The sequence below is a fragment of the Rutidosis leptorrhynchoides genome, chromosome 8 (genome assembly GCF_046630445.1).
Source record: "Rutidosis leptorrhynchoides isolate AG116_Rl617_1_P2 chromosome 8, CSIRO_AGI_Rlap_v1, whole genome shotgun sequence".
Classification (NCBI taxonomy): domain Eukaryota; kingdom Viridiplantae; phylum Streptophyta; class Magnoliopsida; order Asterales; family Asteraceae; genus Rutidosis; species Rutidosis leptorrhynchoides.
The window spans coordinates 288,796,784-288,868,872 of NC_092340.1; the positions used below are offsets into that span (position 1 = coordinate 288,796,784).

The window sequence follows — 72,089 nt, forward strand, 5'->3', positions numbered from 1 at the left end:
AAAGAACAGCCCTAGTCTTATATACTGACTACCCAATTCTAGTAAAAATTTTCAATTAAATGAATTCAAATCATGTTTATACATATTTATGAACGATAAAACTAGGTTTTAACACCGAAATTATTGTTACCTCGGAAAGGACATAAATTGAGAAACAAACTAAAATGTTAAAATTCATTTAAAATGGAATAGAGGACGATAAAAAGAAAAATAAAAAGCCAAGTGTGGGAAAATTTACCAAGTTATTTTAAACACATGTCACATATATTTGTAACAAATAACTGAAAATATTTTTGTTTTGGACTAAATTAACTGTTTTACCCGATGAAAGAAAAGAAGAGATGGATCTACACGATGAATCAATTCCATCATTAAAAGGAAGTAAAGTCTTCCGAAAAAGAAACGCGCTTCTTGATTTAGGTCATGAAGTTGTCGTCCAGACCAGCTGTAAGGTTGACGAAAAATCTAGAAAAGTCATCACTAAAATCAGCAGGAAATCCACGGACCTCAGCATTAAACAGGGTCGCCAAGTGGTCAGATTTATCCTAACCATGAGAAGGATTTATCTCGTACAATGGGGGGGCACCATGCAAATTAGCTGGATAAGACTAATGAATCAGATCCCCAGAAAGGATAATCTCCTTAAAGATTAAAAATCAGCTTTTAAGACTGATATTACTCAATCCTAGAGATTGACCTTAAAGATTGAGAATTACAAACTCATGGAATTCGATGATATCTAAACTCGAGCTTGAACGAGAAAATATTTTGATCAAAATTACAAACCGATTTGTTTTCTGAAAACCCTATTTTCAATGCGTTCATTACCATTGAACGTAAAATCCTAGGAATTCACCTGGAATTCATTAGGTCACCTGAACTAAATCGGGTGTCAACCGTAAGAACGGTGGTTGCATAGCATGGTCAAAGACAGGACCTTGTGCCAGACCGAAAAATTATAAGGGTGAGCTTTACTATTGCTCCTACCAAGGATAGTAATTGCGTCCGACGCGTTATAGACCATAATCAAAAGCATGTCACGGGACATTGCCTTAACAGTTGCTTGTTCAACGCTTTCCTTTCAACCGGACGGTAGTTTGCCGAAAGGTAATATACGGAACAAGTAAACTGGACGTGTTGCTTTCCAAATACAAGGTTAGCAAGTGGGTGACACAAAACCGCAAGTTTTGAGCTAAAATTTTCAAATCTGAAACCCACCAAACCCACAAAAATATTTTGCAAACACCGGTAAAGGGTTATTCCGGAAAACTTATCTAGGGTAAAAACTAGATTTAATTTTCAAAAAAATCAAATGTTTTCATAAAGATCCAATTTCCTTAATGGATCTAAATTTTTATAGTCATGTGGGACTGTAAACCATATCGTTACTACCATTGTTTATACCGCCGTATAGAAATCACTGATGTACAAAGTGTGAAGAATAAAGAAGTGATTCTAGTATTTCAAGACAATATTGCTTGAGGACAAGCAACGCTCAAGTGTGGGAATATTTGATAATGCTAAAAACGAACATATATTTCATAGCATTATTCCTCAAGAAAGACAAGCTTTTAGTTGCAATTGTTCTATTTACAAGTGATATTCGTTTAAATAATAAAAGGTGAAGACAAAAGACAGATTCGACGAATTGAAGACGCAAACGACCAAAAAGCTCAAAAGTACAAAAGACAATCAAAAAGGTTCCAATTATTGATAAGAAACGTCTCGAAATCACAAGAGTACAAGATTCAAAACGCAAAGTACAAGATATTAAATTGTACGCGAGGACGTTCGAAAATCCGGAACCGGGACTAGAGTCAACTCTTAACGCTCGACGCAACGGACTAAAAATTACAAGTTAACTATGTATATAAATATAATATATTATATAATTAATTATATTAATTATATATATATTATATATATATAATAAAAACCGTCGGCAGCAAGAAACTCCAAGGGTGTGAGCTGTAAATATCTCTCCGCGACTCGCGGAGTTTTAAGGCCATTTTGCCGCGAGTCGCGGAGCCCCAAAAATCAAGTCTGGCTATAAAGCCAACCGAATTCTGATCAAATTTCATATATCATTTCTCTATCTCTCTCAATATATACGATATATATATATATATAATTTATATTTTAATTTTAATTTTAATTTTAAATCCTAATAATAAGGGTATGTTAGCGAATGTTGTAAGGGTGTAAGTCGAAATTCTGTCCGTGTAACGCTACGCTATTTTTAATCATTGTAAGTTATGTTCAACCTTTTTATATTAATGTCTCGTAGCTAAGTTATTATTATGCTTATTTAAAACGAAGTAATCATGATGTTGGGCTAATTACTAAAATTGGGTAATTGGGCTTTGTACCATAATTGGGGTTTGGACAAAAGAACGACACTTGTGGAAACTAGACTATGGGCTATTAATGGGCTTTATATTTGTTTAACTAAATGAAAGTTTGTTAATGTTAATATAAAGATTTACAATTGGGCGTCCCTATAAATTACCATATACACTCGATCGGACACGATGGGCGGGGTATTTATATGTACGAATAATCGTTCATTTAACCGGACACGGGAATGGATTAATAGCCACTAGAATAATTAAAACAGGGGTGAAATTACATTCAAGGGTAATTGGTGTAATTGTTAACAAAGTAGTAAAACCTTAGTTTACACGCAGTCGATAACCTGGTGTATTCATTAAACAAAGTATTAAAACCTTGTTACAATTCGAATCCCCAATTAGTTGGAATATTTATCTTCGGGTATAATAATAATTTGACAAGGACACTTGCAATTTATATTTATGACTGATGGACTGTTATGGACAAAAACCAGACGGACATATTGAATAATCCAGGACAAAGGACAATTAACCCATGGGCATAAAACTAAAATCAACACGTCAAACATCATGATTACGGAAGTTTAAATAAGCATAATTCTTTTATTTCATATTTAATTTCCTTTATTTTATATTTAATTGCACTTCTAATTATCGCACTTTTATTTATTGTTATTTTATTTAATCGCACTTTTAATTATCGTACTTTTAATTATCGCAATTTAATTTTATCGCACTTTTATTATTCGCAATTTCATTATCGTTATTTATTTTACGCTTTAATTTTAGTCTTGTATTTATATTTTACATTAGGTTTTAACTGCGACTAAAGTTTTAAAATCGACAAACCGGTCATTAAACGGTAAAAACCCCCCTTTATAATAATAATATTACCTATATATATATTTGTATTTTTATAAAAATAAACTAATATAGCGTTGAGCTTTGTTCAAAGATCTCCCTGTGGAACGAACCGGACTTACTAAAAACTACACTACTGTACGATTAGGTACACTGCCTATAAGTGTTGTAGCAAGGTTTAAGTATATCCATTCTATAAATAAATAAATATCTTGTGTAAAATTGTATCGTATTTAATAGTTTTTCCTAGTAAAATATAAGCTATTTTATATACTACCCCGCTGCACATCACATACTACTACCATACCTCGTGTTCTTATCGAGAGGGCACTCACTAGTACGAAAAGCCCCCTCCATATCGGAGATCCAACGAGCACTCTTTAGGGGATCTCGCTCTCCCTCAAAAGTGGGAGGTTGAGCATCCTTGAAGTTTTTGTAGTAGAAGTCTCGCCTTCTCACATTGTCTTCATGAAGGACAATCTTAACTTGTTCCTTGATTACATCGACTACTTCCTCGTTAATCGAATCTAGGAACATCTTCTTAACGCCTTCTAGAAGGGCCGCACGATGCCTTTGTATGATGGCCTCAACCTTAGCCGTGAACTCGGAGTCCTCGCCTTGATCACCATTATCATGTCCGTTCCTCATCTTCATTCTAAGAAATGAACTCGGTTAGGAACGCAACATGAATAAATTACATACACCGCCACGAACAATATTCATAATCATATAAATATGCCAACGTTCGTGCATCCCACCTAGTTCAATACTTGTTGTACATCACTTGCATGACGTGGCTTGCAACCGTAATAATGGTCCCGACGCATTATTACGCTCACACGCCATGCCAAGCTCATGAATACAACAACCATCTTGCTAGATATTCAACACAAAACAACATGATTAGTATCAACATAATCAAAGCTTAGTTAGTTCACCTATTCTCTAAGGTACTAACTAAAACCCGAACCGACCCGTAATCCTACAAGTCCCGCATAATAGCACACACAAAAAGTCTAAGTCTAGGCGCCTATCTCAAGTCACCTAAATCCCTTAGACCATGCTCTGATACCACTTGTAACAACCCAACCCGTTATCCAACCTTAAACGCGAAATATATTTTTTTTATACACATAAGGTGAAATGTCCCGTTCATATTGATTATAAACGTTCCATATTAATTGATTTTGTCACGAGGTTTTGACCTCTATATGAGACGTTTTTCAAAGACTGCATTCATTTTTAAAACAACCATAACCTTTATTTTATCTATAAAGTTTTAAAAAACATTACGTAGATTATCAAATAATGATAATCTAAAATATACCGTTTACACACGACCATTACATAATGGTTTACAATAAGAATATATTACATCAAAAATAAGTTTCTTGAATGTAGTTTTTACATAATATCATACAAGCATGGACTCCAAATCTTGTCCTTATTTTAGTATGCAACATCGTAAGCTCTTAATAATCACCTGAGAATAAACATGCTTAAAACGTCAACAAAAATGTGGGTGAGTTATAGGTTTAACCTATATTTTATCAAATCATAATAATAGACCACAAGATTTCATATTTCAATATACATCCCATACATAGAGATAAAAATCATTCATATGGTGAACACCTGGTAACCGACATTAACAAGATGCATATAAGAATATCCCCTATCATTTCGGGAAATCCTTCGGACATGATAAAAACAACATCGAAGTACTAAAGCATCCGGTACTTTGGATGGGGTTCGTTAGGCCCAATAGATCTATCTTTAGGATTCGCGTCAATTAGTAGATCGGTTTACTAATTCTTAGGTTACCAAGAAAAAGGGGCATATTCGGCTTCGATCATTCACCCATATAATGTAGTTTCATTTACTTGTGTCTATTTCGTAAAACATTTATAAAACTGCATGTATTCTCATCCCAAAATATTAGATTTTAAAAGTGGGACTATAACTCACTTTCACAGATTTTTACTTCGTCGGGAGGTAGGACTTGGCCACTGGTCGATTCACGAACCTATACAAATATGTACATATATATCAAAGTATGATCAAAATATATTTACAACATTTTTTATTACGTTTTATTGATTTGAGTTTGTTAAGTCAGCAGTCCTCGTTAGTAACCTACAGCTAGTTGTCCACAGTTAGATGTACAGAAATAAATAAATATAAATTATCTTGGATCAATCCACGACCCAGTGTATACAAGCCTCAGGCTAGACCACAACTCAAACTATATATATTATTTTGGAATCAACTTCAACCCTGTATAGCTAACTCCAACATTACTGCATATAGAGTGTCTATGGTTGTTCCAAAATATATTATATAGATGGGTCGATATGATATGTCAAAACATTGTATACGTGTCTATGGTATCCCAAAATTACATAATATATATTAGAATACATGAATAATACAATATAAGTTAGCTAGGATATGATTTGTATAGAATTGTTACAATATTTCCCGTAGCTACAACAATCAAAAATATCCAATCTTGTTTTACCGATAACTTCTTCGTTTTAAATCCGTTTTGAGTGAATCAAATTGCTATGGTTTCATATTGAACTCTATTTTATGAATCTAAATATAAAAAGTATAGGTTTATAGTCGGAAATATAAGTTACAAGTCATTTTTGTAAGAGGTAGTCATTTCAGTCGAAAGAACGACGTCTTGATGACCATTTTGAAAAACATACTTCCACTTTGAGTTTAACCATGATTTTTGGATATAGTTTCATGTTCATAAGAAAAATCATTTTTCCAGAAGAACAACTTTTAAATCAAAGTTTATCATAGTTTTTAATTATCAAACCCAAAACAGCCCGCGGTGTTACTACGACGGCGTATATCCGGTTTTACGTTGTTTTTCGTGTTTCCGGGTTTTAAATCATTAAGTTAACATATCATATAGATATAGAACATGTGTTTAGTTGATTTTAAAAGTCAAGTTAGAAGGATTAACTTTTGTTTGCGAACAAGTTTAGAATTAACTAAACTATGTTCTAGTGATTACGAGTTTAAACCTTCGAATAAGATAGTTATATATATGAATCGAATGATGATATGAACATCATTACTACCTCAAGTTTAGTAGGTAAACCTACTGGAAGTGACAAGAAATGATCTAGCTTCAAAGGATCTTGGATGGCTTGAAAGTTCTTGAAGTAGGATCATGACACAAAAACAAGTTCAAGTAAGATTTTTACTCGAATTAAGATAGTTTATAGTTATAGAAATTGAATCAAAGTTTAAATATGAATATTACCTTGAATAAGAAAGATAACCTACTGTAAATAACAAAGGTTTCTTGATCTTAGATGATTACTTGGAATGGATTAGAAAGCTTGGATGTAAACTAGTAAACTTGAAAGGATTTTTGAAGTGTTCTTGAAGTGTTCTTCCTAAGATGATTATAGCTTGATTCTTGAAGTAATTTTTGATGAAGATAATGATTAGCTACTGGAAAAATTCGTTCATAAGTGTGTGTGTGTGTTGAGAGAGAATTAGAAAGAGAATTGGAAGTGAAATGGAGTGAATGATGAGTGGTAAGTGGTGAGTGGTGAGTGGGGTTAAAAGGAGTTCTAGTTAGTTGACTAGTTCATGGTAGAAGTTAAAATTGATTAGTCATATATGACATAATCAAGAGTGGAATCCCATGCTAGTTCCTATTGGTATATACCCACAATAAGTACGTCTAGAAGCTGTGTATAATACGGGTATGAATACGACTAGAATTCTTGATGGAAAAAGAATGGGAATGTAACTGTACCCATTTTCGTTAAGTATGAGTGTTTTGATATATGTCTTAAAGTCTTCCAAAAGTATATTAATACATCTAAATACACTACATGTATATACATTTTAACTGAGTCGTTAAGTCATCGTTAGTCGTTACATGTAAGTGTTGTTTTGAAACCTTTAAGTTAACGATCTCATTTAATGTTGTTAACCCATTGTTTATTATATCTAATGAGATTTTAAATTATTATCTTATCATGATATTATGATATATTAATATATCTTAATATGATATTTATACATTTAAATGTCGATACAACGATAATCGTTACATATATGTCTCGTTTCGAAATCCTTAAGTTAGTAGTCTTGTTTTTACATATGTAGTTCATTGTTAACATACTTAATGATATATATAATTATCATTTTATCATGTTAAATATAGTGTAATAATATCTTAATATGATACATATGTATTTAGTAAGACGTTGTAATAACGATAATCGTTACATATATCGTTTCGAGTTTCTTAACTTAGTAGTCTCATTTTTATGTATATAACTCATTATTAATATACTTATGGAGATACTTACTTATCATAATCTCATGTTAACTATATGTATATTCATATATATATCGTCATGTCGTTTTTACAAGTTTTAACGTTCGTGAATCGCCGGTCAACTTGGGTGGTCAATTGTCTACATGAAACTCATTTCAAATAATCAAGTCTTAACAATTTGATTGCTTAACATGTTGGAAACACTTAATCATGTAAAAATAAATTTCATTTAATACATATAAACATGGAAAAGTTCGGGTCACTACAGTACCTACCCGTTAAAGAAATTTCGTCCCGAAATTTTAAGCAGTTGGAGGTGTTGTCGTATCTTCTGGAAATAAGTGCGGGTATTTCTTCTTCATCTGATCTTCTCGTTCTCAGGTGAACTCAGGTCCTCTATGAGCATTCCATCGAACCTTAACAATTGGTATTTTGTTTTGCTTAAGTCTTTTAACCTCACGATCCATTATTTCGACGGGTTCTTCGATGAATTGAAGTTTTTTGTTAATTTGGATTTCATCTAACGGAATAGTGAGATCTTCTTTAGCAAAACATTTCTTCAAATTCGAGACGTGGAAAGTGTTATGTACAGCCGCAAGTTGTTGAGGTAGCTCAAGTCGGTAAGCTACTGGTCCGACACGCTCAATAATCTTGAATGGTCCAATATACCTTGGATTTAATTTCCCTCATTTACCAAATCGAACAATGCCTTTCCAAGGTGCAACCTTAAGCATGACCATCTCTCTAATTTCAAATTCTATATCTTTTCTTTTAATGTCGGCGTAGCTCTTTTGTCGACTTTGGGCGGATTTCAACCGTTGTTGAATTTGGATAATCTTCTCGGTAGTTTCTTGTATTATCTCCGGACCCGTAATCTGTCTATCCCCCACTTCACTCCAACAAATCGGAGACCTGCACTTTCTACCATAAAGTGCTTCAAACGGCGCCATCTCAATGCTTGAATGGTAGCTGTTGTTGTAGGAAAATTCTGCTAACGGTAGATGTCGATTCCAACTGTTTCTGAGATCAATAACACATGCTCGTAGCATGTCTTCAAGCATTTGTATCGTCCTTTCGCTCTGCCCATTAGTTTGTGGATGATAGGCAGTACTCATGTCTAGACGAGTTCCTAATGCTTGCTGTAATGTCTGCCAGAATCTTGAAATAAATCTGCCATCCCTATCAGAGATAATAGAGATTGGTATTCCATGTCTGGAGACGACTTCCTTCAAATACAGTCGTGCTAACTTCTCCATCTTGTCATCTTCTCTTATTGGCAGGAAGTGTGCTGATTTGGTGAAACGATCAACTATTACCCAAATAGTATCAAAACCACTTGTAGTCCTTGGCAATTTAGTGATGAAATCCATGGTAATGTTTTCCCATTTCCATTCCAGGATTTCGGGTTGTTGAAGTAGACCTGATGGTTTCTGATGCTCAGCTTTGACCTTAGAACACGTCAAACATTCTCCTACGTATTTAGCAACGTCGGCTTTCATACCTGGCCACCAAAAATATTTCTTGTGATCCTTGTACATCTTTCCCGTTCCAGGATGTATTGAGTATCTGGTTTTATGAGCTTCTCTAAGTACCATTTCTCTCATATCTCCAAATTTTGGTACCCAAATTCTTTCAGCCCTATACCGGGTTTTGTCTTCCCGAATATTAAGATGTTTTTCCGATCCTTTGGGTATTTCATCCTTTAAGTTTCCCTCTTTTAAAACTCCTTGTTGCGCCTCCTTTATTTGAGTAGTAAGGTTAGTGTGAATCATTATATTCATAGATTTTACACGAATGGGTTCTCTGTCCTTTCTGCTCAAGGCGTCGGCTACCACATTTGCCTTCCCTGGGTGGTAACGAATCTTAAAGTCGTAATCATTCAACAATTCAATCCACCTGCGCTGCCGCATGTTCAGTTGTTTCTGATTAAATATGTGGTGAAGACTTTTGTGGTCGGTATATATAATACTTTTGACCCCATATAAGTAGTGCTTCCAAGTCTTTAATGCAAAAACAACCGCGCCTAATTCCAAATCATGCGTCGTATAATTCTGCTCCTGAATCTTCAATTGTCTAGACGCATAAGCAATTACTTTCGTTCATTACATTAATATACAACCGAGACCTTGCTTTGAGGCGTCACAATATATCACAAAATCATCATTCCCTTCAGGTAATGACAATATAGGTGCCGTAGTTAACTTTTTCTTTAACAATTGAAACGCTTTCTCTTGTTCATCCTTCCATTCAAATTTCCTCCCTTTATGCGTTAATGCAGTTAAGGGTTTTGCTATTCTGGAAAAGTCTGGGATGAACCTTCTGTAGTAACCAGCTAGTCCTAAAAACTGGCGTATGTGTTTCGGAGTTTTCGGGGTTTCCACTTTTCAACGGTTTCAATCTTTGCTGGATCTACCTGAATACCTTCTTTGTTCACTATGTGACCGAGGAATTGAACTTCTTTCAACCAAAATGCACACTTTGAAAACTTAGCATACAGTTTTTCTTTTCTCAGTAACTCTAGCACTTTTCTCAAATGTTCTTCGTGCTCTTGATCATTCTTCGAGTAAATAAGTATGTCATCGATGAAAACAATGACAAACTTGTCAAGATATGACCCACATACTCGGTTCATGAGGTCTATGAACACAGCTTGTGCGTTAGTCAATCCAAATGGCATAACCATAAACTCGTAATGACCGTTACGCGTCCTAAAAGCAGTCTTTGGAATATCATCCTCCTTCACCCGCATTTGATGATATCCAGAACGTAAATCGATCTTCGAATAAATCGACGAGCCTTGTAGTTGATCAAATAAGTCGTCGATTCTCGGTAATGGGTAACGGTTCTTGATGGTAAGTTTGTTCAACTCTCGATAGTCGATACACAACCTGAATGTACCATCTTTCTTCTTGACAAATAGAACAGGAGCTCCCCATGGTGATGTACTTGGTCGAATGAAACCATGCTCTAAAAGTTCCTGTAGCTGACTTTGTAATTCTTTCATTTCGCTGGGTGCGTGTCTGTATGGAGCACGAGCTATTGGTGCAGCTCCTGGTACAAGGTCTATTTGAAATTCAACGGATCGATGTGGGGGTAATCCCGGTAATTCTTTCGAAAATACATCGGGAAATTCTTTTGCGATGGAAACATCACTGATGTTCTTTTCTTTAGGTTTAACTTCCTCGATATGTGCTAGAATGACGTAACAACCTTTTCTTATTAGTTTTTGCGCCTTCAAACTACTAATAAGATTTAATTTCGCGTTGTTCTTTTCTCCGTACACCATTAAAGGTTTTCCTTTTTCACGCATAATGCGAATCGCATTTTTGTAACAAACGACCTCTGCTCTCACCTTTTTCAACCAGTCCATGCCAATTATTACATCAAAACTTTCTAACTCGACTGGTATTAAATCAATTTTAAACGTTTCATCCCCCAGTTTAATTTCTCTCTCCCGACATATATTATCTGCTGAAATTAATTTACCGTTTGCTAATTCGAGTAAAAATTTACTATCCAAAGGCGTCAATGGGCAACTTAATTTAGCACAAAATTCTCTACTCATATAGCTTCTATCCGCACCCAAATCAAATAAAATATAAGCAGATTTATCGTCAATAAGAAACGTACCCGTAACAAGCTCCGGGTCTTCCTGTGCTTCTGCTGCATTAATATTGAAAACTCTTCCACGGCCCTGCCCATTAGTATTCCCCTAATTCAGGAAATTTCTAATAATGTGGCCCGGTTTTTCACATTTATAACAAACAGCGTTGGTATTACTTGCTCTGACACTATTCGTTTCGACATTACTTGTTCCGACATTATTTGTTCCTTTAGTTCTGTTAAACTTTGGTCCGTAGACCTCACACTTTTTCGCGCTATGACCATTTCTTTTACACCTGTTGCAAAATGTCGTGCAAAACCCCTGACGATTTTCTTCACACCTATGACATGGCTGTTTTTGGTTTTTGTTGCCGTTGTTGTTATTGAGGTTGTTGTTGGGATTGTTATTGTTGTTGAAACGGTTGTTGTAGTTGTTGTTATTGTTGGGATATTTGTTGTAGTTATTGTTAGGATTGCGGTTATTGTTGCGATTGTTGTTGCGGTTGTTGGGATAGTTGTTGCGATTGTTATTGTAATTGTTGTTGTTGTTGTTGTTGTACTGGTGACTCTTGTCACCATTTTCCTCCCACTTAATCTTGAGTTGTTTCGTGTTGGCTTCTTCGGCCGCCTGCTCTTTAATTCTTCCCTCAATCTGATTTATAAGTTTATGAGCCATTCGACTTGCCTTCTGTATAGAAGTGGGCTCGTGTGAACTTACATCTTCTTGAATCCTTACTGGTAACCCTTTTACAAACGCGTCGATCTTCTCTTCTTCATCTTCGAATGCTTCCGGACACAATAGGCACAACTCTGTGAATCGTTGTTCATATATAGTAACTCCGAACCCTTGTTTTCATAACTCTCTAAGTTCTGCTTTGAGTTTATTGACTTCGTTTCTAGGACGGTACTGCTCGTTCATCAATTGCTTGAACGCCGACCACGGTAGTGCGTAAGCAGCATTTTGTCCTACCTGTTCAAGATAGGTGTTCCACCACATTAACGCAGTACCCGTGAAGGTATGCGTAGCGTACTTAACTTTGTCCTCTTCAGTACACTTACTTATGGCAAACACCGATTCGACTTTCTCAGTCCACCGTTTCAATCCAATTGGTCCTTCGGTTCCATCAAATTCCAAAGGTTTGCAGGCAGTGAATTCTTTGTAGGTGCATCCTACACGATTTCTTGAGCCGTTAGCTGCATTGCTAGATTCAGAGTTATTGTTGGTATGTAGCGCAGCATGTACTGCAGCTATGTTTGCAGCAAGAAAAGTACGAAATTCCTCTTCGCTCATATTCATGGTTTGTCGCGTAGTTGGTGCCATTTCCTTCAAAATAGTCAACTGAATCGAGTTTATCATACAGAATATTAAGAGTAGTCAGTAGTATTTCGTAGCATAATATGAACTCATTTATAAAAGCTTTTTCTTCATATTAGCGTTTTATAAGTTTAAATTCGGGTACTACCTACCCGTTAAGTTCATACTTAGTAGCTAATATACAATTCAACTACTACAATTCCAAATGAAAAACTGATTATAATAATATATCACATACAAATATTCTTCAAACTTACAACTTCGCTATATTACATATAACATGAAATATAGTATACTTTGATACAGGATAGTTTTAAAGATAAATCTAGTTAATACGTAAGTTGTTCAGCAAAGGAAATAAAGACACGTAATTCATAAGTCTAGAAACAAGTCATGCATTCCGGTTTTACTAAGACGACTTCCCATCCTTGGTCTTGTGGAAAATAAATGTTATGACCATTGGCTAGGCAGCATGTTGTAATGTTGTCAAAAGGATGAGGGTTTCGTAATGTCCAACAGCCCCGTAATAATCTAAAAACCTTGTTTCTCACCTCAACTACTGAATCCATCACTTGTGGAAAGGTTTTATTTAAAAGTTGTAATCCGATATTCTTTTTCTCACTTTGGTAAGAAGCGAACATCACTAACCCGTAAGTATAACATGCTTCTTTATGTTGCATGTTAGAAGCTCTTTCTAACTCGCGAAATCCTATGTTGGGATATGTTGAGTCAAAATAGGTTCTTAACCCGTAGCGTAAAATTGCATTTGGGTTCTCCGCATTTAATGCTTTAAAGAAAACACAGGGTAACTTACGGTCTCCCCAATATGATATACCCCACCTATCAAAGGAAAGCCTTTTATAAACTAAGGCATTTCTAGAAAGTCTTTCAAATGTTTGACAAGTTAATTTTGCCATAACTAAATGTGCTGATGAATTCTAACCGACTCTAGACAAGATTTCCTCAATCATATCCTCTGGTAGGTCTTCTAAAATATTCGGTTGTCTACCCTTAACGTCCATTTTGTTTTTATACTGTAAAATAGACAAGGATTAGATTCATAAAAGATAATTAACAAACAATACAAGCAATTTTTACATAGAACATAAAAGTACAAGCACACTACAATACATATAATACACAACATGATTACAACTCCCTAATCTGAATCACTGGTTTCTTCTTCTTCGGACTTGGTTCGCTTTCCTAATTTTCTAGGGATATATGGTGTTCCTCTAATACGAGCCATCATTTTCCACAATGGTTTAGAAAAACCTGGTGGTTTAGAGGTTCCCGGGTTATTGTTACACTTTAGGAAATACGGATGTTGCCGATACATATAAAGCTCATCGGGGTTGGGATCAGGTTTCTCTATTTTTATACCTTTTCCCTTATTATTTTCTTTTGCTATATTAAATTGGGTCGAGGTGATTTCTATAACATCATCGGAATCCTCATCGGGATCCGATTCATCGGAAAATTGGTAATCTTCCCAATATTTTGCTTCCTCGGCAGAAACACCATTGACCATTTTTAACTTTGGTCCGTTGGTTGAGGATTTTCTTTTATTTAAACGATTTACTGTAGGTATCACTATTTCTTCCTCCGGAACCTCTTCTTCTTCTGGTTCCTCCTCTTCCGATTCATCCTCTTCTGGTTCCTCTTCTTCCGGTTCCTCCTCTTCTGGTTCCTCTTCGGGAATTTGTGAATCTTCCCAAAATATATTCGACTCTTCATTATTATTAGGTGAATCAATGGGATTTGTACTAGAGGTAGACATCTATCGCACAATATCAAACACATTAAGAGGTTAATATATCACATAATATTTACATGTTAATAATATATAGTTTCCAACAACAACAAAAAAATGTTAAGCAATCGTTTTTGAAGAAAAACACGGTCGAAGTCCAGACTCACTAATGCATCCTAACAAACTCGGTAAGACACACTAATGCAATTTTCTGGTTCTCTAAGACCAACGCTCAGATACCAACTGAAATGTCCCGTTCATATTGATTATAAACGTTCCATATTAATTGATTTCGTCGCGAGGTTTTGACCTCTATATGAGACGTTTTTCAAAGACTGCATTCATTTTTAAAACAACCATAACCTTTATTTTATCTATAAAGTTTTAAAAAGCATTACGTAGATTATCAAATAATGATAATCTAAAATATACGTTTACACACGACCATTACATAATGGTTTACAATAAGAATATATTACATCAAAAATAAGTTTCTTGAATGCAGTTTTTACATAATATCATACAAGCATGGACTCCAAATCTTGTCCTTATTTTAGTATGCAACAGCGGAAGCTCTTAATAATCACCTGAGAATAAACATGCTTAAAACGTCAACAAAAATGTTGGTGAGTTATAGGTTTAACCTATATTTTATCAAATCATAATAATAGACCACAAGATTTCATATTTCAATATACATCCCATACATAGAGATAAAAATCATTCATATGGTGAACACCTGGTAACCGACATTAACAAGATGCATATAAGAATATCCCCTATCATTTCGGGAAATCCTTCGGACATGATAAAAACAACATCGAAGTACTAAAGCATCCGGTACTTTGGATGGGGTTCGTTAGGCCCAATAGATCTATCTTTAGGATTCGCGTCAATTAGTAGATCGGTTTACTAATTCTTAGGTTACCAAGCAAAAGGGGCATATTCGGCTTCGATCATTCACCCATATAATGTAGTTTCATTTACTTGTGTCTATTTCGTAAAACATTTATAAAACTGCATGTATTCTCATCCCAAAATATTAGATTTTAAAAGTGGGACAATAACTCACTTTCACAGATTTTTACTTCGTCGGGAGGTAGGACTTGGCCACTGGTCGATTCACGAACCTATACAAATATGTACATATATATCAAAGTATGATCAAAATATATTTACAACATTTTTTATTACGTTTTATTGATTTGAGTTTGTTAAGTCAGCAGTCCTCGTTAGTAACCTACAGCTAGTTGTCCACAGTTAGATGTACAGAAATAAATAAATATAAATTATCTTGGATCAATCCATGACCCAGTGTATACAAGCCTCAGGCTAGACCACAACTCAAAATATATATATTATTTTGGAATCAACCTCAACCCTGTATAGCTAACTCCAACATTACTGCATATAGAGTGTCTATGGTTGTTCCAAAATATATTATATAGATGGGTCGATATGATATGTCAAAATATTGTATACGTGTCTATGGTATCCCAAGATTACATAATATATATTAGAATATATGAATAATACAATATAAGTTAGCTAGGATATGATTTGTATAGAATTGTTACAATATTTCCCGTAGCTACAACAATAAAAAATATCCAATCTTGTTTTACCATAACTTGTTCGTTTTAAATCCGTTTTGAGTGAATCAAATTGCTATAGTTCCATATTGAACTCTATTTTATGAATCTAAATATAAAAAGTATAGGTTTATAGTCAAAAATATAAGTTACAAGTCATTTTTGTAAGAGGTAGTCATTTCAGTCGAAAGAACGACGTCTTGATGACCATTTTGAAAAACATACTTCCACTTTGAGTTTAACCATGATTTTTGGATATAGTTTCATGTTCATAAGAAAAATCATTTTTCCAGAAGAACAACTTTTAAATCAAAGTTTATCATAGTTTTTAATTATCAAACCCAAAACAGCCCGCGGTGTTACTACGACGGCGTATATCCGGTTTTACGTTGTTTTTCGTGTTTCCGGGTTTTAAATCATTAAGTTAACATATCATATAGATATAGAACATGTGTTTAGTTGATTTTAAAAGTCAAGTTAGAAGGATTAACTTTTGTTTGCGAACAAGTTTAGAATTAACTAAACTATGTTCTAGTGATTACGAGTTTAAACCTTCGAATAAGATAGTTATATATATATGAATCGAATGATGTTATGAACATCATTACTACCTCAAGTTTAGTAGGTAAACCTACTGGAAGTGACAAGAAATGATCTAGCTTCAAAGGATCTTGGATGGCTTGAAAGTTCTTGAAGTAGGATCATGACACAAAAACAAGTTCAAGTAAGATTTTTACTCGAATTAAGATAGTTTATAGTTATAGAAATTGAATCAAAGTTTGAATATGAATATTACCTTGAATAAGAAAGATAACCTACTGTAAATAACAAAGGTTTCTTGATCTTAGATGATTACTTGGAATGGATTAGAAAGCTTGGATATAAACTAGTAAACTTGAAAGGATTTTCGAAGAGTTCTTGAAGTGTTCTTCCTAAGATGATTATAGCTTGATTCTTGAAGTAATTTTTGATGAAGATGGTGATTAGCTACTGGAAAAATTCATTCATAAGTGTGTGTCTGTTGAGAGAGAATTAGAAAGAGAATTGGAAGTGAAATGGAGTGAATGATGAGTGGTAAGTGGTGAGTGGTGAGTGGGGTTAAAAGGAGTTCTAGTCAGTTGACTAGTTCATGGTAGAAGTTAAAATTGATTAGTCATACACGACATAATCAAGAGTGGAATCCCATGCTAGTTTCTATTGGTATATACCCACAATAAGTACGTCTAGAAGCTGTGTATAATACGGGTATGAATACGACTAGAATTCTTGATGGAAAAAGAATGGGAATGTAACTGTACCCATTTTCGTTAAGTATGAGTGTTTTGATATATGTCTTGAAGTCTTCCAAAAGTATATTAATACATCTAAATACACTACATGTATATACATTTTAACTGAGTCGTTAAGTCATCGTTAGTCGTTACATGTAAGTGTTGTTTTGAAACCTTTAAGTTAACGATCTCATTTAATGTTGTTAACCCATTGTTTATTATATCTAATGAGATGTTAAATTATTATCTTATCATGATATTATGATATATTAATATATCTTAATATGATATATATACATTTAAATGTCGTTACAACGATAATCGTTACATATATGTCTCGTTTCGAAATCCTTAAGTTAGTAGTCTTGTTTTTACATGTGTAGTTCATTGCTAACATACTTAATGATATATATAATTATCATTTTATCATGTTAAATATAGTGTAACAATATCTTAATATGATACATATGTATTTAGTAAGACGTTGTAATAACGATAATCGTTACATATATCGTTTCGAGTTTCTTAACTTAGTAGTCTCATTTTTATGTATATAACTCATTGTTAATATACTTATGGAGATACTTACTTATCATAATCTCATGTTAACTATATGTATATTCATATATATATATATATATATATATATATATATATATATATATATATATATATATATATATATATATATATATATATATATATATATATATATCGTCATGTCGTTTTTACAAGTTTTAACGTCCGTGAATCGCCGGTCAACTTGGGTGGTCAATTGTCTACATGAAACTCATTTCAAATAATCAATTCTTAACAATTTGATTGCTTAACATGTTGGAAACACTTAATCATGTAAAAATCAATTTCATTTAATATATATAAACATGGAAAAGTTCGGGTCACTACATAAGGTGCGCGGCGCGCACCACCCTTTGTGCACGGCGCGCAAAAGGCCTGATCAGTTCTGTCCGGTTTTGTCATTTTTGGATTAAAGATCTCCCACTTCCCGACACTTTTAGACAAAATGCTTTTCACAACATTTTATAATATGTAAAACTAACACGTTTCAATAATAAAACAAGGTTTACGTCACCGGGCCCACATCGGCCATTTTATGACTTTCGTACAAAATACAAGTTTTCGACTACATGAGTTTAAGTTCCAAACACAACCACGAGCATGATGTTTGGGGAAAAACTACCCGATCCTAAGTCGAAACCAAAAGTAATCCAAGTAAGCATCAAAAGGGAAAATCATCTAATCCCGAGCATACCCTTGCCACGTCCGCCTCCGAACCTAAAAATGTAAACAACGAGAGGGTAAGCTAATGCTTAGTGAATGCAATACTTATACGCATACATACATAATTCAATCATTTGCATACACCTACACAAACAACACAATAACATTAGCAAACCACAATAAACGAATAACGAATAATTAACGTACAATGCTAATAACACATACCTAACCCAAATATCCACAATGTCGACATTCGACACGATGTTGGTCGACAAAGAGCGGTAGGTCAAATACGTTAACCACTCACCAACCATCGCAACGCGTACGTGACCGACGAAGAGCGGTAGGTCAAAATCGTTAACCACTTGTCACTACGCACCATGAGGCCGACGAAAAGTGCAACCGAAACGTTAACACTTACCTCAATCAAAAGGATGGCCGACGAAAAGCGTAACCGCTTACCATCCTACGATAAATGGACAACGAAGAGTGAATCCCTAAACGGATAACACTCACCACTTACCCAAACACACATGTGGCCGACGAAGAGCGATAGGTCAAACATTAATCACTCGCCACAAAACCAAATATACACATGTGACCGACGAAGAGTGATAGGTCAAACATTAACCACTCGTCACATATCCAAACGCACACATGTAGCCGACGAAGAGTGATAGGTCAAACGTTTATCACTCGCTACATAACCAATACTAACATGTAACCGACAAAGAGCGATAGGTCAAACATTTATCACTCGTCACATGCCTCAACTCCAATTGTGGTCGACAAAGAGTCCTTCCTTACAGAAATCACTCACCACATTCCAAACACACACATACACACGTGGCCGACAAAGAGCGATAGGTCAAACGTTTATCACTCGCCACATACACTAAACGAATATAGCCAATGAAGAGCTATCCACACGGATATCACTCACTATATTTTCCCAACTCAATTGTGGTCCACGAAAAGCGAATCCTAACGGATGTCACTTACCACGTCGCATGCAAGCAACCAAATTATATACATAAACGTATAAATATTCCACTCACCTTGATTACTTGAAAAGCAATCCCGCTTGAGCTACTAATCGTCCAAATGCAAATTACCTAAGTAATTTACAACAAATAAGCCAAACATTATAGCCTATAACCAAAATACCAATAAGTGCAATATTAACCCAATTGCACTTACTTCCAATTTGACTAAGTCAAATCTCACCCGAAACACCCATAATCACAATCGACTAGTGATTATGTTCCAACTACCCATTTACTAAAGGTTTCATCACCAAAACACATTACTTGCATCAATTTACACAAAACCCATTTTGACCTAATCTCAAGTCAAAACACCAATTTGCAAGTTTACACTAATAATCACTTATAACCTAAGTTAACAAGTGATTTCACATCTAAACATGATTATCAATTAATCAATTTCATCATCCAACCCAAAACCCACCAACAATGGTTATCAATACCATTTACTAGCTCAATCACCCAATTATCAACTAGTGGGTTTACTCAAGAACACCCAAATCAAAACTCCAATTATGAACACTAATCAAACTAAGAAAACTCGGATTTAGAACTTACCAATACTACCACAACGTAGCTAGGAGCGAGATGAACAACTTTAACACTCGAGCTTTTGATCGATTCAAGCTCCTTCTTCACCAAATCACCAAATCTCTCTCTAGAAATCTCTCTCTCTCTCTCTCTAAGAATGAAATGAGAGTGTTTGTGGATTTGAAATATGATCCAAAACTAGATCCCAAACTGATAATATGACACCCACTCAATTTCAGACAGTGAGTTCCAGTTTGCTACAGTTTGATTAATCGATGTTTAGGTACACTTGTACACTTGGGTTTAGGGTCTTACAGATGGTATGATAGATATTTTATCAATAATGTGATGAAATATTTGGAAGAGGACGATGATGAAGTTGATTGTTGCTCTTCCTGCGCGTCCTCGGGCTCGGAAACATAGATTCAATAACTAGTCGTGGTGTTCATTTTCGGGTCGTTTATATTTGTGGTTCTCGTGTATGGCTTTCGTGTATGGTATTTTGCGTGGATCTTTGGTAGTTGGGCTAGGGGTGTGCGAGTTTCCTTTAGTGTCCTCGTGCTAGTGTGTTCAAGTTTTTGTTTGTTTGTGTATTTGTGTGTGGTCTCGTGTCTTGTCTAGCTTCTTGCTAGTTTGTCTCGTGTTTTATGTATATATATATATACATAAAACTTACTTAAGCCATCAATACCGGCTATCCCGACATTTAGCCACCCATTTGAGATCCCCATCTCACATTGGTGTTACACGGTACACCGGGCCAGAGAGTTAAATTCTAAAGACCGTTAAATCCCCCTCTTTTTGTTGACAAGTATTGACCGAACCCTTAGGATCAAATCTACGTTTGATCAAACTGCGCCGTCCGTGGAACATTTAAGTTAAAGAGTTTAGTTAATCTTTTATCTTTGTGCTCATCATATTCACTTGTCTTTTCTTACGTGTTGTTACATCTACAAACTGCGGATAACCGAATAAAACAAGTCAAAACGTGACCAATACCTTCCGACAGAAAGGAACGAAGCGTATGGCGGATCAAATGGAAGGATGGGAGACGACTGAGATCTCTTTTCCAGCTATTCAAGTGGACGATACTTCATGTGCGCCAATTGTGGTACAAGGTTACCTAACCTAATCCAGATATGGCATAAAGCACTTACATATGGACACGGGCAGTAATGTATACATCATGTACGAATAATGCTTCAGACAATTACAGTAATATTATCTTACCTAACATACCTCAACTCAAGTGAATGAATCATTAAAAACCACATGAACGGCAATCTATGGTCCAGAACGGGCGATTACCTCCACCCATACCACTACCATCCTTGCCGAGTTGCTGTATTCTCTGATATGCCTAGACTTTTTGTCTAAAATAACCTATGTAATATGAAAAATAAAAATCTTACCAAAATATGCATAGAGCTAATAATAGATATTTTCAATTTCTTTCAAAAACAAATGACTAAACGAATGTCTATAATGTAACGTAATACAAAACAGACTCAAAATAAATGATACTACAGGTAATATAAACATTCTCACATATCAAATCGTATGCACACAAAACTGCTGTAGGTGATTTATGGTTTTAAGAAAACGATTTTCCAATTAATTATTATCATGTACATACATAAATATAATAACAATAACTTTAAGCGGAAGTGTATTAATTATATTAATAATAAATCACCAAAAACGGATCCATATAATTCATATGGTTAAATAAATAAATACAACAAGAGAGTGATCGAAGTTTATACCTTTCTTGAAGAACCGGATTGATGGAAGAGAAACTAACAATCAAAAGTATGATTGCCGCTAGGGTATTCCACACTAACAATCAAGAGAATATGATTATTTATTCAATCATAAGACTTTGAAAAAATCTATTTTGTTTCGTTCGTTTCACAAAAGGGATTCGTATGGGTTTTTTTTTATGTTTGCCGTAAAAAACAAATATGGTTTGTGAGGGATTATTATTGTGTGTCATACAACCACAGAACCAAAAACATTAATATCACTATCACTATATACATTAAAAGAGAGTCTCGATTAGCTAATAAATGTTTTCAAAACCTTCTTAATTACCATTAGATTAGAAAATTACATTATAATACCCTTTGATCCAACGGTCTATAATCATCCACTAAAAAAATTAGCTAATAAATCAATTTTATACACACTCCATCCCTCAAATACACTTCTATTAAAAAAGGGAGATGATATTTCCAACATGAATTTTGATAAATCCACATAAATTTACTAAGTTAACCTTAATGATATTTTTGCACAAATTTCTCACTACTATGTACCCGAGGGTATTATTGGAAGAATGCAGATAATTTTTGTGAATATCACCTCCCTTACACGCTAGCTTCCAACAAAATTAGGGGTTTCGTTCAAAGACTAATACACTCTAATTTTGTTCAGCTATTATCTTAGTCGACGAAGAAGACGACGTGGAATTACCTGGTATGTGTGCAATTAATTTTGAGTTTTTAATCTAGGGTTTTGCCTTTTTGTTTGGAATTGTTTTTGGGTTTTGCCTATTTTTTGGAACTGATTTGAGCAACGATTTGAGGTTTTTTTCTTGATAGATTGACGATTTTCTTTTGGCTGAACTTTTTTTGTTTAGAGATTATTGCAGTATTGCTAATTTTCAATTTCTTTTCTTATTGTGTTTTTTTATTATATCGCAATTGCAATTGTTTTTAAATCTTCCTGGTATGTTTGGTTTAGCTTATGAGCTTTGTTGATTTTAAGCTGTTATTTTAGATTTCAGGTTACAATGCTCCTAAATTTAAGTGAGTTTGCATTGCAAACTTTGCAATATGCTTTTTTTTTTTTTTTTTTTTCCTTTTATATATTCATGGTGGATTGGTCATGGTTTGATAATAGACTTTGCTATTGAGTGTCAGTTTACCACGTATTAACATGAAGTTGCAAAAACTGGATTAGGATCGCCTGCAACTACAAATGGGTCGATTGTATCACTGTACATATATATTGTTTGTAATAATGCGTGTGCTGCTACGAATGAAAATAAACCATCCTGCGACGATGATACACATATCGCGCTATACATGTATTATTTTTTTCGCACCTTTTTTCGCTCACTGTATCGCGGGGCTATTTTTTGTAGGTTGTATATTGCAAAACCGTTGGTGTTCATCGAAGTTGCATCGACGGAGAGTAATTGTAAGTATTAATGACTTTGTTATTTTATCAAATTTATTTGCTTTCTAGCCTGAAATGAGGTATTTGTTTTTCTAGGCCATTTGTACTACCGAACGTTCAGCGAGTGCTGAAGGAAAGTCATACCGATTGGTTCACCACTTTAGTGTGTAGACCATCGAGAGCAAACCAATTGCAGACTCAGGTTCCTAATTAACAATACACGACTCAGACTTTAACTTAGTACTTATACACACTGTTATGACAATCTGTATGTGCTAACACTTTCATCCACACTTATAACCAACCTGCTGATCATTTGACACACCACACAGTTGTGGTATTGATTTCATTTTTTTTTTATGTTGTGGTGGTTAAAGTAAGTCGAGATCAAACAAAATCATTTATAAAAAGATTGATAGAAAGTGAACATATATGGTTGATTAAAATAGATATAGATAGTTAGCTTAAACAACAAACCTGATCATAAGTCCTAGAAAAGCTTAATTCATGAAATGTGTAATTGGATTAGTTAAGATGCATACATGATGTGTTTTTGTGTTTAAGATGATGATGATAATACTCAGATATGATCACACATATGAACCTATATGAACTTTTATTGTATTATACTGGAATATACACAATGATATGTGAGAATCAATTATACGGAAGTATAATTTTTTTTGCGACCTGGTTGGGTGTTGTCTCGACCGACTCTTAAGTGCTTATTAAAGATACTTCTTTTATTTACTAAGGAAGATAAGATGATAGTTTTATTTTTTTTTCTTAGATGTTGTAGTGTTTTAATTTAGTCTGTTTATGTTAAGTTGATCAGATGAGAGGAATCCTTATTTTAGGATCAAGACATCTATGAGGAACTAGCCCCAGGCATTGATGAAGCTGATAAAAAACGATCCACTTGTTATCGTTGAGTATGCTGATGAGAATTATGGTCACTACCGAAAACAGGAGGTAATTTTTACGAGTTTATGTTGATATTCCTATCAGGATCGATAATTACGATACAGTGATAATATAAAGAAGGCAAATGGAAAACAGTCGCATTTACCATAGTACTTTGGTTGTGTTCTTACCACAACTTACATGTTTTTTTAAACAAAAGCAAATAACTTTCATTGATTTGATATAGAATATAATATGTACATGTGTGGCAGTGTGAAGAAATAGCACACTGAAGTTACAGCGAGATAGGATATGTAGTACAGTTACAAATAGACAGCAAAATAATTAGGATAAAAAATTGTGCAGCCCAGCATTGGAGAAATCCATTATCATAGATACAATGACATTTTTAGCCTTCTGATCTCCTAAACTTTCATGTTTTTTAAACTTTTGTATTATATTTTTGCAATTTAACAATAAACACCAAACCTTTTGTTTTAATAGGAAACAATTACATGTTGAATTGTCCTATGCTATGACTTATAAGTAAAAGTCAACAACATATAAAATTTCTCACCCTTTTAATGTTCTCTGATTCACAGGTACACCATCAAAGAATAAAAGAGATTGAAACAACACATTCGTAAAGAAGGCATCTACTTTTGAATGTATATATTGAAGGTGGCCTACACTCATGAACCAACATCAACTAATGTGACCAAGGTGACATATGCTAGATTCAACCAATTTGATGGTGTACTTATAAAGTGGTCACTTTGTGTCATGTTACTCTTAAATGGTTCAGAAAAAAGAAGGTGAAAAGGGAGAAATGGGTTGAACGGGTCAAGATGTAATGTGTATATTTATAGCATACAACTTCCCGGGTTAAAACACTAAAACATTCAGATAAATCTTAAACATTATAGCCTATGTTGTAATTTCAAAAGCTATCATTGTTAATATAATATGATAAAAAAATTTTGCGGGTCAAACAAAACCAAACATTTTGACTTGTACTTAAAGATAACCCGTTATCCAACTAGTGCAACATGTCCTTTTTGCCTCATCTAACATATGTGTATGTGTTTATTTGTCTTTGTTTGCTAACAAACGTTTTGCAAAACAGAAAATATGCATACCCAAGAGGCCGAGACTCATAGCAATGGCTGGAGTTCAAGTTGTAACGGTGGGTTCCCTTTTATACTATGCAATTGGTGGCCCAGCTGTAATTTACGCCGTTTCAGTTCTAATGGGCATGTGTCATGTGGCCCAGCTTAAATTCTCTTCGTTGGTTTACAGGTTTGTTCAATTCAAACGATTAATACTTTCTTTATGAATACATAACTTTGTATATACACAGCCATGACACATGAATCACCTGATGCAACATGAATAAACGGGAATTCAGGAAATCAGCCGTACGTCCGATCCAATTTCACCAAGAACAATCAACCATATATATAGCCAAGACTATAAATGTAAGTAGTTGGCTTATATGTTGTGAATTTTCCTTACTCTTTTATTTCGTATATTCGTAGATATAATATATATATATAGGGTAGGTTCAAACGAGAACCACAAAAAGGATGAGAACTGCCAGAACTTTTTATTTTCATAGTTTTTATGCACTGAAATCCAACAAATTACATGCAAATGTTAATTAATGCTCATATTATTAACAAACATATGTTCATTACCACAAATTACACGTTAAATTGATAATTATATGAATTGTTCGCATGTTACTCAAACAAATATGCACTTGTGAACATGAAACTATATATTTGATTATATATGCAAAATATAAGTTTTTTCGGACTATTTTATGTTCATTCTTGTTCATCATCAATATTTATGGGTGATTCAATCTACTCACATGTGAAAATCTTTGTAAATTAAAAGTTCTCGCAGTTCTCGCCTTTTTTGTGGTTCTCGTTTGAACTTTTGGCAATATATATATATATATATATATATATATATATATATATATATATATATATATATATATATATATATATATATATATATATATATATTGAAATGTAGAGATTCATGTTACCACACGATTTACCTATAACTTCATGTCATCCATATTGCAACTTCTTAATGTTCTTAATGTTTATGAAGTTTTATTTGCTTTTTTCATTGTTCATATTTCATTAATTTGTGAGATCGTGTATCATTGACATATTAATTTGTGTCTTGAGCATTATTTACACACGTAAGTGTAGTCTCAAATGTATTCAAAAAGTTATCAATTAAACTGATTCATGAAAATTTGCAAGACACCTAATTTTTTTAGGCAAATCATTTGTTGTTAGAGGAGACTATTGTGATGTGAATAATTTCTCGAATGACATGTTAAAAAATCTTTGAAAATTAACTGTTATCAAACATTTTTTTTTGTGATCAAATACAAAATTCATGGTACATTTTAGACACATTATATCGAATTGTTCAATCATCGTGGTTTTTCGTTTGATTAACTTTCACCTTTTTTACAGGAAACATCGATGACGTTATTCACACTTTACAACTACCTTGAAAGATTGAAGTTGTTTAATCTACACTGGGAAGTTATACCTATATAAAGTGTATTTAATTCTTTTTATCAAATATTTTATTTGAATTAGAACTTTGTGTTTCAACATTGTTAAATTTTGATTTGATTACTTTCATGTTATTCCAAGTTCACCATATTATACTCATATAATGTGCATTAATCAATCCTTACATAAAAGTGTCGTTTCTATTTTACTATAACAAAAATTTAACAAAGAATTCCGCGAATTCGCGGATCTTTAACTTTATTTTGAATACATTTTTCTATTTATTCTTACGCATTTGAAATTTTAGAATGTTGTATTGTTTATTTATGATATCATGGTTAAAGATTGTCTTGAATAATAACTATACCATAAACTCCGTGAAATCGCGGGTCTTTAACTAATATACTTTGAATATTTTTGGTACAATTTTAATTATATATACTTATAGTACAAACTAAATTCATTTTGACAACTAATATAAGCTTAATGGATAAAATGGATTCACGTTGAGAGTTAATGATTTAAGGTTAAGAAATTGCTATATAGAGTTTACGATTTATGGTTTACAGTTTAAGATTTAGGGTTTAGGGTTACGATTTTAGAATTTATGCTTTAGGGTTTGGGGTTTAAGGTTTATGATTTAGTGTATAGGGTTTACGGTTTAGTGTTTAGGGTTTAGGGTTAAGGGTTTATGGTTTAGGGTTTAGGGTTTAGAGTTTAGGCTTTAGAGTTTAGGGTTTAGTTTTTAGCATTTATGGTATAGAGTTTAGGGTTTGAGGTTTAGGGTTTTATGGTTTAGGGTTTAAGATTTACATATAAGGTTTAGGGTTTAGGGTTTAGTGTATAGGGTTTAGTTTATATGGTATAGCTTTTAGAGTTTAGGGTTTAGGGTTTAGATTTTAGAATTTATGGTTTAGGTATAGTGTTTAAGGTTTAGGGTTTAGTGTGTAAGGTTAAGGGTTGGTGGTTCATGGTTTAGGGTTGATTTAGCATTTAGTTTTAGGGTTTAGATATAGGGTTTAGGGTTTAGTTTTTAGGGTTTAGGGTTTAGTTTTTAGGGTTTAAGGTTTAGATTTTAGAATTTATGGTTTAAGGTTTAAGGTATAGGGTTTAGGGCTTAGGGTTTTGTTTATACAATTTATGTTTTAGAGTATAAATATAGTGTTTATGGTTTATGGTTTAGTGTATAAAATTTAGGGTTTAGGTTTAGAGTTTAGATATAGAGTTTAGGGTTTAGTGTATAGGGTTTAGGGTTTAGTGTTTAGGGTTTATGGTTTAGACTTTAAGGTTTAGATTTTAGAATTTATGGTTTAAGGTTTATGATATAGGGTTTAGGGCTTAGGGTTTTGTTTATACAATTTATGGTTTAGAGTATAAATATAGTGTTTAGGGTTTAGGGTTTAGTGTATATGATTTAGGGTTTAGGTTTATGGTTTAGTGTATATGGTTTACGGTATATGTTTAAAGTTTAGGGTTTAGGTTTAAAGTTTATGTAAGAATGTATCTGGTTCAATTTTTCTTTCGTTAGTTAAGCCACCTTTTTTCAAAAGGGATTGGGGTTTAAGGTTTTCTTTCGTTAGTTAAGAATGTATCTGTATATTATTATGTATTTATGCCATTAATTGTTTAAATGGTTTATGGTTTTCTTATTGTTTATAATGTATTTACGATATTATTGCTTATGGTGTAATTTAAAATCTGAACATTATGATTTATTTATTTATGATATAATTGATTATGGTTTTATTTAGGGTTAGTGTTTAGATTTATAGTTTAGGGTTTAGATTTTAAAGTTTAGAGATTAGGTTTAGTGTTTAGAGTTTAGATTTAGTGTTTAGAGTTTAGGGATTTGGGTTTAGATTTAGGGTTTAGGATAGAGTTTAGGGTTATATTATAGGGCTTAGGGTTTAGGGTTTAGGGTTAGGGTTTAGATTTAGGGTTTTGGGTTTAGATTTTAGGGATTAGATGTTAGGTTTGGGGTTTAGATTTAGGGTTTAGGATTTAGGTTAGGATTTAGGGTTTAAATTCCAGGGTTTAGTGTTTAGGGCATAGGGTTTAGTGTTTATGGTTTCGATTTAGGGTTTAGGATTTAGGGTTTGGATTTAGGGTTTAGGTTAAGGTTTAGGGTTTATATTCAGGGTTTTGGTTTTAGGTTAGGGTTTAGGGTTTTGATTTTAGATTTCAGGGTTTATATATTAGGTTTTGGGTTTAGATTTAGGGTTTAGATGTTAGGTTTTGAGTTTAGGGTTAAGGTTAGGGTTTCAGGTTTAGATTTTAGGGTTTAGGGTTAGGGTTTAGATTTAATTTTTAAATCACAGGATTTAGAAAAGTTTAGGGTTTAAGATGTAGGGTTTAGATTTTATGTGTAAGGTTCAAATTTTATGGTTTAGATTATATTGTTTAAGGTTTAGGTTAGGGTTACCTAATATTATCATATGTGATATGTAATATGTACATTGGTTTTACTAAGTAAATCTGTAATCTGTATATTATGATGTATTTTTACTATTTATTTATGGTGTTATTTTAAATCTGTATATTTAAACAAATTGTATTTAAGTTTACATATAAATATCCTAATGTACTTTTACTTTTGGTCTTACAGGGAAATAAAATAACGGCTCCAGTTTACAAAAATGTAATGGGTTTTTTTACGGGTGGTGATTCTCACACACCATTTTTTGATCCATATACACTTTTGTACTATAAACTTACAATTATATCCCTATATTTACCTTGGGAGTTGAACTTGTATTATTATTTTAAACATAAGTAAGGATATAATAGTTAATTAGATATGTATAGATCAATAAATAGTGTATGAGGATCACTCCCCTTTTTTTACTCATACTTTCAAAGAATGTAGTTTTGTTGAAATTACCAACTTTGATGTGATACCGGACAAAGATGAATTCAAACTTATGGACTACAAATTTAAAATCAGTTTGTTGAAAAAAAAACTATATTCAAAAAGTGTCACGAGTTTACTATTTTCAAAGATATGTACAACTTCGTTACTTTCAAGGAAGTTCGAGAGTGGTTTCTCGCCAAAGAAAACATTCAAGCTGTGATTTCTGTTTTTAGTCAATAAACGCGAACTCAAGACCATACATGTTGACTTTTTACTATTTTAACTCCTTTTCTTTGTTTATTTATGAGGTTTGACGATATGGGTTTGTTTTTCGTTGAATATGGTAACAGAGTCCTTATGGTGATTTAATAGTTTGTGTTGTTTCTGATCTTCAACCAGCATTTGATCATCCTAAACTTATAGGCTAAAAGCAATTGTATTATACTACTAATAACTAAATACATATAATATTATAGTTACAATTATATAAAGAGCTTATATGTTGACATTAAAATATATGTATGTATATAAATAATAAAAGTTGAGATTCAATGGTACTCCATTGAAAAGTTTGAGATTTACGAATCTAATAGATTTAAGTAACATTATTATACTAATGGGGTGAACTCTAAAAGGCCAAAGGGGCATAAGCAAGTGACGATTTAACTTTGGGCAGAATTCGGATGTTGTCCGGAAGGGACTATTCCTATCAGAAGAGCTACTGAAAAAAATGTTTTAAGATCGAGTTCGTTACGAAGATTTAGAAAACAGATCAGAAGAAGTGTGAGACATGACACCTTGTCTTGCGCGTGTAACTCCTGGACCAGCGGTCAAACTATGTACGTTTTCTTCAAGATCCGAAAAGCAAATCTTTGGGTGAGTTAATTTTATTTTCATACAAAATATACTTTACCAAATATGATATAACCATTAATAGGTCACATTCATAAGTACATTTGAGGATCTTTATTTTTCTTTGAACATGTTATTGACAAATAATTATGGACCGTTTCAAGATTAAAATATGTATGCGATTTAGCGGCTGCCGGAAGAGCTTCAAAAACTACATGAACTACAAAGTAATTATGACTATGAGCGTCTCAATCTGAACAACAAAACTCATATATGGGGTTTGAAGCAAGAAAAAAGATCAAAGAAAAACTATGTTTCTAAAGGGTGAATAAAGTTCTTAACTGTAAATGGGTATGTTCCGGACGACAAGTGTTTGATTGCGTTCCTGCGTGACGAACGCAGGTTCATCATGGTCAAAGATGGAACTCACCCGGTGTAACAGTTTGTTTCGGTATCAAAGTCTTTTGATTCTGCAGATTTTCCATTAGTTTGTGCAGAAGTGTTAATGAATATGAATTTAGTTTCTTTCTATTTTGATGCTTAGGCATGTAATTATGAAACACTTTAAGATATAACTTATGGTAGCTTAGTAACCATTGAATATTTTGGTATGTAATTGAACTTTATGATAGGTCAATCGATGAATGATGGTAAGTTTGATATGCTACAGATCTTATCATTAAAAACGAATTGCAATTAAACAACTAAAATGTATGATCTTATGTTTGTATAATCTTACTCTTATGTTTATTAAATTTTTTTTCTAAATATATTACAAATAGTATTCTTATGAAAACATCAATGTAACATCCGTGTTACATCCGTCCCACATCAGTTGGAGAGGGGAACGAAGCATGCCTTATAAGTGTGTGGAGACCTTTCCTAGCATGACGCATTTTGGGACCATAAGCGCAGCAGATCTCATGAGAACTCTGCAGTTAAGCGTGCTTATGCGAGAGCACTACCAGGATGGGTGACCTCCTGGGAAAGTGCTCGTCGTGTGTGGTTGCCAAGAAAAATCCGTGCGCCTACGGGCAAAGCGGACAATATCATGCTACGGGGAACGTGTTACCTGGGATGTTACAGATGGTATTAGAGCCAGGCCCCGAACCAAACGTCGCTGTGTCCCATTAGGGGGGAGGATTGTAACATCCGTGTTACATCCGTCCCACATCGGTTAGAAAGGGAAACGAAGCATGCCTTATAAGGGTGTGGAGACCTTTCCTAGCATGACGCGTTTTGGGACCACAAGCGCAGCAGATCTAATGAGAACTCTGCAGTTAAGCGTGCTCAGGCGGGAGCACTACCAGGATGGGTGACCTCCTGGGAAAGTGCTCGTCGTGTGCGGTTGCCAAGAAAAATCCGTGCGCCTACGGGCAAAGCGGACAATATCATGCTCCGGGGAACGTGTTACCTAAGATGTTACAATCAACTTCATATTGATCATCTTCTAATGTTAGATTGTTTGGATAACCAAATTCAAAGCAAAATAACAAATACAATATAATATGGTATTAATAAATGATTTCATCTTTCAAAAACCTCGCAAAATCGCGGGTCTTTAACTAGTATATACATCAATGTCGGTTTAAGAATATTACGAATTGAAGTCAGTTTACAAATAAATTAAGAGTATGTATTAAAACAAATATTATATTTTAATAACAATCCAATTTCCTTATTGACTACAATTCGGTCCTTGATCAATACGATTGTACGAATCAAATTTAAATATTAATTAACTAATTAATTAATTATTTAATTTAATTTCTTTATTAATTGAATAATATATATGACGCCTAAGTGTATATGTGTGTGACCCCGAAGGCTCACATAAACTCAGCCATATAGTTATGTGTTGTACCTTGCGCATTAATTCTACAATTGCAACATTTGAATCCACACTAGTGTCTCGAACGCAACGGAAGAGAATAATATAACCTTTACCGGTATAACAAAATGTATAATTCTGTATTATTAAACAGATCATTTAGCCTAAATTCACATGCTTGAATTATTAAAGTATTGCTTTTCAGCAAGCAAATATAACTTTTTCTTTCATGAAAACAAAAGTAAGATCATCAATTGTTACAGTAAATATCAACACATAGTCCAAAAGAAGAAAAAAACCATCTTTAAGATCATTTAGCCTAAATTCACATGTGATCCATATCACCTTCGCATAAGAAGATGACCAAACTTTAAAAAAGCATCTTTAAGAGCGTTATTAGATTTTGACCATGAAAGACTACCAACAAAGCAGTAGAATTAGACATCATCTGACATGTTTACAAGCGCAAACCCTAGTAAGCAAAGTATTAACAGCAAATAGAAGCATGTTAAGTATCAGGATAACTTCTTTTCTTGCTTCCATCAATCCAACAAGTACAGTGATTAATAATCAAATCACAAAACCACATAAATCAGAAAAGAAGTTAGAAAGAATGACATATAATTTTAATATATTAACATTAATACATTATATGATTCCACTAAGTAACTCGAGAAAACAACTATAATATTAGCATTGTCTTATTCCGAACACAAATGAATAATCAACTTTGAAACATTAATTATCAAATCAATCAATTATCAATCAATAAACATATAACTGGTAGAAATGCACCGTTACTAAGCTAAATACGGGACTAACAACATCAATTAACATCGAAACCCTAAATGAATTACCTGAACGAAGCATATGAACAATATTAAGAATGAAGTGATGAGTTCGTTGACGATATCTTGTTCTAATCAATTTGTAAGAAGATGAGCCTTAAAATTTGAGGTTCATTTACAAAGAGATGATTGATGAAGAAGAAAATATTAAAGTTTGAGATATGCATCATATTTTTGCCCGCTATTAATAATTAATTATTATTATTATTATTATTATTATTATTATTATTATTATTATTATTATTATTATTATTATTATTATTATTATAATAAAAAAACTTAAAAGTTTTAAAACTTACAAAAAATTAGTGGGAAGCCTAGAGACAATCTGGGCCCCCACACCTCTAGCAATAGCAAAACCTATCCTAGTAAAAATATGAGCAGCAGCACCGGCACTAAAATCTTGCGCCATCGAACTCTTCTGAACCCGCTTTAGCAAAGAAACAGCCTCCTTCTCTAATTCCCCCAGGGAAGAAAATGAGAAAGGAATGAACCCATAACCAATCTCCTGACAGCCAGATTCGTACTTGACCCGCTTCCGTCGAGCCGCATCAATCACAGCACGTCCAGGGACAAAGTCAGAAAGCCCAGACTGCGTCAAAGGAGAAGACCCTGTCAAGTCAACACAAACATCGCGACCACAATCCCAGGAATAAAGTAACACATCAGCAGGTCTGAGGGCCCTGTCGTTCCCTCCAGACAACCCAATGTCAACCTCCTTTCTCGCTGAAATCCCAGATCGATAACAAACATCAACAAGGGAATCCCGAACAATATTATGTCGATGCTTAATACCCACCATACCAGCACAAGACACGGCGTGATCCCCGAAAATATCCCTAGTAAAAACCCTTGAACAGGCAGAGCATGCCGTCGAGATAGAGAACAAAGGAACACCTAACCGGTAGCACAACACACATCGGTAAGTCTTTGCGTTCATCGTCTGACCCAACCCCAAAATAGGGACTGCCCTTAGCCAAGCAGATGTGTGATCACCCTGCTGTGATTTCCATAAGGCCGATTGTCGGGGAGATAACGAAAAAGTGGATTCTGCAGAAGCGGTAACCTTTGTGAAATAAACATCTGCCAATTTCTTCATGAGTATTGGGGCAGCGACCTCACTCGGATTACCTAAAATATCAAACCCAACCGTATTATTAAACAGACCCAATGCATCTTCAAAATCACGACCAAGACCAACAATACCCGTATGACGTAAGAGCTTGGTCTGCAACCCAGCAGACTGTAATCGAGAAGCCAGAAAAGCATAATGACGAACATCTCCCGCAGAATAAACACCAAGCCCTCCAAATGCAAATGGCAAGGTGGCAAGCCGCCACTGCCAATCACCAAACCCAGGCCCTGAAGCAGTAACAATACGCTCCAAAGAAGATCGAAGGGCTTCATCGAAAGCGCGTTGAGCCGCCTTAAATATACTAGGAGGACAAGTACGCAAGGTAAAGTAGAGTTTAGAAACTCCCGTACATGCCCTAAGCAACAACAACTCACACTGAGGATCATCAAGCTTAGCAACCTTATCCATAAGAGCAATGGACTTGGTCACCCTTTGCATCACCAGTTCACTACTAAAACCAAGATCGGAAGTTGCGGGGGCCCCTAGCAACTTAACACCATTTAAAGGCCGAGCAATATTAGGAGGAAAGACACCTACTTGCCTGCTGCGAGGGTCCTCCGTAGGCCAGAAAATTTCTGTTTTTTCAACGTTGAGATGTAGCCCAAAACGAGGCCCATCCTCCATAATCAAATGCAAAACCTTCCCCACCACCAAAGTGTCCCCAATAATAGTGCCATCATCCAAATACCACGCCTGAATACAAACCTCAAAATTATCTCTGATTTTAGAAACCAAGGGTTGTAAGACCAAAGCAAAAAGCAGCGGACCAAGGGGATCACCCTGTTGCACCCCCTGAGAAGACCATAAGGTGTGGTTCCCATAATACAATCTGGCTGGATTAGAGTAGATAATTCAACCCACCGAGAAATACTCGGACAAAGGCGGTGAACTTCACGTAACATGACCGTACGATCAACTAGATTGAAGGCATTTTGAAAATCAACTAATAACATAGAGAGGCCAACATCAGAGCCACGATCCTCAATCAACCGATTCACAGCATGAAGAATTGCCTCACCACCTGAAGAAACACCAACACCAAATTGAAGACCATCGAAGTAACTTCCCAAAGACTGGCCAACCATAGCAGCGCCAACCTTCGAAACAAGACGTCGCCAAACAGTACCCACAGCTATAGGACGAAGACCACCGCCGGGCTTGACAAGCGGTGTGAGGGGAGCACTAGCTATATACTCTCCTAATTCCATAGGGCACCTTCCAGCTAGAAAGAGATTAACGACCCCGGTAATAGAGCCAACCAACTCATCCGAGACTGCCACATCAGCACCACTCAAGCAATCCATAAGGTGTTGTGCACTTAAACCATCCCTACCACATGAAGTGCCCCGAGGAAAACTTTTAATCTGGCCCAAAATAACAGCAGAAGTCGTAACGAGGTGAAGGTGATCAACCGTCATATCAGGCAAGGATGGAGCTATAGAAGAAGGGTGCTTAGACAGCAAGTCCGCCAGTGTGGCGTCATTATAAGGAGCAACGCCTGATGAAGAAATAACACGAGCTGCAGCAGTGTAATGGCCATCACAAATCTTCCTACGACACTGCTTAATATTACGCTCTTCCAAATCAAGGACCTCATCATCAACCACTGACAACATAGGAGAATCCTCAGCCAAATACTCCCTCACAAGCTGTAAACTTCCACCCGCTGTCCCCCAAGAGCAAATAGCACGGGAAATATTCTCTTCCTGATGCCGACGCTTTATCGAAGACCTAGACTCGCGACTACTCCGTGGCCGAAAGGTTTTAAGGGTACAAAGGGGTAACACCAACAAAGAGACCCAACTAGAAATGTCATCAGGCTTAGAGATCACCTTATCAAGAGCACCTTTCAAAACCCGAGAAAACCCCAAACGACACTTGGGAGGGATAGACTTAACCGTGCGAAACCCCTTAGAGAACAACCGATCAAGGAGAGCCACGTCAAAACCATCGTAATGATCACGCACTGAACCATCCTCAATACAAAGTCGAGCAGGAGAAGAGGGAGCTAGTGGCTTGGAAAAATTATGAAGCACAAAACGAACAACACCATTTCCCTCATCGGGGGGCGCACATCCGGGCCCCTACCATGACGGCACTTAGCACGTACCGTGTGTGTTTTGTAGCAAACACCACATAACCAAATTCCCATACGCCTAAAAGTAACATCAGCCTCAGTATAAACACCCAAATTAGAAGTAAGAGAGTGTCGAGTGATATCCCGCGCATCGATACCACAATGACGATCACTAAGATGCTTGATAAGAGAACTTCTAACTAGCCCATTTCCACTCCCATTTTGACAGCCATTAAGACCCACAAAGGGACAATGAAACTTCACAGCGGCATGCGACATAGCTACACACAATATCTGCTACTGTTCGTCATTTCATAGTGCTACATACATCTCAAATATGTGCTTTCAGTATTTTGATGTTCACACTTCAAATTGAGCTCAGATCTTAGTTCATTAACATCAACCAAACCTTCTTATCCCTAGATATCTCAATAAACAACAACATAATTCAAGGAAATATGTGAACCCTTTTTATTTATCTTCTTACTAGCTAACAGAGGTCTCCGAATCATTTGAGCAAATCACAGAGCAAAGTGTTGATAGATCAAGGTTCCTTGATGTTTGATCCAACTTTGTGAGCCTTCAATCGATCCAAAACACAACAAAATAATTCCAGATCTATAATTAAATACAAGTAAACAGCAATTTGAAACTTTGAGGGATAAAACACTGTTCCTGTTTATCGGTGAATGAGCTCCATTGATGAACTAATTTTGATAAAAAGCTTGCTGAGGTAATTGCACAATTCCATATTTGCACTTGTAAAATACCGGCCCAGGCGATGCCGCGGGGCATTTAGGGATGCAAATTCATATTTAACATAGCGTTACGTATATACAGAGGTTAAAACTCGTTACTACGGGTATGTTTGGAAACATGTGGCTAGTACCTAGTATATCTAATGTACTGCGCGTTTTTAATGGAAGAAAAATTGCGTAAAAAAGGGAACAGAAACATCGGTATGATGAGGTTAGTTTGGGTTGTTTATTGTGCATGTATGTATATGTATGAGAGATAGACCCAAAGATTTAGCGTTATTTAAGAAGCGTCTGTTTCGCGTGTAGTTAGTTGCGATGTGTTCGTAAAATCACCCACATTCCTCCCTTGCAGGTTTAGGATTGATGTATGCTAGTTGGCAGGGTGTTAGATGGTGAAGACGTGTTTGGAAATTATGAACTCTAATGACGTTTTGTATTTAAATAACTGATGTTTTACGTGACACCGTTTTGTAACATAATACTTTAATTACAAGTGTTTGGAAATATGTGTAAGACCCAAATATTTATGGTACATAATGTATTTATGGTGTACAATGCGTGTATGAGGTGTACGAAGCATGTACGTGTTGCTTGCTCGAACGTCGAAGAAACTGGACGTTGTCTGAAGTGACAAGGTGTGTACGTATCTTTTCAACCCCAAATAAAGTTTGTGTTGATGTTTCAAAGCCTTAACATTGGAAATAAAATCTTATTACGTTTCCAACAATATTTGATTCATCGAAAACGGAGCTACGGTAAAAAAGTTATGGCCAAAACAAGTTTCTGAAAACTGACCTGAAGGTTGGAGCGGCGCTCCACCTTATGGCGCGGCGCTCCGATCACGTCAGAAGCAATTTTCAGCCTTTTTAAAAGGTTTAAATGAGGGGTACTTTGGTCTTTTCAATTGGGGTCGGTTTGGGGTCATCAAGACTGATCTAGAACTCCATTGGAGCTCATTTCTCACCCACATAAACACTCTCATCCACATCTAGAGAGAGAGGAAGAGTTCTAGAGTGAGAGAGCTTGGTTTGGAGAAGAAGGAGTCGAATTCTCGCCAAAGCTCGGGTTTTAAAGTTGTTCATCTCGCTCCTAGCTATGTTTTGGTAGTATTGGTAAGTTCTAACTCCGAATTTCATTTGTTAGATTTGATATTCAAGTTAGGGTTTGAGATTGTTAGTTGTAAAACCCATTTGGTTGATGAAGAGGGTTTATGGAAACTTGCTATTTTGATATTTGGCGGGTTTTGGGTTGGTTAATGATTTAACCATGTTTAAGACTTGTAAATGCTGTGTAATCACTAGTGTTAGTGATTATTGGTGTTTTGGAAACCATTAGGGTTCTTATGGTTGAATAATTTTGACTAGAGTCAAAATTAGAGTTTGTTGATGATTATGACTCAATTGCCGATTTAATAAGGTTTATAAACTTAAAATGGATTAAGTTGAAGCATAGAACCGAGTTAAATATGTTTTGGTGTCAAAACTTACTAATGGCGTGATATTGACTTCTTATGGTCAAATTAGGGTTTAAGTGTCATTTTGGGCAAGATAGGTGTTTAACACCTATGATTGGGTTTGATTGACATATTAGGACCATTCTCACTTGTGTTAGTGATTATTGGTTAGTTTGGGCGCGGTTTGTGCTTGGAAGTGCATTTGGGTCGAAATTGCACTAGTTGTCAATTTGGGTTGATTTGTATATCCACCCTAATTGTGTTACTTGTTATGTGATAAATGGATTAGGTACATTCCATCGGCGCTTGCAGATTATTCGGTAGCATTCTTCAAGGCGACAAGGTGAGTGTTAATATCCTATATGCATATGTATGTGTAGGATGGGTGCGGGTCGGGTGAAGGGGTTCTCGCTTGTAGAGCTCGATTCTCGTATAGGTGGAATTGTTGGACTTGTGTATAGGTCCAATTGGCACGGTTGTGCATTTTGGTTGACCATTTTGACGAGGTGGACACTTTGTGTGTACGTTATCACATGGGCGGGTGATGTGGATTATATAACCCCAATGGCGAAGGGTTAATATTGTGAGTGGAATAATTATGCGTTCATGTTTATGGCGTATTTGTTTGTGGATGTTATGGTAGCATCGAGTGTGAACCACGAGCCGGTAGCACTATAAAAATAGATGTGAACCACGAGCCGGTAGCATCGAGTGTGAACCACGAGCTGATAGCACTATAAAAATAGATGTGAACCACGAGCCGGTAGCATCGAGTGTGAACCACGAGCCGGTAGCACTATAAAAATAGATGTGAACCACGAGCCGGTAGCATCGAGTGTGAACCACGAGCCGGTAGCATTATAAAACGAGGCGTGAACCACGAGCCGGTAGCGTCGAAGTGTGAACCACGAGCCGGTAGCACTATTAAAGAGTATGACTCAAATACGTATGGTGTGAACCACGAGCCGGTAGCACCATAGCGTTATGGTTAACCATATTGTGTTTGTAATTGTTTAGCATGTTAAATATTGTATACGTATAATGTTGCATTGTCGTGATGTAGCTAACCCTCCGGGTGTAGCTTATTGGCATTTGTTCACATTGTCGTTGGTGAACTTACTCATTGTTGATGTTGTTAGCTTGTTGCTTAATGATCGTACAGTATGCTTAGATTAGCTTGCCTTTATGCTTGGATGCTTCGGTATGCGGTATTTGTTTATTTATGTGGCGTGTCCATTTTACGCATATATATGTATGTAGTATATTCTCACTCACTAAGCGTTAGCTTACCCTCTCGTTGTTTACCTTTTTATTGATTTGCATGGATGCGGTGGCTCGGGTAAGCGTGGGATTAGTGGACTCGCGTAGTTGCTTTAGAAGGCTTGCTTTTGGATTGATTAGGATTGGGTAGCGTATCCCCAATCGCCATGCTCGGCTTTATTTTGTGTTAAAAGTCGTGTGGTCGAAAACTTGAAATTGGTACTTAAAGGGTAATTTGGGCATATGTGGGCCCGGTGTCGTAAAACCCTTTTTATTGATGGAACATGTTAGTTTTAAATATTATAATATGTTGTGAAAACCGTTTAGTCTAAATGTGTCGGGAAGTGGTCAAACATTTTCGCATTTGGGACTTTTTGGGACAGCAGCCTGTCCAGGCTATTCTGCGCGCCGCGCAGAAAGGTGGCGCGCCGCGCCATGTGCTGTACCAGCAAAATATTTTTTTTATTTCGCATTATTGGTTGGTTAACGGGTTGGGTTGTTACAAGTGGTATCAGAGCATGGTCTAAGGGATTTAGGTGACTTGAGATAGGTGCCTAGACTTAGACTTTTGTGTGTGCTTAATTTGTTGCGGGACTTGTAGGATTACGGGTCGGAATAGGTTATAGTTAGTGCCTTGTTTGTAGGTGGATTAACGTTTATATTAGTAATGCGGATATTATTAATATATTAATTGTGTTGTGATAATAATTCTCGCGTATGTGCATATCACGTAGAATTTTGTTTGTGTTTGTTTATATCATCGAGCGAGGCGGTCGTTATACTAACGAGTTGATACGGCGTGTGTGCGTAATAAGGACTTGCAAACCTTATTACGGGTGTAAATCGTGTCTAGCAAGTGATGTACGACGAGTGTTTAGCAAGATGGGGCGGTATTGTGTGTGTGCTTTATACGTTCGTGATCTAATCGCTTTGCATTCCTTAGAATTGCTACGGGAAAAGGGATCGAGACGAACGATTTGGAGTTTAACGCTAAATTTGCGGCCGCCGTTGCGGAGCAAATGAGTGCGTTTCGAGAATAAATGGATAGGAAGTATTCCGAACTTTAAAGTAGTGGTGAAATGGAGCAGTGTCTTAAAAGCTTCATGAGGACTAAACCCCCGATGTACGACGGAAAGCCGGATCCTTTAATCAGTACAACTTGGATCTCGGATGTCGAAGGGTGTTTTCGTACTATTGATTGCCCTCCCGAGAAAAAGACGAGACTCGCTACTAGTTTGTTGCGGGGTAGGGCGAGGGATTGGTTGGATGGTAAGATTGATCTTGTCGGTGGTGAACAGTTTATGGCGTTATCATGGGACGAGTTTAAGAAGGAATTCTTTGAGGAATTCTGAACTTCAGCCGATTTGTCGAAAATGCGTAATGAGTTGCTAAATTTGCAACAAGGTTCTATGGATTTGAATAGTCTCAAGACGACCTTTATGGCGAAGGCTCGTTTTTGCCTGGAGTATTTGGGGAATGATCATTTGTTGATGCAGGATTTCTATCGAACCTTGAATGATGACTTGAAGAGTAAGATTAGCAGAGTTCAGGTGAAATCGTTTGCGGAGTTATTCACCGCGGCTAGAGGTTTCGAGTCGTATTCGCGATCGAAGGTTGGTGAACCTTCAAGTAAGAGAAGGGTTTTTTCTTTTGGTGCTCCAAGTAAGAGGACTAAGGGTCTGAGTGTGAGTACGGGTGGTACACGGACTGGTATATCGGATTCTAATGCGTCTAGGTGTTACAATTATGGCGTGAGGGGTCACAAGTCTTGGGAATGTCCGGTGCCAAAGGGTGATGGCACAGTATGTTTCAATTGCCAAGAAGAAGGACATCGTAAGTCCGAATGTCCCGAGTTAGCGGGGACGGGGGCGGCAAGGAGACGTTAAGGTACGTTTCGTTTTAATAAATATGTCCTTTGATTATTTATTATGTGCCGTTTGAGTTGGAGTATGTTAAATGCATCGTGTTGTGCATGTTATTGTCATGGGTGACGTTCCTAATGGAAGTACCCTATGGTGACATTTTGATTGTTGGGCGAAGGTCGTAAGACTTGGCGTAACCAAGCATTTCTTAGTATTTGGGAAATGTTTCTACCAAGCCATGGAAATGAGTTTTGGTGTTCGAATGCTAGAGCGTGTTCGCTTTTGTGTTGAAGTTGATGAACCATGAGGTTCGACGGGTGGGATGAAACTCGAGAAATCGAGTGTTGATCTCGATGTATGTTGGTAAAGGAGTCTACGTGATGCGACATTAGGTGCCTCTTTTATACCTACTAGCGTGGTGTTCGACTCCGATTGTGTTGTGGTTACATTGTACTTAGGGTACCGAGGAGAAACCCTTAGGTACATGAGTGACTAGGTGGAATTTGACAAACTAAAGCAATTGGATGATTGCGGGGGTATGGTTTGTGTAATTGTGTTACACTTTTCGTTCGAAGTGTTTAAGGATTGATTGAAATCCTTCGGGTGCTCAAGATTAGAGCAAGATATGGTGATGGGCCGTGTGAACCCAATTGTTGGTAAAGTCTACTTTTGGTAGCATTGTACGAGTTGTGGATATGGAACGTAGTTCCAAGTGGGGGAGTTATACTCCCGCACGAGGGGACCTTAGGGTGAGAATTCGGATAATGCTTATGGTAGATCCTAAACTTGTGTTGGGACCTAGTTTTGGTCGATTAGTGGTAGAGTGCAATTTTGGTTAAATTGTACTTATGATTTTGGATTTGGAAATTATCACCGAGGTGGTAATGTGGTAAATCTCGTTGAGAGATAATGGACGTGTTTGACGAGCAAGGTGAAATCCCTCGATTAAGGGATGTGTGTGTCGGATTCTCTCTTAGAGTATTTTTGTTTTGTGCCTATGTTCGATATAGGTGGTTCTTGCTCGATTGTGTGAATGGTTAGTGGTATCCGTTAGGATTCACTATTGCGTAGCAGAGCTCGATGTTACGCTACTCGTTGTTCGAGGCTAAAAGGGCGTTGATTGGTGAAGCATGACCTTTGGGGTTCGCTGACTTCATCATGGTATTGTTGATTGGTGAAGCATGACCTTCGGGGTCCGCTGACTTCATCATGGTATTGTTGATTGGTGAAGCATGACCTTCGGGGTCTGCTGACTTCATCATGGGAGTAGTGATATATCGGTGAAGCATGACCGTTGACGGGGTCCGCTGACTTCATCCGGTGTTGAGTGATCTATCGGTTGTTTTATACACCGATGGTGGGGTCGTGAGGACCATGTTGTGTGATTAGTGATGTGATAGCCGTGTTTCGCTCACATGTTGTTACGGGTGTAACAATAGTCGATTTTCGTGTACCTTAGGATTAGCGTTGCCATAGTCGTTTTGAGCGCTTTTGGTTTTAGCCGTTGCTTATGATGTTAGGATAGTGGCGTATTGGTTATATTGTGCACTACAAAGGATGTTTAGTGGTAAGTGTAATCCGTAAGGATTCATGTGGTTCGATCTTCGGATTGTTGACTTTAGGTTGATACTTGGTCGCTTTTAGCGTTGTCCTTGGTAAAGGTACGCTAAGGAATTGATATCTCGGTACGAGATTGGTTGAGTTTTTCCCGATATGGGGAAAAGAGCATGTTTTAGTGCTCGGATGGTGGTTTTGTTAAATTGCGGGTGAAGATTTAGTTGTTAAAGGCGATTCATTGGGAAGGATTGCCTAAGAAAGTCGGATTGGAACATATGTTGAGGACCTTTGAGTGTAGGTCCGGATGGTTAAGTGACGAGGATCATGAGGATGTGATCGAGTTTAAGTGGGGGAGAGTTGCAAGACCCAAATATTTATGGTACATAATGTATTTATGGTGTACAATGCGTGTATGAGGTGTACGAAGCATGTACGTGTTGCTTGCTCGAACGTCGAAGAAACTGGACGTTGTCTGAAGTGACAAGGTGTGTACGTATCTTTTCAACCCTAAATAAAGTTTGTGTTGATGTTTCAAAGCCTTACCACTGGAAAGAAAATCTTATTACGTTTCCAACGATATTTGATTCATCGAAAACGGAGCTACGGTAAAAAAGTTATGGCCAAAACAAGTTTCTGAAAACTGACCTGAAGGTTGGAGCGGCGCTCCACCTTATGACGCGGCGCTCCGATCGCGTCAGAAGCAATTTTTAGCCTTTTTAAAAGGTTTAAATGAGGGGTACTTTGGTCTTTTCAATTGGGGTCGGTTTGGGGTCATCAAGACTGATCTAGAACTCCATTGGAGCTCATTTCTCACCCACACAAACACTCTCATCCACATCTAGAGAGAGAGGAAGAGTTCTAGAGTGAGAGAGCTTGGTTTGGAGAAGAAGGAGTTGAATTCTCGCCAAAGCTCGGGTTTTAAAGTTGTTCATCTCGCTCCTAGCTATGTTTTGGTAGTATTGGTAAGTTCTAACTCCGAATTTCATTTGTTAGATTTGATATTCAAGTTAGGGTTTGAGATTGTTAGTTGTAAAACCCATTTGGTTGATGAAGAGGGTTTATGGAAACTTGCTATTTTGATTTTTGGCGGGTTTTGGGTTGGTTAATGATTTAACCATGTTTAAGACTTGTAAATGGTGTGTAATCACTAGTGTTAGTGATTATTGGTGTTTTGGAAACCATTAGGGTTCTTATGGTTGACTAATTTTGACTAGAGTCAAAATTAGGGTTTGTTGATGATTATGACTCAATTGCCGATTTAATAAGGTTTATAAACTTAAAATGGATTAAGTTGAAGCATAGAACCGAGTTAAATATGTTTTGGTGTCAAAACTTACTAATGACATGATATTGACTTCTTATGGGTCAAATTAGGGTTTAAGTGTCATTTTAGGCAAAATAGGTGTTTAACACCTATGATTGGGTTTGATTGGCATATTAGGATCATTCTTACTTGTGTTAGTGATTATTGGTTAGTTTGGGCGCGATTTGTGCTTGGAAGTGCATTTGGGTCGAAATTGCACTAGTTGTCAATTTAGGTTGATTTGTATATCCACCCTAATTGTGTTACTTGTTATGTGATAAATGGATTAGGTACATTCCATCGGCGATTGCGGATTATTCGGTAGCATTCTTCAAGGCGACAAGGTGAGTGTTAATATCCTATATGCATATGTATGTGTAGGATGGGTGCGGGTCGGGTGAAGGGGTTCTCGCTTGTAGAGCTCGCTTCTCGTATAGGTGGAATTGTTGGACTTGTGTATAGGTCCAATTGGCACGGTTGTGCATTTTGGTTGACCACTTTGACGAGGTGCACACTTTGTGTGTACGTTATCACATGGACGGGTGATGTGGATTATATAACCCCAATGGCGAAGGGTTAATATTGTGAGTGGAATAATTATGCGTTCATGTTTATGGCGTATTTGTTTGTGGATGTTATGGTAGCATCGAGTGTGAACCACGAGCCGGTAGAACTATAAAAATAGATGTGAACCACGAGCCGGTAGCATCGAGTGTGAACCACGAGCCGGTAGCACTATAAAAATAGATGTTAACCACGAGCCGATAGCATCGAGTGTGAACCACGAGCCGGTAGCACTATAAAAATAGATGTGAACCACGAGCCGGTAGCATCGAGTGTGAACCACGAGCCGGTAGCACTATAAAATGAGGCGTGAACCACGAGCCGGTAGCATCGAAGTGTGAACCACGAGTCGGTAGCACTATAAAAGAGTATGACTCAAATACGTATGGTGTGAACCACGAGCCGGTAGCACAATAGCGTCATGGTTAACCATATTGTGTTAGTGATTGTTTAGCATGTTAAATATTGTATACGTATAATGTTGTATTGTCGTGATGTAGCTAACCCTCCGGGTGTAGCTTATTGGCATTTGTTCACATTGTCGTTGGTGAACTTACTCATTGTTGATGTTGTTAGCTTGTTGCTTAGTGATCGTACGGTATGCTTAGATTAGCTTGCCTTTATGCTTGGATGCTTCGGTATGCGGTATTTGTTTATTTATGTGGCGTGTCCGTTTTACGCATATATATGTATGTAGTATATTCTCACTCACTAAGCGTTAGCTTACCCTCTCGTTGTTTACCTTTTTATAGATTTGCATGGATGCGGTGGCTCGGGTAAGCGTGGGACTAGTGGACTCGCGTAGTTGCTTTAGAAGGCTTGCTTTTGGATTGATTAGGATTGGGTAGCGTATCCCCAATCGCCATGCTCGGCTTTATTTTGTGTTAAAAGTCGTGTAGTCGAAAACTTGAAATTGGTACTTAAAGGGTAATTTGGGCATATGTGGGCCCGGTGTCATAAAACCCTTTTTATTGATGGAACGTGTTAGTTTTAACTATTATAATATGTTGTGAAAACCGTTTAGTCTAAATGTGTTGGGAAGTGGTCAAACATTTTCGCATTTGGAACTTTTTGGGACAGCAGCCTGTCCAGGCTATTCTGCGCGCCGCGCAGAAAGGTGGCGCGCCGCGCCATGTGCTGTACCAGCAAAATATTTTTTTATTTCGCGTTATTGGTTGGTTAACGGGTTGGGTTGTTACAATATGTCTCTTGTAATTAATCATATAGTTGTTTATATTTAAAATACTCCCGTTGTGATAAAAAAAAATGACCAGTGTCACAAGTTGGTATCAGAGCATAGATTTGACAGCAAGTATACATGTGTATCTTGTTCCCAAACCTTGAGTTGCGTCAAACATGTCCTTGGGGATGGGTTAAGTGAATGTAAGGATATATGTGTGTAGTTGTATAGCACAAACTAGTTATCCACTAAGCATTTGTGTAAGCTGTTTTGTAAAATAGATATGAGTAACAGAGATCAGAACGCAATTGGCCTTTCGCACCCCGGAACATATAGAGCCCCTGCTAAAGGTTATGAGTCGGAAGATGACCAACTAGGATATATTCAGGAATTAGAGGGTAAGCTGAAGGAAGCTTAGTACAGAGTCGCTGTGCTAGAATTAGCACAATCTACAGATATTGATGATACTCCTCCAGGATTTCAAAACTCACAATCTCAGACTGTACCCAATGCAAACCTTCACAGACACAATATCAATTCCCAAAGCCACAACAATACTTTATGCCACCTCAATTTAATCTCCAGTATCTGAACCAAATGATGAACTAGATGCAAATATTTCAACAACCTTTCATGGAAACCAAAAGATATGTACTTGTAAACAATTTCTCAATTGCAAACCCCCATAGTATTCTGGAATCCCTCAACGCGACTGAAACATTGAATTTGTTAATAGAAGTAGAAAGAGCATTGGATGTGTGTCAATGCGAACCATAATAGCAGCCTTGTGGTACATATGCGAGTCAGTTTGAAAAACAAAGCTATAGTATGGTGGGATTCACTGACTTCATGTATTCCTAAAGAACAAGTCAGTAAGGTTACATGGAAATAGTTTTTTAATAAAGTCTGTGAGTAGTATTGTCCATCGTTTGATATTAACCAGATGAAGAAAGATTTCTTGGAACTAATAAGGACTCTACAGATAACTGAAATGTCCCGTTCTTATTGATTAAAAACGTTCCATATTAATTGATTTCGTTGCGAGGTTTTGACCTCTATATGAGACGTTTTTCAAAGACTGCATTCATTTTTAAAACAAACCATAACCTTTATTTCATAAATAAAGGTTTAAAAAGCTTTACATAGATTATCAAATAATGATAATCTAAAATATCCTGTTTACACACTACCATTACATAATGGTTTACAATACAAATATGTTACATCGAAAATCAGTTTCTTAAATGCAGTTTTTACACAATATCATACAAACATGGACTCCAAATCTTGTCCTTATTTTAGTATGCAACAGCGGAAGCTCTTAGTATTCACCTGAGAATAAACATGCTTTAAACGTCAACAAAAATGTTGGTGAGTTATAGGTTTAACCTATATATATCAAATCGTAACAATAGACCACAAGATTTCATATTTCAATACACATCCCATACATAGAGATAAAAATCATTCATATGGTGAACACCTGGTAACCGACATTAACAAGATGCATATATAAGAATATCCCCATCATTCCGAGACACCCTTCGGATATGATATAAATTTCGAAGTACTAAAGCATTCGGTACTTTGGATGGGGTTTGTTAGGCCCAATAGATCTATCTTTAGGATTCGTGTCAATTAGGGTGTCTGTTCCCTAATTCTTAGATTACCAGACTTAATAAAAAGAGGCATATTCGATTTCGATAATTCAACCATAGAATGTAGTTTCACGTACTTGTGTCTATTTTGTAAATCATTTATAAAACCTGCATGTATTCTCATCCCAAAAATATTAGATTTTAAAAGTGGGACTATAACTCACTTTCACAGATTTTTACTTCGTCGGGAAGTAAGACTTGGCCACTGGTTGATTCACAAACCTATAACAATATATACATATATATCAAAGTATGTTCAAAATATATTTACAACACTTTTAATATATTTTGATGTTTTAAGTTTATTAAGTCAGCTGTCCTCGTTAGTAACGTACAACTAGTTGTCCACAGTTAGATGTACAGAAATAAATCGATAAATATTATCTTGAATCAATCCACGACCCAGTGTATACGTATCTCAGTATTGATCACAACTCAAACTATATATATTTTGGAATCAATCTCAACCCTGTATAGCTAACTCCAACATTCACATATAGAGTGTCTATGGTTGTTCCGAAATATATATAGATGTGTCGACATGATAGGTCAAAACATTGTATACGTGTATATGGTATCTCAAGATTAAATAATATACAATACAAGTTTATTAAGGTATGGTTGGAATAGATTTGTTACCAATTTTCACGTAGCTAAAATGAGAAAAATTATCCAATCTTGTTTTACCCATAACTTCTTCATTTTAAATCCGTTTTGAGTGAATCAAATTGCTATGGTTTCATATTGAACTCTATTTTATGAATCTAAACAGAAAAAGTATAGGTTTATAGTCAGAAAAATAAGTTACAAGTCGTTTTTGTAAAGGTAGTCATTTCAGTCGAAAGAACGACGTCTAGATGACCATTTTAGAAAACATACTTCCACTTTGAGTTTAATCATAATTTTTGGATATAGTTTCATGTTCATAATAAAAATTATTTTTCCAGAATAACAAATTTTAAATCAAAGTTTATCATAGTTTTTAATTAACTAACCCAAAACAGCCCGCGGTGTTACTACGACGGCGTAAATCCGGTTTTACGGTGTTTTTCGTGTTTTCAGGTTGTTAGATCATTAAGTTAGTATATCATATAGATATAGAACATGTGTTTAGTTTATTTTAAAAGTCAAGTTAGAAGGATTAACTTTTATTTGAGAACAAGTTTAGAATTAACTAAACTATGTTCTAGTGATTACAAGTTTAAACATTCGAATAAGATAGCTTTATATGCATGAATCGAATGATGTTATGAACATCATTACTACCTCAAGTTCCTTGGATAAACCTACTGGAAATGAGAAAAATAGATCTAGCTTCAAAGGATCCTTGGATGGCTTGAAAGTTCTTGAAGCAGAATCATGACACGAAAACAATTTCAAGTAAGATTTCCACTCGAAATAAGATTGTTATAGTTATAGAAATTGAATTAAAGTTTTAATATGATTATTACCTTGTATTAGAAATATAACCTACTGTAAGTAACAAAGGTTTCTTGATCTTGGATGATTACTTGGAATGGATTTAGAAAACTTGGAAGTAAACTTGCAATCTTGGAAGTATTCTTGATTTTATGAAACTAGAACTTTTGGAATTTATGAAGAACACTTAGAACTTGAAGATAGAACTTGAGAGAGATTAATTAGATGAAGAAAATTGAAGAATGAAAGTGTTTGTAGGTGTTTTTGGTCGTTGGTGTATGGATTAGATATAAAGGATATGTAATTTTGTTTTCATGTAAAAAAGTCATGAATGATTACTCATATTTTTGTAATTTTATGAGATATTTCATGCTAGTTGCCAAATGATGGTTCCCACATGTGTTAGGTGACTCACATGGGCTGCTAAGAGCTGATCATTGGAGTGTATATACCAATAGTACATACATCTAAAAGCTGTGTATTGTACGAGTATGAATACGGGTGCATACGAGTAGAATTGTTGATGAAACTGAACGAGGATGTAATTGTAAGCATTTTTGGTAAGTAGAAGTATTTTGATAAGTGTCTTGAAGTCTTTAAAAAGTGTATGAATACATATTAAAACACTACATGTATATACATTTTAACTGAGTCGTTAAGTCATCGTTAGTCGTTACGTGTAAATGTTGTTTTGAAACCTTTAGGTTAACGATCTTGTTGAATGTTGTTAACCCATTATTTATTATAACAAATGAGATGTTAAATTGTTATATTATCATGATACTATGATATATAATATATCTTAGTATGATATATATACAGTTAAATGTCGTTACAACGATAATCGTTACATATATGTCTCGTTTCGAAATCATTAAGTTAGTAGTCTTATTTTTACATATGTATTTCATTGTTAATACACTTAATAATATATTTACTTATCATTTAACATAATTAACCAAGTGTATCAATATCTTAATATGATTCATATGTACCTAGTAAGACGTTGTTATAACGATAATCGTTATATATATCGTTTTCGAGTTTCTTAAATTAATAGTCTCATTTTTATGTATATAACTCATTGTTAAAATACCTAATGAGATATATACTTATAATAAAATCATGTTAACTATATATATAACCATATATATGTCATCGTATAGTTTTTACAAGTTTTAACGTTCGTGAATCACCGGTCAACTTGGGTGGTCAATTGTCTATATGAAACCTATTTCAATTAATCAAGTCTTAACAAGTTTGATTGCTTAACATGTTAGAAACACTTAATCATGTAAATAACAATTTCATTTAATATATATATATAAACATGGAAAAGTTCGGGTCACTACAGTACCTACCCGTTAAATAAATTTCGTCCCGAAATTTTAAGCAGTTGGAGGTGTTGACGTATCTTCTGGAAATAAATGCGGGTATTTCTTCTTCATCTGATCTTCACGCTCCCAGATGAACTCGGGTCCTCTACGAGCATTCCATCGAACCTTAACAATCGGTATCTTGTTTTGTTTAAGTCTCTTAACCTCACGATCCATTATTTCGACGGGTTCTTCAATGAATTGAAGTTTTTCATTGATTTGAATTTCGTCCAACGGAATAGTGAGATCTTCTTTAGCAAAATATTTCTTCAAATTTGAGACGTGGAAAGTGTTATGTACAGCCACGAGTTGTTGAGGTAGCTCCAGTTGGTAAGCTACTGGTCCGACACGATCTATAATCTTGAATGGTCCAATGTACCTTGGATTTAGTTTCCCCCGTTTACCAAATCGAACAACGCCTTTCCAAGGTGAAACCTTAAGCATGACCATTTCTCCAATTTCAAACTCTATATCTTTTCTTTTACTGTCCGCGTAGCTCTTTTGTCGACTCTGGGCGGTTTTCAATCTTTGTTGAATTTGGATGATTTTCTCGGTAGTTTCTTGTATTATCTCCGGACCCGTAATCTGTCTATCCCCCACTTCACTCCAACAAATCGGAGACCTGCACTTTCTACCATAAAGTGCTTCAAACGGCATCATCTCAATACTTGAATGGTAGCTGTTGTTGTAGGAAAATTCTGCTAACGGTAGATGTCGATCCCAACTGTTTCCGAAATCAATAACACAAGCTCGTAGCATGTCTTCAAGCGTTTGTATCGCCCTTTCGCTCTGCCCATCAGTTTGTGGATGATAGGCAGTACTCATGTCTAGACGAGTTCCCAATGCTTGCTGTAATGTCTGCCAGAATCTTGAAATAAATCTGCCATCCCTATCAGAGATAATAGAGATTGGTATTCCATGTCTGGAGACGACTTCCTTCAAATACAGTCGTGCTAACTTCTCCATCTTGTCATCTTCTCTTATTGGCAGGAAGTATGCTGACTTGGTGAGACGATCAACTATTACCCAAATAGTATCATAACCACTTGCAGTCCTTGGCAATTTAGTAATGAAATCCATGGTAATGTTTTCCCATTTCCATTCCGGGATTTCAGGTTGCTGTAGTAGACCTGATGGTTTCTGATGTTCAGCTTTGACCTTAGAACACGTCAAACATTCTCCTACATATTTAGCAATATCGGCTTTCATACCTGGCCACCAAAAATGTTTCTTAAGATCCTTGTACATCTTCCCCGTTCCAAGATGTATTGAGTATCTGGTTTTATGAGCTTCTCTAAGTACCATTTCTCTCATATCTCCAAATTTTGGTACCCAAATTCTTTCAGCCCTATACCGGGTTCCGTCTTCCCGAATATTAAGATGCTTCTCCGATCCTTTGGGTATTTCATCCTTTAAATTTCCCTCTTTTAAAACTCCTTGTTGCGCCTCCTTTATTTGAGTAGTAAGGTTAGTGTGAATCATTATATTCATAGATTTTACTCGAATGGGTTCTCTGTCCTTTCTGCTCAAGGCGTCGGCTACCACATTTGCCTTCCCCGGGTGGTAACGAATCTCAAAGTCGTAATCATTCAACAATTCAATCCACCTACGCTGCCTCATATTCAGTTGTTTCTGATTAAATATGTGTTGAAGACTTTTGTGGTCGGTATATATAATACTTTTGACCCCATATAAGTAGTGCCTCCAAGTCTTTAATGCAAAAACAACCGCGCCTAATTCCAAATCATGCGTCGTATAATTTTGCTCGTGAATCTTCAATTGTCTAGACGCATAAGCAATCACCTTCGTTCGTTGCATTAATACACAACCGAGACCTTGCTTTGATGCGTCACAATAAATCACAAAATCATCATTCCCTTCAGGCAATGACAATATAGGTGCCGTAGTTAGCTTTTTCTTCAATAATTGAAACGCCTTCTCTTGTTCATCCTTCCATTCAAATTTCTTCCCTTTATGCGTTAATGCAGTCAAGGGTTTTGCTATTTTGGAGAAATCTTGGATGAATCTTCTGTAGTAACCAGCCAATCCTAAAAATTGACGTATATGCTTCGGAGTTTTTGGGGTTTCCCACTTTTCAACGGTTTCGATCTTTGCTGGGTCCACCTGGATACCTTCTTTGTTCACTATGTGACCGAGGAATTGAACTTCTTGCAACCAAAATGCACACTTTGAAAACTTAGCGTACAGTTTTTCTTTCCTCAATACTTCTAGCACTTTTCTCAAATGTTCTTCGTGCTCTTGATCATTCTTTGAGTAAATAAGTATGTCATCGATGAAAACAATGACAAACTTGTCAAGATATGGCCCACACACTCGGTTTATAACGGTTTTTGATGGTAAGTTTGTTCAACTCTCTGTAGTCAATACACAACCTAAATGTACCATCCTTCTTCTTGACAAACAAAACAGAAGCTCCCCATGGTGATGTGCTTGGTCGAATGAAATCACGTTCTAATAGTTCTTGCAGTTGGCTTTGCAGTTCTTTCATCTCGCTGGGTGCGAGTCTATAAGGAGCACGAGCTATTGGTGCAGCTCCTGGTACAAGATCTATTTGAAATTCAACAGATCAATGTGGAGGTAGTCCCGGTAATTCTTTCAGAAATACATCGGGAAATTCTTTTGCGACGAGAACATCATTGATGCTCTTTTCTTCAGTTTGTACTTTCTTGACGTGTGCTAGAACAGCATAGCAACCTTTTCTTATTAGTTTTTGTGCCTTCAAATTACTAATAAGATGTAGCTTCATGTTGCCCTTTTCTCCGTACACCATTAAGGGTTCTCCTTCTTCTCGTACAATGCGAATTGCATTTTTATAACATACGATCTCTGCTTTCACCTTCTTCAGCCAGTCCATGCCAACTATTACATCAAACTCCCTAACTCTACTGGTATCAAATCAATCTTAAATATTTCGCTACCCAGTTTAATTTCTCGATTCCGGCATATATTATCTGCTGAAATTAATTTACCGTTTGCTAATTCGAGTAAAAATTTACTATCCAACGGCGTCAATGGACAACTTAATTTAGCACAAAAATCTCTACTCATATAGCTTCTATCCGCACCCGAATCAAATAAAACGTAAGCAGATTTATTGTCAATAAGAAACGTACCCGTAACAAGCTCCGGGTCTTCCTGTGCCTCTGCCGCATTAATATTGAAAACTCTTCCGCGGTCTTGTCCATTCGTGTTCTCCTGGTTCGGGCAATTTCTAATAATGTGGCCCGGTTTTCCACATTTATAACAAACTACATTGGCATAACTTGCTTCGACACTACTTGCTCCGCCATTACTCGTTCCGACACCATTTGTTCCTTTCGTTCTGTTAACCCCTGGTCCGTAGACCTCACACTTCACCGCACTATGACCATTTCTTTTACACTTGATGCAAAATTTGGTGCAGAACCCCGAGTGATACTTTTCACACCTTTGGCATAGCTGCTTCTGATTGTTGTTGTTGTTGTTGTTGTTGTTGTTGTTGTTGTTGTTGTTGTTGTTGTTGTTGTTGTTGTTGTTGTTGTTGTTGTTGTTGTTGTTGTTGTTGTTGTTGTTGTTGTTGTTGTTGTTGTTGTTGTTGTTGTTGTTGTTGTTGTTGTTGTTGTTGTTGTTGTTGTTGTTGTTGTTGTTGTTGTTGTTGTTGTTGTTGTTGTTGTTGTTGTTGTTGTTGTTGTTGTTGTTGTTGTTGTTGGGCCGTTTGTTGTAGTTGCGATTGATGTTGCGATTGTTGGGATAATTGTTGCGATTATTATTGTAATTGCTGTTGTTGTTGTATTGGTGATTCTTATCACCGTTTTCCTCCCACTTTCTTTTGACTTGCTTCACATTGGCCTCTTCAGCCGTCTGTTCTTTAATTCTTTCCTCAATCTGGTTCACTAGTTTGTGAGCCATTCTACATGCCTGTTGTATGGAAGCGGGCTCGTGTGAACTTATATCTTCTTGGATTCTTTTCGGTAATCCTTTCACAAACGCGTCGATCTTCTCTTCCTCATCTTCGAACGCTCCCGGACACAATAGGCACAATTCTGTGAATCGTCTTTCGTACGTGGTAATATCAAATCCTTGGGTTCGTAACCCTCTAAGTTCTGTCTTGAGCTTATTGACCTCAGTTCTGGGACGGTACTTCTCGTTCATCAAGTGCTTGAATGCTGAACACGGTAGTGCGTACGCATCATCTTGTCCCACTTGCTCTAGATAGGTATTCCACCATGTTAACGCAGAACCTGTGAAGGTATGCGTAGCGTACTTCACTTTGTCCTCTTCAGTACACTTACTTATGGCAAACACTGATTCGACCTTCTCGGTCCACCGTTTCAATCCGATCGGTCCTTCGGTTCCATCAAATTTCAAAGGTTTGCAGGCAGTGAATTCTTTGTAGGTGCATCCTACACGATTTCCTGTACTGCTAGATCCAAGGTTATTGTTGGTATGTAGCGCAGCCTGTACTGCGGCTATGTTTGAAGCTAGAAAAGTACGGAATTCCTCTTCATTCATATTCACGATGTGTCGAGTAGTCGGTGCCATTTCCTTCAAAATAGTCAAATGGAACAAGTTAATCATACAGAATATTAAGAGTAGTTAATAGTATTTCGTAGCATAATATGAACTCATTTATAAAAGCTTTTTCTTCATATTAGCGTTTTATAAGTTTAAATTCGGGTAGTACCTACCCGTTAAGTTCATACTTAGTAGCTAATATACAATTCAACTACTATAATTCTATATGAAAAACTGATTATAATAATATTTCGCGTTCAAACTTTTATACAATATTTTACAAACTTACAATACCGTTTATTTTACATTAAGCATGAAATATAGCACACAATAACTTTGATACAAGATAGTTGTGAAGATAATTCTAGCTAGTACACAAGTCGTTCAGCAAAGGCAATAAAGACACGTAATTCATACGTCCAGAAACAAGTCATGCATTCTGGTTTTACTAGGACTACTTCCCATCCTTGGTCTTGTGGAACATAACCGTTATGGCCGTTGATAAGACAGTGTGTTGTAACGTCGTCAAAGGGACGAGGGTTACGTAATGACCAACAGTCTCGTAATAACCTAAAAACCTCATTTCTTACCCCAATTACCGACTCCGTCACTTGTGGGAACGTTTTGTTTAATAGTTGTAGCCCGATGTTCTTTTTCTCACTTTGGTGAGAAGCGAACATTACTAACCCGTAAGCATAGCATGCTTCTTTATGTTGCATGTTAGCCGCTTTTTCTAAATCATGAAGTCCTATATTCGGATACATTGAGTCAAAATAATTTCTTAACCCGTTGCGTAAAATAGCATTTGGGTTCCCCGCAATATATCCGTCAAAGTAAACACATCGTAACTTATGGGTTTCCCAATGTGATATCCCCCATCTTTCAAACGAAAGTCTCTTATAAACCAAGACATTCTTGGAACGTTCTTCGAATGTCTTACAAACTGATTTCGCCGTAAATAGTTGTGCCGAAGAATTCTGACCGACTCTAGACAAGATTTCATCAATCATGTCTCCGGGTAGGTCTCTTAAAATATTGGGTTGTCTATCCATTTTGTGTTTTTATACTGTAAAATAGACAAGAGTTAGATTCATAAAAAAAAATACTTATTAATACAAGCAATTTTTACATATATCATAAAGCATAAGCACACTATATTACATATATTACACCACAGGAATACAACTATCTTATTCCGACTCGCTCGTTTCTTCTTCTTCGGTTTTGGTTCGTTTTGCTAAGTTTCTAGGGATATATGATGTTCCTCTAATACGAGCTGTTGTTTTCCACAACGGTTTAGAAAAACCTGGTGGTTTAGAGGTTCCCGGGTCATTGTTACAACTTAAGGGCTTCGGGGGTTGACGATACATATAAAGTTCATCGGGGTTGGAATTAGATTTCTCTATTTTTATGCCCTTTCCCTTATTATTTTCTTTTGCGTTTTTAAATTCAGTTGGGGTAATTTCTATAACATCATCGGAATTCTCGTCGGAATCCGATTCATCGGAGAATTGGTAATCCTCCCAATATTTTGCTTCCTTGGTGGAAACACCATTGACCATAATTAACCTTGGTCGGTTAGTTGAGGATTTTCTTTTACTTAACCGTTTTATTATTTCCCCCACCGGTTCTATTTCCTCCTCCGGTTCCTCCTCTTTCGGTTCTGATTCTTCTTCCGGTTCTGATTCTTCTTCCGGTTCTTCTTCGGGAACTTGTGAATCAGTCCAATATATATTCGACTCTTCGTTATTATTAGGTGAGTCAATGAGATTTGTGCTAGAGGTAGACATCTATCACACAATATCAAACATGTTAAGAGATTAATATATCACATAATATATACATGTTAATAATATATAGTTTCCAACAAAAATGTTAAGCAATCATTTTTAAAGAAAACACGGTTGAAGTCTGGACTCACTAATGCATCCTAACAAACTCGATAAGACACACTAATGCAAATTTCTGGTTCTCTAAGAACCTGGCTCTGATACCAACTGAAATGTCACGTTCTTATTGATTAAAAACGTTCCATATTAATTGATTTCGTTGTGAGGTTTTGACCTCTATATGAGACGTTTTTCAAAGACTGCATTCATTTTTAAAACAAACCATAACCTTTATTTCATAAATAAAAGTTTAAAAAGCTTTACGTAGATTATCAAATAATGATAATCTAAAATATCCTGTTTACACACGACCATTACATAATGGTTTACAATACAAATATGTTACATCGAAAATCAGTTTCTTGAATGCAGTTTTTACACAATATCATACAAACATGGACTCCAAATCTTGTCCTTATTTTAGTATGCAACAACGGAAGCTCTTAGTATTCACCTGAGAATAAACATGCTTTAAACATCAACAAAAATGTTGATGAGTTATAGGTTTAACCTATATATATCAAATCGTAACAATAGACCACAAGATTTCATATTTCAATACACATCCCATACATAGAGATAAAAATCATTCATATGGTGAACACCTGGTAACCGACATTAACAAGATGCATATATAAGAATATCCCCATCATTCCGGGACACCCTTCGGATATGATATAAATTTCGAAGTACTAAAGCATCCGGTACTTTGGATGGAGTTTGTTAGGCCCAATAGATCTATCTTTAGGATTCACGTCAATTAGGGTGTCTGTTCCCTAATTCTTAGATTACCAGACTTAATAAAAAGGGGCATATTCGATTTCGATAATTCAACCAAAGAATGTAGTTTCACGTACTTGTGTCTATTTTGTAAATCATTTATAAAACCTGCATGTATTCTCATCCCAAAAATATTAGATTTTAAAAGTGGGACTATAACTCACTTTCACAGATTTTTACTTCGTCGGGAAGTAAGACTTGGCCATTGGTTGATTCACGAACCTATAACAATATATACATATATATCAAAGTATGTTCAAAATATATTTACAACACTTTTAATATATTTTGATGTTTTAAATTTATTAAGTCAGCTGTCCTCGTTAGTAACGTACAACTAGTTGTCCACAGTTAGATGTACAGAAATAAATCGATAAATATTATCTTGAATCAATCCACGACCCAGTGTATACGTATCTCAGTATTGATCACAACTCAAACTATATATATTTTGGAATCAACCTCAACCCTGTATAGCTAACTCCAACATTCACATATAGAGTGTCTATGGTTGTTCCGAAATATATATAGATGTGTCGACATGATAGGTCGAAACATTGTATACGTGTCTATGGTATCTCAAGATTACATAGTATACAATACAAGTTGATTAAGTTATGGTTGGAATAGATTTGTTACCAATTTTCACGTAGCTAAAATGAGAAAAATTATCCAATCTTGTTTTACCCATAACTTCTTCATTTTAAATCCGTTTTGAGTGAATCAAATTGCTATGGTTTCATATTAAACTCTATTTTATGAATCTAAACAGAAAAATTATAGGTTTATAGTCGGAAAAATAAGTTACAAGTCGTTTTTGTAAAGGTAGTCATTTCAGCCGAAAAAACGACGTCTAGATGACCATTTTAGAAAACATACTTCCACTTTGAGTTTAATCATAATTTTTGGATATAGTTTCATGTTCATAATAAAAATCATTTTCCCAGAATAACAAATTTTAAATCAAAGTTTATCATAGTTTTTAATTAACTAACCCAAAACAGCCCGTGGTGTTACTACGACGGCGTAAATACTGTTTTACGGTGTTTTTCGTGTTTCCAGGTTTTAAATCATTAAGTTAGCATATCATATAGATATAGAACATGTGTTTAGTTGATTTTAAAAGTCAAGTTAGAAGGATTAACTTTTATCTGCGAACAAGTTTAGAATTAACTAAACTATGTTCTAGTGATTACAAGTTTAAACCTTCGAATAAGATAGCTTTATATGTATGAATCGAATGATGTTATGAACATCATTACTACCTCAAGTTCCTTGGATAAACCTACTAGAAATGAGAAAAATATATTTAGCTTCAAAGGATCCTTGGATGGCTTGAAAGTTCTTGAAGCAGAATCATGACACGAAAACAATTTCAAGTAAGATTTCCACTCGAAATAAGATTGTTATAGTTATAGAAATTGAATTAAAGTTTGAATATGATTATTACCTTGTATTAGAAAGATAACCTACTGTAAGTAACAAAGGTTTCTTGATCTTGGATGATTACTTGGAATGGATTTAGAAAACTTGGAAGTAAACTTGCAATCTTGGAAGTATTCTTGATTTTATGAAACTAGAACTTTTGGAATTTATGAAGAACACTTAGAACTTGAAGACATAACTTGAGAGAGATTAATTAGATGAAGAAAATTGAAGAATGAAAGTGTTTGTAGGTGTTTTTAGTCGTTGATGTATGGATTAGATATAAAGGATATGTAATTTTGTTTTCATGTAAAAAAGTCATGAATGATTACTCATTTTTTTGTAATTTTATGAGATATTTCATGCTAGTTGCCAAATGATGGTTCTCACATGTGTTAGGCAACTCACGTGGGCTGCTAAGATCTGATCATTAGAATGTATATACCAATAGTACATACATCTAAAAGCTGTGTATTGTACGAGTACGAATACGGGTGCATACGAGTAGAATTGTTGATGAAACTGAACGAGGATGTAATTGTAAGCATTTTTGTTAAGTAGAAGTATTTTGATAAGTGTCTTGAAGTCTTTCAAAAGTGTATGAATACATATTAAAACACTACATGTATATACATTTTAACTGAGTCGTTAAGTCATCGTTAGTCGTTACATGTAAATGTTGTTTTGAAACCTTTAGGTTAACGATCTTGTTGAATGTTGTTAACCCATTGTTTATTATAACAAATGAGATGTTAAATTTTTATATTATCATGATATTATGATATATAATATATCTTAGTATGATATATATACAGTTAAATGTCGTTACAATGACAATCGTTACATATATGTCTCGTTTCAAAATCATTAAGTTAGTAGTCTTATTTTTACATATGTATTTCATTGTTAATACACTTAATAATATATTTACTTATCATTTAACATAATTAACCAAGTGTATCAATATCTTAATATGATTCATATGTACCTAGTAAGACGTTGTTATAACGATAATCGTTATATATATCGTTTTCGAGTTTCTTAAATTAATAGTCTCATTTTTATGTATATAACTCATTGTTAAAATACCTAATGAGATACATACTTATAATAAAATCATGTTAACTATATATATAACCATATATATGTCATCGTATAGTTTTTACAAGTTTTAACGTTCGTGAATCACCGGTCAACTTGGGTGGTCAATTGTCTATATGAAACCTATTTCAATTAATCAAGTCTTAACAAGTTTGATTGCTTAACATGTTGGAAATACTTAATCATGTAAATAACAATTTCATTTAATATATATATAAACATGGAAAAGTTCGGGTCACTACAATAACCGTTGATGAAATGATAGAATAGTTCATGGATAAACTGTGGCTTGTGCAACAGTGGGTTCCAGATGAGCAATTGAGAATCCAACATTTTGTGAATGTGATATTACCGAAGTATAAAACTACAGTAAGGATGGCAACAACTTTGTCACAGGCTATTGTTTTGGCTAAGATGGTGGAAAGCGATGTTAAGGCTGCCAGAAATTAGATTACGGGAAGTTTGATATCACAACCGAGTCAAACTACCAGTCAATCAGGTTCTAAGTCAAAGAAGTCTTTTGGGTATCGTCAGAACGGTAAAGGTAGTCAAAGTGGGTCAAGTTCAGGTCCAAAGGGTTGATGTAAAGCTTGTAAGTATTCCCATAGTGGGCCGTGTTCAGAGGAAACTCAAAGGTCTTTGAGGTGTGGTATTGTAGGGCATCAATCCCAAGCGTGTTCTTTCCCTAGATATGTTTGTTGGAGTTGTCGTCAGGGGGTCACCGTTCAGATAGTTGTCTGTCTTCAAAAAGTGTGAGTTCTGAGTGAAATGTCCCGTTCTTATTGATTAAAAACGTTCCATATTAATTGATTTCGTTGCGAGGTTTTGACCTCTATATGAGACGTTTTTCAAAGACTGCATTCATTTTTAAAACAAACCATAACCTTTATTTCATAAATAAAGGTTTAAAAAGCTTTACGTAGATTATCAAATAATGATAATCTAAAATATCCTGTTTACACACGACCATTACATAATGGTTTACAATACAAATATGTTACATCGAAATTAGTTTCTTGAATGCAGTTTTTACACAATATCATATAAACATGGACTCCAAATCTTGTCCTTATTTTAGTATGCAACAGCGGAAGCTCTTAATATTCACCTGAGAATAAACATGCTTTAAACGTCAACAAAAATGTTGGTGAGTTATAGGTTTAACATATATATATCAAATCGTAACAATAGACCACAAGATTTCATATTTCAATACACATCCCATACATAGAGATAAAAATCATTCATATGGTGAACACCTGGTAACCGACATTAACAAGATGCATATATAAGAATATCCCCATCATTCCGGGACACCCTTCGGATATGATATAAATTTCGAAGTACTAAAGCATCCGGTACTTTGGATGGGGTTTGTTAGGCCCAATAGATCTATCTTTAGGATTCGCGTCAATTAGGGTGTCTGTTCCCTAATTCTTAGATTACCAGACTTAATAAAAAGGGGCATATTTGATTTCGATAATTCAATCGTAGAATGTAGTTTCACGTACTTGTGTCTATTTTGTAAATCATTTACAAAACCTGCATGTATTCTCATCCCAAAAATATTAGATTTTAAAAGTGGGACTATAACTCACTTTCACAGATTTTTACTTCGTCGGGAAGTAAGACTTGGCCACTGGTTGATTCACGAACCTATAACAATATATACATATATATCAAAGTATGTTCAAAATATATTTACAACACTTTTAATATATTTTGATGTTTTAAGTTTATTAAGTCAGCTGTCCTCGTTAGTAACCTACAACTAGTTGCCCACAGTTAGATGTACAAAAATAAATCGATAAATATTATTGATGATGTAGCGTGAGGGTACGAAATAGTATTATTTTTAATACAAAATACTACAAAATATGACACAAGTTTTATTAATTTACGGATGGGATATACCTAAACCTTGCTACAACACTATAGGCAGTGTACCTAATCGTAGAGTAGTGTAGTTTTTAGTAAGTCCGGTTCGTTCCACAGGGAGCTGGTGATACTTACTATATTTTTAACTATATTTATACAAAATATATATAATTATATAAGTAGTAATATTATTATAAAATGGGGGTTTTACCGTTTAATGACCGGTTTGTCGATTCTATATTTTAAGCGTAAAGATAAATGACGATAATTAAAGTGCGTAAAATAATGACAATAAATAAAATGACAGTAAATAAAATTGCGAGTAATAAAATGACAGTAAATAAAGATACGATGAGAAATATAATAAAAGAATTATGCTTATTTAAACTTCCGTAATCATGATGTTTGACGTGTTGATTTTAATTTATTACCATGGGTTAATTGTCCTTTGTCCTGGTTTATTTGATACGTCTATCTGGTTTTTGTCCATAATAGTCCATCGGTCATAAATATAAAGTGCGAGTATCCTCGTCAAATTACCCTTATACCCGAAGTCAAATATTCCAACTGATTAAGGATTTAAACTCTGACGCAGTTATCACTTCTGTCAACAATTACACCAGTTATCACTGTATGTAATCCACCCCTGTTTTAATTAGTTTATGAATATTAATTCATCCACTTGATCAGAATGAATAATCAATTACCCAACCCAATTGATTAATTAAATGATTATAACAGATTCCATATGAACATCACTAAATAGGACAACCATAATCATTATTAATTATTAGGTTAATTAATTTGAAGATAGGTTCGACAGACTCCAATGAGTTGTCACTCAATTAGACAATACCCCCCATCTATTAATAGCCCATAGTTCAATTTCCACAAGTGTCGTTCTTTTGTTCAAACCCCAATTATGGTACAAAGCCCAATTACCCCGTCTTAATATTTTAGCCCAACATCACGATTACTTCGGCTCAAATAAGCATAATAATAACTTAGCTACGAGACATTAATGTAAAAAGGTTGAACATAACTTACAATGATTAAAAATAGCGTAGCGTTACACGGACAGAATTTCGACTTACACACTCAAATGATCTCTATCATAAATCTTATTATTATCATAATTTAAACTTAAAATTAAGATTATTGTTATATCTTATTACATTAACATTATGATAGAGATATAGAATATAGATATTGATAATTGATATTGATAATTGATAGAAGAAAAAAAAAAAGATCGGAAAGAATTTCTTCCTCCCGTTCATCGAACGTAGATGGTTCTTTTATAGGCCAAATTATAAATTGAATTTTCATTTACGACCCCTGAACTATGCTCAATTAACAACTTTTTATTATTTAATATTATTCTTATTATGATTTATTTAAATATTATATTTTATTCTTGTGCATAGTTGACTCGTAATTTTTACACCGTTGCGTCGAGCGTTGAGAGTTGGTTCATGTCCTGGTTTCGGATTTTCGAACGTCCTTTCGTACAATTTTATATCTTGTACTTTGCGTTTTGTAACTTGTACTCTTGTCATTTTTAGACGTTCTTCATCAATAAATTGAACTTTTTGAATTGTATCTTGTACATTTGAGCTTTTTGGACGTTTTGGTCTTTCAAATCTTCGTTTTTGTCTTTAAATCTTCATTTTCGAGCGATTTGCGTCTTTCGTCTTCGCACTTATTTATTTAACTATTACAACTAAAAATAAGGAAATTACATTTAAAAACTTTACATATTGGAACGATATTGCTACTAAATATATGTTCATTTGGAACACTATCAAATATCCCCACACTTGAGCGTTGCTTGTCCTCAAGCAATACAGAACTTGAAATAAAAATATACATGAATCACTTTTTTATTCATCACATTTTGTACATCAGTGATTTTGATATAGCGGTATAAACAATGACAGTAATGATGGTTAAAGGTGGGTGTGTCATCCACAGTTGCCTTGGGTTTAGGTCAACGACACTTGCAATCAAATAGCCGATTTACTTTCGGTTTCCAAAGCAAAGTGCACATTTGAAAGGTGGTTTACAGTCCCACATGACTATTAAAATGTAGATCCTTAAGGAAATTGGATCTTTATGAAAACATTTGATCTTTTGAAAATTCAATCTAGCTTTTACCCTAGATAAGTTTTCTGATTTGATCCACCATTGGTGTTGCAAAATATATTTGTGGATCAATATTTTGGCTAAAAACATTTAGGTTCGTGTAATCCACTGCTATCCCGGTATCGGAAAGCACACATCCAGTTTACTTGTTCCGTATATTACCTTTCGGCAAACTACCGTCCGGTTGTAAAGGAAAGCGATGAACAAGAAACTGTTAAGGCAATGTCTAATGACATGCTTTTGGTTATGGTCTTTTAACGTGTCGGATGCTAGAACTATCCTTGGTAGGAGCGATAGTAAAGATCATCCTATAATTTTTCGGTCTGGCACAAGGTCCTGTCTCCGACCATGCTATGCAACCACCGTTCTTACGGTTGACACCTGATTTGGTTCAGGTGACCTAATGAATTCCAGGTGAATTCCTAGGATTTTACGTTCAATGGTAATGAACGCATTGAAAATGGGTTTTCAGAAAACAAATCGGTTTGTATTTTTGATCAAAATATTTTCTCGTTCAAGCTCGAGTTTAGATATCATTGAATTCCATGAGTTTGAATTCTCAATCTTTAAGGTCAATCTCTAGGATTGAGTAATATCAGTCTTAAAAGCTGATTTTTAATCTTTAAGGAGATTATCCTTTCTGGGGATCTGATTCATTAGTCTTATCAAGCTAATTTGCACGGTGCCCTCCCCATTTTACAAGACAGACCCTCTCATGGTTAGGATAAGTCTGACCACTTGGCGACCCTGTTTGATGCTGAGGTCCGTGGATTTCCTGCTGATTTTAGTGATGACTTTTCTAGGTTTTTCGTCAACCTACAGCTGGTCTGGACGACAACTTCATGACCTAAATCAAGAAGCGCGTTTCTTTTTCGGAAGACTTTACTTCCTTTTAATGATGGAATTGATTCATCGTGTAGATCCATCTTTCTTACAGTAAATCGGGTAAAACTGATTAAAATCGTCCAAAGCAAAAGTACCTGCAATAATCTTGTACAAAAATATGTGATATATGTTTTAAATTGAATAACTTGGTACATTCTTCCCACACTTAGTTTCTTTCTTTGCCTTTTTATTTTCTTCTATTTCATTTTAAATGAATTCAAGCGTTTTAGGGTGTTTCTCAATTTATGTCCTTTTCGAGGTAACGATAATTTCGGTATTATCACCTAGTTTTCATCGTTCATAAATATGTATAAACATGATTTTGAGTTCATTTAATTGAAAATTTTTTCAAATTTTTACAAAATTTGGCAAATAAACCAAGTGTAAACCCGAGAGAATTTATAACCCTTCCCCACACTTGAGATCATGCAATGCCCTCATTTGCATGAAATCAGACTACAATTATAAATTCATGAGGGTGATTAGCGTAGAAAAGTGATTAAAAATACCGAGTTTGCAAACATATTGTTATTTCACATTAGATTTTTTCGTCTTGTCAAAATCAGTAGCTTTTGCTGAACTTCATGACAGTCTTTGAAAGTGCGCTGTTTTACCCTGTTGTGTACATAACATAAAATACAAACATATATATACATATTTTTGAAGTTTGGTACATAACCCCACGTTCAGAAATTTATAATATATTTTTTTTTTTTTTGCATGCTTTAGATCAATAAAATTAAAAATAATGATAACAAAATTTGCCGTCCCACCCTCGGGTAAAGCAATTTCGGCTTAATGACCTAGTCTTCAACTCACGACGAATTTTAGAAATCATTTTTTTAAACTTAATGAAATAAAGTAAATTTTTGTTTTTAAAAACTTAAATTAAAATGCATATTATTTTCATAAAAAACCTACAAAACAAAAATTCAGAATGGAGGGAGAAAACTAGTTCTTTAGTGTCTGCTAGCGGAAAAGACCAATCGGATTCCATTCTCGGAACTACACGAGAACAGAACAACTAACTCTAGATAGCATTTTCTTTTTAGAACACTTGAATCTCCCCACACTTAGGTAGCTGGGGTGTTGAAATTGTGATTAACTTCATTGTCAATTTCTCTTGGTCCATAATCAACTTGCCTATTTGTGACTTTTTCTTTAAGCCATTGCCTAGCTTCTTCTGTGAAATCCCATAATTCAACTAGTTTCGCCTTTTCTTTAGGCGACAGATTGGATACTAACCGGTTACATAACTTAAAGTTCCCCTTACTTCTAGCATCGATAGCCCGTTTAAAAAGTTTCTTCATTGAACTATTAATAACGGGATCATTTAATTTCGTATCAACAATGGGGTTCTTTGTTATCATGTCATCATTAGGTTTTACTTCATTTTCCCCACACTTAGGCGTTTTATTATTGCTAAGCACTACCGTTGGAGTTGGTAAAACAACATGGTTATTACCAATCGTTTTTACTGGTTCAACGGTTTTAGTTGGTGGAGATTTAGACTTTCGAATCATAAAGGTGATTGATTTGTTACCACTTTTAAGTGTCATTCTTCCATTTCCTACATCAAATAACGCCCCGGTGGACGCAAAGAATGGTCGACCTAAAACTAGAGGAACGTTTGGGTCCTCTTCTATGTCAATGACAATAAATTCGACTAGAAAGGTTAAATTGCCTACTTGAACGGGTAGGTTGTCAGCAATTCCAACTGGGTGCTTAATGGTTTGATCAAAGAGTCGAACACTCATATCCGTTGGACTTAACTTACCTACACCTAATCTCTTATATAAGGAAAGAGGCATAACACTTACACTTGCACCTAAATCTGCTAGTGCATCATACATGACATAATCACTAAGTAGACAAGGAACAATAAATTCACCCGGATCACCTACCCTAGGTGGAGGTTTTGGTGGAACTGTCTTCACCGGGTTTATATTTACGGCTTTTGTTTCTTGCACTTTTTTATTCTTCTTCTTCTTCTTTCCAGAGGTATCACAAACTTTATTACCTATTACTTGCTCATACTCAACTCCTTTTCTTGGAAACGGGATGGGTGGTTTGTATGGTGCCACCACTGGCTTTACATACTCGGGTGGTGGTGGTGTAACTTCTTCATTGTTACTCTCATCTAAAACCTTCCCATCTTCTGGTGCTGGTTTTTCAGAATTCGTTGAAACCATATTAACATTCTCATTCCGAGGATTTACTTCAGTATTACTCGGTAGCTTTCCTTGTTCCCTCTCACTTATCATGCTAGCAAGAGTACCTACGTGTTTTTCTAGATTCAAAATGGAAGCTTGTTGAGTTCTTAATGACTGATCAAACCTCTCGTTCGTTTGGGTTTGAGTTTCAATAAATTGTGTTTGAGATTCAACTAGCTTAAATACCACTTCTTCCAGATTTGACTTCTTCTCGTCGGTTTGTTGTGGTGGTTTATACAAGCCATGTCTTTGTGGATTGAAAGTGTTGTTTTGAGTTGGTTGGTTATTCGAACCTTGTTGGTTATACGAGTTGTTGTTGGGTCCATTTGGATTGTAAAGAATGTTTTGATTTCGATTGAAGTTTATCCTTGGCGGTTGATAATTATTTTGATAATTACTTCCCGTCCTTTGGTTCATATAGGAAACATTCTCTCTTTGTTCCATCGTTGGTTCAATGTGACAATCTTTCAATAAGTGTGGTCCACCGCATTGCTCACAACTGATTCGTATTGCGTGAATATCTTTATTCATCTTTTCCATTCGTCTTTCGAAAGCATCTATTTTTGCGGAAACGGAATCAAAGTCATGGCTAGAATCGGCTCTAGCCGCTTTAGATGATCGAAAGATATCTTTTTCTTGGTGCCACTCATGCGAGTGGGAGGCTGTGTTATCAATAATTTTGTAAGCTTCAGTTGCGGTTTTCTTCATAATGGATCCACCAGCGGTTATGTCGATGTCTTTTCGTGTGGCGATGTCTACGCCTTTATAGAAGATTTGTACTATTTGAAAAGTATCTAATCCGTGTTGAGGACATCCTCTCAACATCCTTCCGAATCTTGTCCACGCCTCATATAATGTTTCATTTGGTTTTTGCGCGAACGTAACAATTTCTCCTTGAAGTCTCACGGCTTTAGATGCCGGAAAGAATTGTTTAAGAAATTTTTCAACTAAAACATCCCATGTGTCAATCGCCCCTTCAGGTAACGATTCTAACCAATCTTTGGCTTCTCCCTTTAAAGTCCAGGGAAACAACATGAGATAGATCTGCTCATCTTCCACTTCTCGGATTTTGAATAGTGTACAAATTCTTTTAAACGTACGAAGGTGTTCGTTAGGATCTTCATTCGGTGCACCACTGAATTGGCATTGGTTAGTTACCATGTGTAGAATTTGTCCTTTGATTTCATAATCTGGCGCATTAACTTCTGGCTTAATAATGGCGTGACCTTGGCCCGTGCGTGTAGCTCTCATTCGATCTTCCATACTTAGAGGTTCCGTTACTTCCATAATTGAATTTGTTGAATACGAATCACTAGAGGATTCTGATTTAATGGTTTGTAGCTCAGGAGGAATAATTAGTGGTTCAAGATCTTGGAATTGTCCTTGAATATGCTCCGGGTTCTTAATTGTGAAGTCGGGTTCAAAAGATGGATTATCGGAAATTTGAGTTGGAGTTCTTGTTCGACTAGATGACGATTCTAAAGAAAAATCAACGGCGACAATATTTGCTAGATGTCTTGATCGAGTTACAGGTGGTGAACGTATGAAAGGTGGTGAACGTTTTGCTCGGTGCATTCACAGAATATCCTATTAGTTATAAAAATAAGAAAAACTTATATAAGTTGTCTAATCAATAGACTTTTCTGATTTTGCCCACGTTTCGAATAGCCAAAAGATGCAGCAGAGGGGCAGGATTCGTTTGGTCTCAATATAATTGAGTACTGTTTGGCTCCAATAACCCAGTCCACGTACAAATCCAACTATTACTACGAACCAGAAAATTTTGATGTCTATCAATTTAACCACTTAAAATAAATTTTCGTAATTTTAAGAAATTTAGAGAAGAAGTAGAAAAAATTCTAAGTCCTAAAAACTAGAATGGCGAGAAATAAGAGAGAAAAAGATTGCGCGTCGAAAAATGTCGAAAAATAAAAGGTCGAAAAATAAAAATAAGAAAGTAGTGCGAAATACGGCGTCGTAAAATTCTAAAGCACCTAAAACTTAGTCTAAGGAATAAGCACTTAAGGGATTTTACGGCAAAGCCTAAAAATTCTAGAAGTAAAAATAACTATGGCAAAACTAAACTTAATACTAAAAGTTGCGACTATAGTCTAAAAATCTAAAGGTAATAAAACTAAAAAAAAACATTTTTTTTTTTATAGACAAAATTTTAAAAATATATATATTTTTTTTAATAAATTTTTTTTTTTTTTTTTTTTTTTTTTTTTTTTTTACGTTTTTTTTTTTTTTTTTTTTACGTTTTTGTTTTTTTTTTTTTTTTTTTTTTCAAATTTTTTTTTTTTTTTTTTTTAAACGATTTTTTTTTTTCTTTTAAAAAAAAAACGATTTTTTTTTTTTTTTTTTTACACAAATTTTTTTTTTTTTTTTTTTTTTTTTTTAAACGAAATTTTTTTTTTTTTTTTTTTTTTTTTTTTTTTCAAATTTTTTTTTTTTTTTTTTTTTAAACGATTTTTTTTTTCTTTTAAAAAAAAAACGATTTTTTTTTTTTTTTTTTTTTTTACACAAATTTTTTTTTTTTTTTTTTTTTTTTTTTAAAAAAAAAACGATTTTTTTTTTTTTTTAAAAACGATTTTTTTTTTTACAAATTAATAATTTTTTTATAATTATAATTTTTTTTTTTTAAAACTTTTTTTTTTTTTTTAATTCATTTACTATTCATGAATAGTAAATGAAAATAAATTAATTAATTTACTATTCACATGAAAGCGACATGATAGCAATTATTAATTATAAGTTACATAATATACCCCTGAAGTATTTAATAAATACGACTTTTTTTTTAAATTTTACGTAAACTTTTATTCTTAAATATTTTTATATTATTATATTCTATTTCAATATTATTATATTATTATATTTTATTTCAATATTATTATATTATTATATTTTATTTCAATATTATTATAATTAAAAATATAGCGTTTTAGCGCTCCCCGGCAGCGGCGCCAAAAACTTGATGATGTAGCGTGAGGGTACGAAATAGTATTATTTTTAATACAAAATACTACAAAATATGACACAAGTTTTATTAATTTACGGATGGGATATACCTAAACCTTGCTACAACACTATAGGCAGTGTACCTAATCGTAGAGTAGTGTAGTTTTTAGTAAGTCCGGTTCGTTCCACAGGGAGCTGGTGATACTTACTATATTTTTAACTATATTTATACAAAATATATATAATTATATAAGTAGTAATATTATTATAAAATGGGGGTTTTACCGTTTAATGACCGGTTTGTCGATTCTATATTTTAAGCGTAAAGATAAATGACGATAATTAAAGTGCGTAAAATAATGACAATAAATAAAATGACAGTAAATAAAATTGCGAGTAATAAAATGACAGTAAATAAAGATACGATGAGAAATATAATAAAAGAATTATGCTTATTTAAACTTCCGTAATCATGATGTTTGACGTGTTGATTTTAATTTATTACCATGGGTTAATTGTCCTTTGTCCTGGTTTATTTGATACGTCTATCTGGTTTTTGTCCATAATAGTCCATCGGTCATAAATATAAAGTGCGAGTATCCTCGTCAAATTACCCTTATACCCGAAGTCAAATATTCCAACTGATTAAGGATTTAAACTCTGACGCAGTTATCACTTCTGTCAACAATTACACCAGTTATCACTGTATGTAATCCACCCCTGTTTTAATTAGTTTATGAATATTAATTCATCCACTTGATCAGAATGAATAATCAATTACCCAACCCAATTGATTAATTAAATGATTATAACAGATTCCATATGAACATCACTAAATAGGACAACCATAATCATTATTAATTATTAGGTTAATTAATTTGAAGATAGGTTCGACAGACTCCAATGAGTTGTCACTCAATTAGACAATACCCCCCATCTATTAATAGCCCATAGTTCAATTTCCACAAGTGTCGTTCTTTTGTTCAAACCCCAATTATGGTACAAAGCCCAATTACCCCGTCTTAATATTTTAGCCCAACATCACGATTACTTCGGCTCAAATAAGCATAATAATAACTTAGCTACGAGACATTAATGTAAAAAGGTTGAACATAACTTACAATGATTAAAAATAGCGTAGCGTTACACGGACAGAATTTCGACTTACACACTCAAATGATCTCTATCATAAATCTTATTATTATCATAATTTAAACTTAAAATTAAGATTATTGTTATATCTTATTACATTAACATTATGATAGAGATATAGAATATAGATATTGATAATTGATATTGATAATTGATAGAAGAAAAAAAAAAAGATCGGAAAGAATTTCTTCCTCCCGTTCATCGAACGTAGATGGTTCTTTTATAGGCCAAATTATAAATTGAATTTTCATTTACGACCCCTGAACTATGCTCAATTAACAACTTTTTATTATTTAATATTATTCTTATTATGATTTATTTAAATATTATATTTTATTCTTGTGCATAGTTGACTCGTAATTTTTACACCGTTGCGTCGAGCGTTGAGAGTTGGTTCATGTCCTGGTTTCGGATTTTCGAACGTCCTTTCGTACAATTTTATATCTTGTACTTTGCGTTTTGTAACTTGTACTCTTGTCATTTTTAGACGTTCTTCATCAATAAATTGAACTTTTTGAATTGTATCTTGTACATTTGAGCTTTTTGGACGTTTTGGTCTTTCAAATCTTCGTTTTTGTCTTTAAATCTTCATTTTCGAGCGATTTGCGTCTTTCGTCTTCGCACTTATTTATTTAACTATTAC

General features: G+C 35.0%; 1 protein-coding gene and 1 long non-coding RNA gene across 3 annotated transcripts; one reads left to right on the top strand and one right to left on the bottom strand.

Moving 5' to 3' along the window:
• The first annotated feature begins 22,267 nt into the window (after positions 1–22,267).
• Positions 22,268–25,500, top strand: LOC139863054 (uncharacterized). 2 transcript variants are annotated; one of them, XR_011764388.1, is made up of 6 exons: positions 22,268–22,361; positions 23,032–23,087; positions 23,163–23,268; positions 23,894–24,038; positions 24,572–24,692; positions 25,096–25,500. It is a non-coding gene; the product is annotated as an uncharacterized lncRNA (long non-coding RNA). The 2 variants fall into 2 exon arrangements; XR_011764386.1 differs by having other exon boundaries at positions 23,902–24,038.
• A 6,753-nt stretch (positions 25,501–32,253) lies between these two features.
• LOC139864298 (uncharacterized) lies at positions 32,254–34,937 on the bottom strand. Its single transcript, XM_071852875.1, has 4 exons — positions 34,897–34,937; positions 34,107–34,390; positions 33,705–34,031; positions 32,254–32,420 (listed from the first exon to the last, which is right to left on the bottom strand). The coding sequence occupies exons 1-4, from the start codon at positions 34,935–34,937 to the stop codon at positions 32,254–32,256; spliced, it is 819 nt and encodes a 272-aa protein (XP_071708976.1).
• Positions 34,938–72,089: the final 37,152 nt, after the last annotated feature.

Coding starts and splice junctions, on each gene's coding strand:
- LOC139864298 (XM_071852875.1), bottom strand. CDS start 34,937: ATGTTACGTGAAGTTCACCGCCTTTGTCCGAGTATTTCTCG. Junction 34,391..34,896: donor CTTTGTCCGAGTATTTCTCG/GTGGGTTGAATT, acceptor GTTGTTGCTTAG/GGCATGTACGGGAGTTTCTA. Junction 34,032..34,106: donor CAAGCTCTTACGTCATACGG/GTATTGTTGGTC, acceptor TTGATATTTTAG/GTAATCCGAGTGAGGTCGCT.